The following is a 72,089-nucleotide window of genomic DNA, read 5'->3' as shown; positions in this document are numbered from 1 at the left end:
TAGAGTATGGGTATATACAGAAAACAGGTCTTAATATATACATGTAGGACACTTAAGTTGGGATTTGCTTTCTCTGACGATCAAATTGCTTGAGAGTCAAACAAATTCAAATCAATGTTGACTCCAATGAAACTTCAGCATAGTGCCAAACGCCAAATTGAATGTCAGTTGGAAGACCACCTTACCACTGGCCAGTTGTTTGGTGGTTTGCTATATTATTTTACAAGGGCACACTAATCAGTATTCACAGCCTTTTACAATCCCACAAGGACAAGCAGGACCTGAAGTGCAGACTTGGAGAATCTGCTGCGAATGTGGTGAAGTGCAAGACATCACCTACGGGACTCGGTGAATAAAGATCCCTTGGCAAATATGGGATAGTGATAAACTGCCCAACCTGGCACCAGCAAGGATCTATTTACAGCAAGCTGACACTGGTCCTATAGCTGAGCCACCTCTAAGATATCGACATCTGGTGGTGACATGTTTTAGCCCATCCTCACTGGACAGTCCGATGGGTCACCTATACCCAAGGACTCGGCACCCATAGCAATGTGTCCCCACTTTAGCAAGCCTACGGGTCTTCTATACCCATGGCATCTTACTCCTGTGCTGGGCCAGGGACAATAGACCTTCTTCGTTTACCTTCACTGGAGGAGCAGTTATGATTGACTGTACTCTGTGAGGAGCATCTCCATAGCCAAGGAGTCAGGAGTCATCCAGCCCTCAAGGATAGCACCAGCTTCTCTCGTCTCATTAGCATCTCCTGTCACTGATGATGCACAGAATGGAGACCAGGAGTCATGGAAACACGAACTTGTCCCAATTGCAGTTGCTAGGTAAGACTGTGCCATACTTTTTAATCATTCTTAAAAGAAAAATCTCTCAAGAAAAATGTGTAATTCCCATGGTGACAACTTATCTGAATAACACAGTGCTTGTTGGCCTCTACTTTTGAATGCCCTCATGTAAAGTTGTTTTTGTCCTGTGGATTAATTGTCTTGGTCCTGTGGATTACTTGTCGTGACTTTGAAACATTGCAAATCACAATACGCATCTAGTCAATATCTATGTTCGTTCATTTTCCTGCCAACTAAGTTGGCATGTAAACAGTAAAAACATGATATTTTCCATCGTAAACTATGTACCTTTCCACCCAGCACTTTGTCCAGTCTGGAAGCTGGCTGCCCTTATATGCTTGTACCTCTTTCCTGTTTGAATCAATCTTTCACTTTGATTCACTCAGGCCACTTTTTCCCCCTGTGTCCCTTTCTGTTGCCTTGATGAATTTGCCCTGCTAGTGTGTCATTATGTAGGTTGTGTTGCCTGACAAAATGACCAAGTGGCCATATTCAAGGGAAAGTGTCACTGTTGCTGTTAGGCATACAGAGTGCATACTCCCATAAATATCACTTTCAAACAAACGTTTGATCTGAAGTGTAAAATCTCTTTAAAATGCTAATTAAACCAAACTATGTCATCCGTCACTGACCAAATCTTGGTCAGCAACAATGTTTTCTGTAAAGTTACTGGACAAGCATTATCAGATAGTGATTTTTCTGTGGCTTATATCTCTTCTCTTTTATACAACTGCAACTTCTCAGAGAGTTCTATGTACATGTCAACCATTGCAAGAATGTAAAAAAAAAGAGTTTTTAATCGGGTTTTAAACAATTGTGTAACATGGTGCACAACTTAAAAACAAAATGAAAGAAAAGTTAGTATCACTTGATAAAAGAAGTCATTTGTGGAAGTCCCCCTCCCTATTTTTCACGTAAAACACCTCATAGTTAGGATTGAATGATAAAGATCTAATTTCCTATTAGTGAGAATATTTTTCTAGCTAAAGCTGTAATATGAAATGTTTGTTGTGTGGTGTATGAACATATGAAGAGTGTATTTCCAAAATGCGATATACGCCATTTTCTTCCCTTTGAGAATCCTACTCTCCCCTGGCTGCCCAAAAGCACTTTATAGCTGTTACACAGGGTGTGCATAAAAAAATGCATCAGTTACAAAAACTGTGCTTAAATAAACAATCAAGGAGCTATGATGATATAAGCTTTGGTAGTGTGTATAGCACTTGACCATCAGCTTTAATTTGAGACCAATTGCAATTTATGTTCTTCCGAATGGCTGAGCAATTTTTTTAACTGATGATTTTTATATCTGTCATTCAATATAATTAACCCATTAGCATCTTGGTCTGTATTTTATTACAGTGTATTTATTCACTGAAAAAAATTAATCATAGGGTGCCTTTTAAGTAGCTCACTGGGATCGACTCTGTAAAGGGAGACGTTAACTACTGTATGACAGCCGGACTAATCAAACATTCAACCGTGGGCCATCACGATCCTCACGTGATGTCCGTACAAAATGCCCATTTCAGACTGGGTGTTAAGTTTGAGATTTACTGCTTTTTAGAGAGTTGCAAAAGTAAAATGTTGGGCTGGAATTACAGCCTCTAAAGTTGAAATTAACTACATAAATAATTACCCTTTTGCTTGAAATAAGTTGATTTTTGGGTCCGCTCGACATTTTTGCCGTCTAGCCGCCAAAATTGTTCGTTTCTTGAAATGAACAACACTTGTATGCATGGGACCTGTTTCCACCACTGAGTTTGGTCCTTGAGCAGTTTCTGTGGTGGCTGACTCGAGACGTTGGAGCGAATTGAACAGCAAGGGGTTAACCTGAGACATCGATCCGGGTGAGCTACATGTACATTGTACTCGAATGTACCCTAAGAGTGCTAGGGCAGTTTTGGTGCTACAGTGAGTAACAGGCAGGGCAGTTTTGGGCGCTACAGTGACTAAAAGTTAAAATAAAATATGCAGGCCTGCACCAGAGATGGGTGCTAATACATGTACCTTGAAAAGGTGTTATTTAGCTAAATCATATTTTTGTTGTGTGATTTATATTTGGCATACATTTTGCTTTCACAATTTAAGTCTTTACAATTTGCAATAATTAGGTTTTGCCCTTCGCCGACATATAACCACTGTCTACTCGGTGTGTTACACCCGAGTGAAAGTTAAACAACCTCACGTGCTTGGTGGTCGAGTGGTAAGACGTCTGCTCAACAAAGCAGAAGGTTGTGGGTTCGATTCCCACCCGAGTGCTTTTGCTGACTTTCACTCAGGTTGAACACACTGAGTATACAGTGTTTGTTCGTCGATGAAGGACAAAACCTAATATTGATGCAAATTCTATCTTATGAATAGTCTTTGCTACTTGATATGAACACTCTCTGATAGAAACGGTACATGACACTCATTTGAAAATGCTCTGTACAGGCCTGGCATATCTTTTAAAAGTAAAGGCCTCATTGGCCTACATGTAGGTTGGAAGTAACATGGCTTGACAGGATCATTTGCAAGTACTCAAAAATTTGCCTTTTGAAATAACCTGTTAAATAAAAGCACAAATTGTGTACATTCATGATCTTTAAAAGATACATGACACTTGAGCTGAAAAGTCAGCCATTTTATTTACATTTCTGTTATTGCAAATGATGCTATTGGCCTTTCAAGATAGCTTTTGCTATTGGTTTTAATTTCTGTTGAAAAGCACTGATTATACAGTGCCAGTAATTATAGTATACAAATAATGAATATTTGTGAGTGCAATGGTGAGAATAATTTCAATAGTGGAATGGAACTTTTCATTTGTCACCGAATGGAATTATTCTTACCACTGCACGAACGTGAAACATTCATTATTTGTAAAATATAAATTATCCTGATGCAAATTCCATCAAAAGTCAAATACTGACAAAGTGTAATTTTTCTAATGATGAATGGAAAGAGAGCCCACATGTTTGCAATTGTAGTGGCTTGGTGTAAGAGTATGGTGTTGTAATTGTAACAGCCCTTGGGTATGTTGCAGTTAGAATGTTAAGTGGATTGCACCAGAATTCCTGGTGTCAGTTTTACAGGACAAAAAGTAATGACAAAACTCTTCAATGAAAAGTATGCTAACATACAGTAGTCTGCTTTTACAAATATGTCTAAAAATAGGGAAATTGTTTAAACTGTATGTTGACCAGTATAGCTCAGCATGTCAATGCAATACTGTGTATTTACTCATGTAGGGCATTTATTGCTCAAGATGCATGGCACTCAAACACAAAGCTGAAGGTACCATGGAGCACTTGGTCTTGGTAAAACACCACGCCCCACACAACAGGAGTCTTACAATATTGATCCAATTTTGTACCAGAGCCCATCTGCCCATTCACTGCTTGTACACGTTATACCGTGGTCAATGCAGGGTACATTGAAAATCAAAGTGGGATAGCAGTGGCACCCAAGTCATATTTAAGAGGATGACCTCCTTGGTGTGTGCAAGATACAATTATTACACATTATTGATGTGCAATGCCGTACATTTATTTATTTGTTGGCAAGATGGCTTTTGTGCCAAAAGTAAGCCACTACTTCCTGCATCTTGGTGCCAAGACATGATATAACTGTGCGTTTATTTCGGTGTAAAGTAAAACTTTACCCTTGGTTAAAGCCAAATTTATCAGATTTATAAATAAATGCAAATGTGAACATGTATGATCCGGCAAGGATTCTAAAGAGTAATTTAATAAGCAGTGAATGCAGCTGTGTCATTGCAATTGCTTCTTCAGGGAGTTTGGACCCTTCCCGTGCCGATCCCCAGGTCCAACTGACTCAGTCGCTAGTACCTGATAATAAAAAGGGTCTCGATCTCAGGGTGACAAGTTTACAGTGCAGTGGAAACGATCATAGGTGAACTTTGCGCCATCCCTGATCAACACGAGGCATTGATGCACGGTGGAATATTTGTCTCTAAAGAAACACAGCAGAGCTGTTCACGTACAGTTTAAGTTAGCAGGGAAATGACAGTGACAGCTCATCAGATCCTGGTCGACTTTTACCCGTATTATGCAGCAGAACACCTGCAGTATTAGAAATCCAGGATAAGCCTTACTGGATGATATGCAAGAAACTTGGCATAAACACCTGCAGACTCAACTAGGCCTGAAGTGATTGCAAGTAGTACAAGCTGCCCCTTGCTGTACATACGCCTAGTGAGATGGTTGTTTTTCCCCGAGTTGTCACATCGGTAATCCTGCCTAACCTCCACTAACGGTGTAACAGATAAGCATCTAGTTGGCCGTTTAAAGATGTCTGTATCCTAGGATACATGTACTTCAAAGCCAGAGATGATGTACATCAGAGATTCTGCCATTGAAGTAGCTCAATAAAAACTGTACGTGGACATGTTTTCTTGAGCTGTAGAGATGTTGCAGAGACTCTGCTTAAAAATGGAAACTTTGCAGCAGAACATGGAATACCTGCATGTCGATGATTTTGTTCTGATAATGTTTTCTGAGCTCGTTTGCATGGCAGTGACTGGTCTCATTATCCTCAAGTATTGCAGCGGGATATCTGATACAGCAGCTTTGTGTATGTCCTGGGTTAGTTTGAGCTGTGGGTCACCCTGCATAAATCCGCTGAACCTGAAACTTTGCAGCTGTGATAGTGATATTTTCTGATGAGCTCTTCAGCATTACAGAGACTCAGCTAGATCGAGACCCTGAAGCAATGCAGTGGCACTTGGCATAAAGGCGAGATGCTTGTAATTAGCAGAGAGTTTAAAAGAGGAGGTGCCTGATCCTTGGAATAACCCAACATCAGGGTGACAGTGGGGTATCAGTATCTGGCTGTCGGTGAAGGCAGTGTTTTGGCTCATTATCCTCAAATATTGCAGCGGGACATCTGATACAGCAGCTTTGTGCATGTCCTAGGTTCATTTGAGCTGTGGGTCTGGGTCACTCTGCAGAAATCCGCCGAACCTGAAACTTTGCAGCAGGACTTGGCATAGATGATCAAGGATTCAGCTCTGATAATGATATTTTCTGATGAACTCTTCAGCAGTACAGAGACTCGGCTGGATCAAGACCCTTAAACAATGCAGTGGCACTTGGCATAAAAGCGAGATGCTTGTAATCAGCGTAGAGTTAAAAAGAGGAGGTGCCTGATCCTTGGAATAACCCAACATCAGGGTGACAGTGGGGTATCAGTATCTGGCTGTCGGTGAAGGCGTAATCCATACTGTCGTTTGAGACTGAAGTATCACATGATATGCATAATTCATCCGTTGTTTTATTAAAACAAAAATTTAGATTCTTGAAAGTGACAGTTTAATATTTGATCCAGCAACATTTAAATGTATTGCTGTTTATATTTTATGAAACAAAGCATTTAAAAGCTGTTATAATTTTACTGATTGTATATTTTTGTGTTCACTTTTCATTGTGAGGAATTCTTTGTAATTAATACTTTATTACGCAGTACAGACTTTTGATGGAAATTGCGTCAGGTTGGTGTAATTTTAATGTAAGGTTTTCACAATGACATGATTTCTCAATTTTAACCCTCCTGCTGTTTCAACAGTCACAGACAGTAAAAAAATAATCCTCTTCCTCTGCCATGCTTTTTACCTAAGCTAGTCACCAACAGTCAGATTATATTTCAAGCAAGCTAGCATGTGACTAGTCAAATTCAGTCATCAGGCAACAGCAGGCAGGAAGTAGGCAAAGCTGTCTTATCAATTATCTACAGTCAAAGCATAGCTGTATCAAGTTACATAAACAGTCACAGCCAGTCAATCCTGCTTTATGTGTGCTGGGAGCTCTAAACTGTTGAAAACAGTCACTTGTGAGAATTAGACTGAAAGGACAACTTTTAAACAGAATGTATGTTTGCATAGGAGGGTTAAATGTTGGGTTTTACCAGAGTTTGCCCTTCACTGATTACGGCAGTGGAGGGCAAAATCCAGTGAAATATATTATATGAAGGCGTTCAAACCAAATGCCTTGGTAAAACTAGTTTGATGCATGAAAAGTACAGTGGCGTATAGTTAGCTGGATGGTGGTGGGGGGGGGGAGGGAAGGCCCCTGGCAGTATTTGATGGTGACATAAAACAACAGTCTTTTTAAGGGCTTTTAAGATGGTTCAGACCCCCCCCCCGCCACAAAAAGCTATGCTACTGATTGCATTCATACATGTACATTGTACACTGATTTGTGTTTGCTAATTAATTCATTAGTTTAATTCACTTGTGCCTTCCAACTTACATGTACCTGAGATTCATGTTTAACAACCGATCTCCTTTTTTTTTCCCAAAATATTTTGGGCTAAATATTCCTTTCAGTTTTAGTGGCAAACGCAAGCAGAGGTGCTGGTTTGTCGTATAGCCCAGCCATAAAGCCAAGGCCACTAAAATGTGTGGGCTACAAACCATCTAGGAAGCACACAGAAAGACATTAAGTCATTGTAATTTTTTTTGTATTTAAACTGCAAACACTTTTGTTGGCTCATAAAATTGAAGATGAATTCATCATGCCAATGTGGTTTGTGTTGCCTGTGAATGTGCTTTCCATGAATATGATGCCATTTTCTACAACATTTTTGGGTGGTATGTGGAAATAAGGAATAGGCGCCCAATCCTCGGAATAACCCAACATCAGGGTGACACTGGGGGTATCTCCAGCTGTCGGTGAAGGCGTCGATGACCCTACACTTCGGTTTAGGAGCCTCTTGTTGACTGTTTTTACTCTTCATTAAACTCATGCTTTTCATCTGTTGCTTATTAAAGCTATACATGTACCGGTACCTTATTTGAAGGCAAAGTAAAGCCATATTTTTTTCTGACCGTGTACCTCACTCATTACAGTAATGAGTTCAATGGCTTTTAAAGTTAATGTTAGTTTTCCATAGTCTAGCATTTCAATAATAATTCTTTAAGTAATGAAGGCTAATCCTTCTTATGGATGTACATGTAAACTTTACATGTACATCCATAAGAAGGATTAGCCTTCATTACTTAAAGAATTAATTACCCAACCCTTTCATAGGCACTGAAGTGTCCGAAACTGCCATGCCTAATCACTGTAGTGTCCAAAACTGCCATGCCTAACTGTAGTGTCCAAAACTGCCATGCCTAATCACTGTAGTGTCCAAAACTGCCATGCCTAATATTAGGCATGGCAGTTTTGGACACTATAGTGAATAGGCATGGCAGTTTTGGACACTATATAATCACTGTAGTGTCCAAAACTGCAATGCCTAATCACTGTAGTGTCCAAAACTGCAATGCCTAATCACTGTAGCGCCTGAAACAGCCTGTGCACTCCATGGTTTTATTGATTAATTGTTTATTGATTACAAACTACACAATGCAGTACAAGTGCTGATGGAATTAACATTTATTTAAAATATGACCAGGAAGGAATGCATAAAATACTGTCATTTTCTTTGATACAAAGTTAGTCAGCTGATGCTGTTTTCCTAGATGAACTTTTGTGTCAAGTCACTGTAAATATTAACATTAGGTATTTGCAATTTTGTCTTTTGGGCAATCCAAATTTCCTAAATATTTGAGCTAAATATATTTGAATATAAACAGGAGTTCATTTGTTCACTAAAAGCTGACTAAGCTTGTGATTTTTTTCCTACCAAGCTCTTAGAAAGCACTGGTGTACCTGTACATGTACATATACCCACAATGACAAACTATCCAATCATAAATCAGGTCTTCATCATTCAATCCTTTGAATCACCTTTCGCATCCGTTGAATATTGTCCCTTGCAATATTTAAGGTCGTTCGCGTAATAGGTACTAACAGGTACTGAAATAGTCTTAAATATATTTAATATTCTGTTGTTCATAATGAACGATTCCATGGCAAACTCTTGGCCAAAGAAATCTTGTCCACTTGACCATTATGAAAGCTAATTACATTGAGCTATTAGCAGATACCCTTCAAGATATTCTTGGCTGGTTCATGTTCAGATTCCGAGGAAGTGCAGTTGAACCCTTTATGATATCTTTCACGTTGCCTCTTGCATTTTCTTTGCTCTCCTTAACTTCAACAAAGCCTCTGATACAAAATCTGGACAGGGTAAGACTTGCTTTGATGATGTCTACAATCATATATCTCTTGTTCTTTGAGCAGACAAGACTGCTCTTGCCAGTCTATTCTAATGATACATCCTTTCCTATGAACACAACACCAAATTAATATACGACATATATCACCATATAGGGTACGGCTTGCCAAGGGGCAGTCAACCAGTTGGTGCTGGATTTTTTAGAAACAATAGGACTAATTATACAAATTCCATGTAATTGAATTTTTTAAACACTGTTACAAACTCCCGAAGAAACCCACTGGATTAAAAACCAGAGATAAAACTCGATGAGCAAAAACTCTGGAAAACCTTGTGGTTGCCAGCAAAACAAAACATTTCGCACGTTTACACAAAGCTATTTTTTAAAGCTGATCCATTCTCAGTTTGTCCTTAACTGAACTGAAGTCGCAAGCTAGAATGATCCCACCACACCTTCGCCTCGTACGTTCTACGTACGTTCTATGTTAAACGCACGTTCTTTCCTATGCAAATTTGACACACCCTTTCTACCCTTATGTAACTCCGCCTCCCAGAATTCATTCCTCAACCGATTAGACACATTTGCCTGCTATACAACTGTAACGCAGGCAAAGATAATTCTTATTCTGGAATTAATCGTGACAGGGCCAACACATGTATCCCCACAGGAAACAAAAGGGGACCTGCATCATTATGCCAACAATGCTGTGTTATTTTGATAAATTTTCACCAATTTTGTATTGTGTGCTGAATGCTTATTTTTGCTCTGCACTGCCAGTATTTTTTTTTGCAGAACCTGAAAATGTAGGCCTAATCCTTTGAAATAATTACTTTCTTGTATAGCAACATGAGAACTACGTGTGTAGCCCTCTTAAGCAGGGACACTATATTGTAGTTGCAGCCCATGAGGTCTTGGTGAAGTTTACAATGTATTTTGCTGACAAACACCAATGAGGAACAGGGTGATGATACCATGTCACGTAGATACCCTGAATAACTGGATAACTTGCAGATGGGGTGTAGTGAGCTTGTCATAATTGCCTGTCAATACAGCTAGGCATGATATGATGATTTTAGGTTGATCTGTTTTGACTCTGCATGAATGCCAGAGAGTAGCACATCAGTGGAGCTTGAAAAGATCAAGACGATCAGAATACAAAAACCAAATATTGGACAAGTTCAGTTCTATGTACACGTTATTATGTGCAATATAATTTGCAAGTCAAATTCTTCCACTTGCAGTATTTACAATTATTATTAAGTCATAAAAAGATCTGTTGTCAAACTTTATACATATGTACGTCAACTTATGCAGTGCCCGAATCACTAGGAAGGTGGAAAACAATAAAGGTATATCGCAAAATAAACGCGGTATATTTCTAAGTTATGAACTCTTAATTCAACAATTCAAAAAGAAGAATTGTGAAATGAAATAAATCACTGGTTTTAGTTTCTGATTATGCGCAACTTAAAGTAGAACGCAATAGGCTTGGTACTTTTCATTTGCTTTTCCCACTAGTATAAAAAGACATTACTGTAACTATCAGTTTAAAAATATCAGCAACAACTTCAAATCTCAATTCTCAACAAAAGTGGGGATAATGTACACCCCTGCTTAGCACCTTTGAAAATTGAAAGGGGTCGGACATAAAACCATTAATTAAAACCCTTAATATAATGAATAAAAACAGGGCCGAAACAGGTTCCAAAGCTTTAAAATGAAAATTCTAATTAACTCTTCAAAAGTTTTTTATTGATAAGGCATATCAATTTGTTTATGGCCGAAACCGCACTCCTATTTATCTTATTTGATTCAACTCGATTTTGCGCATTGCTCAATTTTAACAAAATGTAAGACAAATGCGCGCACGCATGTGTTGGAAGTGAATGTACTTTGTGCGCTATATCTTTGGACCTGATTATCGAATAGCACGCACGCACACACAAAATGCAATGCCCATGGCTTATGTGAGCGGGGTTATGATTGGCGATCATCTTCTTCAATCCTAAAAGTACAGGTCTTAACAAGGTCTAATCAGAATACATAGTTAGTTAGACCAGAACCTTCCCTAACAATGCTTTTTTTAAGAAGGCCATACGGTGGCGCTGTTTGTATTTACGGCGAGTTGAAATGGTGCAGGTTTTACTGAAAACTATGATTTACACATAATCGTGTTAAATTCTGCTAAAACAACAATATAAATCCTGAAAAGTACAGGCTTTCCTGTTAATATAAATTCAATATTTCTTATCAGTATGATGTACATGTAGGATATTATTGTCTGTCTTGTATTCTTTTAAGAAGTGAAAGCATTGTTCCGTTTTTCAATGGTGTACAAAAAGAGACATCGAGGCACAGTTTTTGATGGCAACTCCCATAGCGGAAAATCAGGGACTGTGTGGGCGCTTGAAAAGGAGCGCTAACAAATTGATATGAAATGACCAAGGAATTAATACCCTTTGAACTTATCCGCTCTGTTCACAAGTACCCCCTCACCGGCAAAGGAAGTACAGTTGGGGGTGCGCGGCCACTGCGTGTACATGGAACAAATCCCCTGGTGTATGCGTGTCACACTGACAAGGAACGGTGCGCGTCAACCAGCCAAATGTACCGCCCATGGGACGTCGTTGCTAAGTAAAAGGGCGCCCTCTTTTGGTAGCGCATGGAGCTCATTAGTCAACCAAATCTCTCAGAAGTCTGGCGTTATTGTGAATACTTCTGCCTTTTGATCCTGCAGTTCTGGAAAGATTAATATTAAACAAAAGGGATAACTTTGCCCAGACGAAGGTAAATAGCTTTAGAGACAATCTTGTAATCTACGTTGAGTAACCAAATTAGTCTTTTTTTCTGAGGATTCAGCTGATCTCCAGCTTTTTCAAGCAAAGTTATCATACTTCTGTGTTTGAAAGTTGGCGAGATGTTATCGTCAAAAGATCTATGATACACTTTCAGAAGATCTAGTCTGAGCATAAAAGATCCCAAAATTGAACGTAGAATTCTTTGGGCAAGTCATCATCTCCCGGCGTTTTATTAGTCTGCATACTTCATAAGTGGGAGAATCATGGCAGTAGAGTTACTTATGTTTGCCCCTGAAACTAGGAATTATGTTTTCATAATTAAGAAAGAAGAAATAATTGTCTCGAAAGATGGGGGGGGGGGGGGGGGGCTCGTGCCATATTTTCTATGGGGAGCGCTGATAAAATCCTACAATCAGGCACACCATACATGTTGTAGGCCTATTAACTAAAAGTGTACAAATGCACCCTTCTTATTTAGGGGGAGACCGTTCCCCTGTACATCAAATTCTTACACTTTGCTAGTGCTTTTTTTTTTGTGTATGGAATTTTTTTTGGGGGGGGGGCTTGCCAAATTGTTGCGCCCCCCCCCCCCCCGGTAGAACCGCCACTGCTTTCATTTATGTTTGCTGTAAATTAAAATTGTAATTAATACTGAATTTGTATAGATCTATGATTTCATTCTATTACTTGTCAAGTGCCCAGAGTGAAACACCAGAAGTAAAACTTATGAGGTAAAAACTCTGGAAAACCTTGTGGCCGATCCCTTATACATTAACTTTAATACTTACAAACTCCGAGTTTCTCCTCTTCTTTTATATTAAAATATACGATGTATTGTGGTCATTATGAAAATTACTGACCTAGCGACGTGGTGAACACAGGCTAGAATGGCCATACTACAGCCACACACGCCCTTAATTTACTCGACTACGTCCTCAATGACATTCTATTCAAATTTAACCTATTCTTTATCATGATCACTCAAGGGAATGTACATGTACATGTACATCATTGGCATTTGCATTAGTTTTCAGAAATGAACTACTTGAGGGGTTAGTATAATATATCAAATTATTGTTACACTGACATGTCTGAAGTTTTGTGTTGGAAATTGCTGGAAAAACTAAGAAAAACAAAAATGTTTGAGTATTCTGGTTCCCTGACTCCACTGAAGATTAAATGGATTAATTTATAGATGCCGGAAAATTGTACGATTAGGGAACCAGTCTAGCTGGCCTGCACCTATTCAGAACATGCAACCAATAGCAAACAAAATTTGGGCTGAAAAAAAAATTGTACATTTGGAGCAGTAGTTGAAAAACAGTTAGGTTTTTCCAACGGTAGTCAGCCGACCACCGTTGGAAATGTATACAAAATTACCATTTTCTTGAAAGTGACTTCACACCAGGTGCCATAATTTTACAGGATGCTTTAGACTGTCATTTACCAACATCCTGTTGTGTATTTCGTAAAAACTTGGTAGTTTTGTTGTTCGATGTTTGCAAATGTTGTATTTTCCCTTTAATTTACTCAATTACGTCCTCAATGACATTCTATTCAAATTTAACCTATTCTTTATCATGATCACTCAAGCATCAAGCTTGTAAGTAACATACGAACACATTTTCATGCTACTTCGCTTCGCTCATACGCATGAAAAACAGTTAGGTTTTACAGAACGTTATAAAGGAAAAGGAGGACACAATTTGTTCATATTCAGAATTTTATTATTATACATGATGGGTGCTGGCCTGCACACAGGCATGCAGGCTGAAATAACAAAGTATGCAAGGGGGAGAGATAATAGGGTCAATACATGTACCTCAAAAAAGGCGACGATCAGCAGCATCTTAACCGACTGGGCCATGCTGGTAGTCTCGCTTTCTTCTTTTTCGGGCTTCAGTGTCCTTAAAAACTTCTTTCTCCGCTGTTATATGATTTTCTGTTGATCTGGAGACAAGTTGCCTGTTCCTTTTTGTTTGTCCATATACGAGACAGTCATCCACCCTGCCTTGCTCGAGTTGGCGATCTTAATCTGTGTTCTGCCAGCAGCTGGCTTGGTCTGTATCGCCTTTAACGATAATTGCCGTCCTGATGTCGCCAAGGGCAATTTGAAGTTTCCCACAAAACTCAAATCGGGCCAAGTTGCCTGGTTTTGTTAACTCTTTGGAGTCCAGTTTATTCTTGAGTTCCCGAATGGAGGTGGAGTCCTCTTTCGGTGCAGAGATAGCGTTAAACTTCTTGTCAAAGTAATCTTTACATTTGTCGAACAAAACGCCGACGGATCAGGATTCGTGGAGTGGTCTGCCTCTGTCGACATTATGCAAACTAAGCCAAACTATGTAAGTAAAATACCGTAAGCAATGGAAGACGAATAAGGGTTGGATATACGGCGTGAGTGCCAGAACCTGAAGTGACTATTCTACACAATGAATAGCATGCGTGACAATCCGACTGGCAATCCGACTGGTCAATGGTGGACTTAACTTCGGTCGGCCGAGGATGTCTGTCTCACTGCGGAGTTTGTCACACCAGACGTTACACCCAAAAACCCTGGTTTAAAATTAAGTACAAATTGTCACCAGTAATGCATCTCCTACACAAGATTATTACATGCATCGTCCATAGCAGCTCAATATCATTTAACATACCATAAAATGCAAGGTACATTTTATACACAAAAACCCAAACAACTAGTTATTGCCAAGGCACATTTACAATGTTTTACAACAATTATACCAATATCAATTTGCACTTTGAAATGTTACTTTGGAATCTGCAAAGCAATAATAGTACTTACAGGTTATGGCAAATAACCTGGTCTGTGTTTTATTGACGGTGACGAGGAGACGAGGACGCCCGCAGCCTACCAACTCTGTGGGACTCATTCCCAACAGTGCAAACAAATTGCACACTCGGCTTATTAAGAACGTACAACTCCCCAATGTGGGTATAAACTAACAAGCATAATATATACATGTAGTGTCCATCAGCGTAGCAAGGGGGGGGGGGAGGTATTTTACCCCCAATCTTTGTGTCAAGACTGCCCTTTTCCATCAAATGCTTTTTCACCAGTGCTTACCCCCTTTCCTCATTTTGTTGTAAAGAGTGTCCTTTTTTGCAAAGTGCCCTTTTTTTCTGAACAAATGCCCTTTTGAAAAAGATGTCGTGCCCTTCCATGTGCCTGCAGCCATTCCGGGTGCCTTTTTTTTACTTCACGCATGTATTGTCCTGAAAGGACCATATATTGTCCGTTAGTGTGCATAATCATCGGATTAATGTCCGGAAAAAAAAACATGTCTACATTTCAGCACGATGTGCAAGTGCCCTTTTCAAGAAATTTTGACTCTCGACTACCACCATTTCACACCGTACACTAGTTTCAAAATTAACTATCAAGTTTAAGTTGACCTCAAAATTAATAAAATTTCGTAACCTAAAAAATACGCTGTGGGATTTGAACCTGCAACCTTCCGATTCAGAGTTAGCAGTCCACACCTCTCAACTACCACCATTTCACACCGTACACTAGTTTCGAAATAAACTATAAAATTTAAGTTGACTTCAAAATAATAAAAAAAAAATTAAAATACGCTGTGGGACTTGAACCTGCAACCTTCCGATTCAGAGTCAGTAGTCCACACTACTCGACTACCACCATTTCACACCATACACTAGTTTTGAAATTAACTATAAAGTTTAAGTTGACCTCAAAATTAATAAAATTTTGTAACTTAAAAATATGCTGTGGGATTTGAACCTGCAACCTTCCGATTCAGAGTCAGCAGTCCACACTACTCGACTACCACCATTTCACACCGTACACTAGTTTCGAAATTAACTATAAAGTTGAAGTTGACCTCAAAATTAATAAAATTTCGTAACCTAAAAATACGCTGTGGGATTTGAACCTGCAACCTTCCGATTCAGAGTTAGCAGTCCACACCTCTCGACTACCACCATTTCACACCGTACACTAGTTTCGAATTTAAATATAAAATTTAAGTTGACTTCAAAATTAATAAAATTTTGTAACCTAAAAATACGCTTTGGGATTTGAACCTGCAACCTTCCGATTCAGAGTTAGCAGTCCACACCTCTCGACTACCACCATTTCACACTGTACACTAGTTTCGAATTTAACTATAAAATTTAAGTTGACTTCAAAATAAAATAAAAATTTGTAACTTAAAAATACACTGTGGGATTTGAACCTGCAACCTTCCGATTCAGAGTCAGCAGTCCACACAACTCGACTACCACCATTTCACACCGTACACTAGTTTCAAAATTAACTATAAAGTTTAAGTTGACCTCAAAATAAATAAAATTTCCTAACCTAAAAATACGCTGTAGGATTTGAACCTGCAACCTTCCGATTCAGAGTCAGCAGTCCACACCACTCGACTACTACTATTCACACCATACACTAGTTTCAAAATTAACTATAAAGTTTAAGTTGACTTTAAAATTGTATGTCTTCTTGGGTAAATTTAAACTTGATAGTTAATTTCGTAACCAATAAAAAGTGTGAAATTATGCTTAGTCCAATGGTATGGACTGCTGACTCTCAATCTGAAGGTTGTGGGTTCAAATCCAGGGTGGAAATTTTTGATTTAAAAAATTTTATGTCTTTTGGGGTAAATTTAAACTTGATAGTTAATTTCATAACCACTCAAAAGTGTGAAATTATGCTTAGTCCAATGGTACGGACTGCTGAGTCTAAATCTGAAGGTTGAGGGTACAAATCCAGGGTGGGAATTTAAGATTTTAAAATTTTATGTCATTTCGGGTAAATTTAAACTTCATAGTTAATTTCGTAACCACAAAAAAGTGTGAAATTATGCTTAGTCCAATGGTATGGACTACTGACTCTAAATCTGAAGGTTGTGGGTTCAAATCCAGGGTGGAATTTTATATTTTAAAATTTTATGTCTTCTTGGGTAAATTTAAACTTGATAGTTAATTTCGTAACCAATAAAAAGTGTGAAATTATGCTTAGTCCAATGGTATGGACTGCTGACTCTCAATCTGAAGGTTGTGGGTTCAAATCCAGGGTGGAAATTTTTGATTTAAAAATTGTTATGTCTTTTTGGGTAAATTTAAACTTGATTGTTAATTTCATAACCACTCAAAAGTGTGAAATTATGCTTAGTCCAATGGTACGGACTGCTGAGTCTAAATCTGAAGGTTGAGGGTACAAATCCAGGGTGGGAATTTAAGATTTTAAAATTTTATGTCATTTTGGGTAAATTTAAACTTCATAGTTAATTTCGTAACCACAAAAAAGTGTGAAATTATGCTTAGTCCAATGGTATGGACTACTGACTCTAAATCTGAAGGTTGTGGGTTCAAATCCAGGGTGGAAATTTTATATTTTAAAATTTTATGTCTTTTAGGGTAAATTAAAACTTGATAGTTAATTTCGTAACCACTAAAAAGTGTGAAATTATGCTTAGTCCAATGGTATGGACTGCTGACTCGAAATCTGAAGGTTGCGGGTTCAATTCCAGGGTGAGAATTTTAGATTTTAAAATTTATTCCTTTTTGGGTAAATTAAAACTTGATAGTTAATTTCGTCACCACTAAAAAGTGTGACATTAGGCTTAGTCCAATGGTATGGACTACCGACTCGAAATCTGAAGGTTGCGGGTTCAATTCCAGGGGGGAATTTTAGATTTTAAAATTGTATTTCTTTTTGGGTGAATTTAAACTTGATAGTTAATTTCGTCACCACTAAAAAGTGTTAAATTATGCTAAGTCCAATGGTATGTATTGCTGACTCGAAATCTGAAGGTTGTGGGTTCAAATCCAGGGTGGAATTTTTAGATTTAAAATTTGTGTTTTTTTCGGTAAATTTAAACTTGATAGTTAATTTCATAACCACTCAAAAGTGTGAAATTATGCTTAGTCCAATGGTATGGACTGCTGAGTCTAAATCTGAAGGTTGAGGGTACAAATCCAGGGTGGGAATTTTAGATTTTAAAATTTTATGTCTTTTTGTGTAAATTAAACTGGATAGTGAATTTCGTAATCACTAAAAAGTGTGAAATGATGCTTAGTCCAATGGTATGGACTGCTGACTCGAAATCTGAAGGTTGTGGGTACAAATCCAGGGTGGGAATTTTAGAATGTAAAATTTTCTGTCTTTTTGTGTAAATTTAAACTTGATAGTGAATTTCGTAACCACTAAAAAGTGTGAAATGATGCTTAGTCCAATGGTATGGACTGCTGTGTTGAAATCTGAAGGTTGTGGGTTCAAATCCAGGGTGGAAATTTTAGATTTTAAAATTGATTCCTTTTTGGGTAAATTAAAACTTGATAGTTAATTTCGTAACCACTAAAAAGTGTGAAATTATGCTTAGTCCAATTGTATGGACTGCTGACTCTCAATCTGAAGGTTGCAGGTTCAAATCCAGGGTGGACATTTTAGATTTTAAAATTTTATGTCTTTTGGGGTAAATTAAAACTTCATAGTTAATTTCGTAACCACTAAAAAGTGTGAAATTATGCTTAGTCCAATGGCATGAATGGTATGGACTGCCGACTCTAAATCTGAAGGTTGAGGGTTCAAATCCAGGTTGGAAATTTTAGATTTTAGATTTTATTTATTTTTGGGTAAATTGAAACTTCATAGTTAATTTCGTAACATTTAAAAATTGTGAAATTACACTTAGTCCAATGGTATGGACTACTGACTCGAAATCTGAAGGTTGTGGGTTAAATTCCAGGGTGGGAATTTTAGATTTTAAAATTTTATTACTTTTGGGGTAAATTAAAACATGATAGTTAATTTCGTAACCTTTAAAAGTGTGAAATTAGGCTTAGTCCAATGGTATGGACTACCGACTCGAAATCTGAAGGTTGCAGGTTCAATTCCAGGGGGGGAATTTTAGATTTTAAAATTGGATTTCTTTTTGGGTAAATTTAAACTTGATAGTTAATTTTGTAACCTTTAAAAAGTGTGTAATTATGCTTAGTCCAATGGTATGGACTGCTGACTTGAAATCTGAAGGTTGTGGGTTCAAATCCAGGGTGGAGTTTTGGTTTTTGAAATTGTATGTCTTTTGGGGTAAATCTAACTTCATAGTTAATTTCGTAACCACTAAAAAGTGTGAAACTATGCTTAGTCCAATGGTATGGACTGCTGACTTGAAATCTGAAGGTTGTGGGTTCAATTCCAGGGTGGGAATTTTAGATTTTAAAATTGTATTACTTTTTTGGGTAAATTAAATCATTATAGTTAATTTCGTAACCTTTAAAAAGTGTAAAATTATGCTTAGTCCAATGGTACGGACTGCTGACTCAAAATCTGAAGGTTGTGGGTTCAAATCCAGGGTGGAAATTTTAGATTTTCAAATTTTATTACTTTTTGGGTAAATTAAAACTTCATAGTTAATTTCGTAACCTGTAAAAAGTGTGAAATTATGCTAAGTCCAATGGTATGGACTGCTGACTCGAAATCTGAAGGTTGTGGGTTCAAATCTAGGAAGGGAATTAAAGATTTTAAATTTTATTTCTTTTTGGGTAAATTGAAACTTTATAGTTAATTTTTTAACCAATAAAAACAGTGGAATTATGCTAAGTACAATGGTACGGACTGCTGACTTTAAATTTTAAGGTTGTGGGTTCAAATCCAGGGTGGAAATTTTAGATTTTAAAATTGATTCCTTTTTTGGGTAAATTAAAACTTGATAGTTAATTTCGTAACCACTAAAAAGTGTGAAATTATGCTTAGTCCAATTGTATGGACTGCTGACTCTCAATCTGAAGGTTGCAGGTTCAAATCCAGGGTGGACATTTTAGATTTTAAAATTTTATGTCTTTTTGGGTAAATTAAAACTTCATAGTTAATTTCATAACCACTAAAAAGTGTGAAATTATGCTTAGTCCAATGGTATGGACTGCCGACTCTAAATCTGAAGGTTGCGGGTTCAAATCCAGGTAGGAAATTTTAGATTTTAGATTTTATTTATTTTTGGGTAAATTGAAACTTCATAGTTAATATCGTAACCTTTAAAAAATGTGAAATTACACTTAGTCCAATGGTATGGACTACTGACTCGAAATCTGGAGGTTGTGGGTTCAATTCCAGGGGGGAATTTTAGATTTTAAAACTTTATGTCTTTTTGGGTAAATTTAAACTTCATAGTTAATTTCGTAACCACTAAAAAGTGTGAAATTATGCTTAGTCCAATGGTACGGACGGCTGACTTGAAATCTGAAGGTTGTGGGTTCAAATCCAGGGGTGGAGTTTTGGTTTTTGAAATTTTATGTCTTTTGGGGTAAATTTAACTTCATAGTTAATTTCGTAACCACTAAAAAGTGTGAAATTATGCTTGGTCCAATGGTATGGACTGCTGACTTGAAATCTGAATGTGGTGGGTTCAATTCCAGGGTGGGAATTTTAGATTTTAAAATTTTATGTCTTTTAGGGTAAATTTAAATTTTATAGTTAATTTCGTAACCACAAAAAAGTGTGAAATTATGCTTAGTCCAATGGTATGGACTGCCGACTCTAAATCTGAAGGTTGCGTGTTCAAATCCAGGTTGGAAATTTTAGATTTTAGATTTTATTTATTTTTGGGTAAATTGAAACCTCATAGTTAATATCGTAACATTTAAAAATTGTGAAGTTACACTTAGTCCAATGGTATGGACTACTGACTCGAAATCTGGAGGTTGTGGGTTCAAATCCAGGGTGGAATTTTAGATTTTAAAATTTTATTACTTTTTTGGGTAAATTTTATTAAAACATTATAGTTAATTTCGTTACCTTTAAAAAGTGTGAAATTAGGCTTAGTCCAATGGTATGGACTACCGACTCGAAATCTGAAGGTTGTGGGTTCAATTCCAGGGGGTAATTTTAGATTTTAAATTTTAGTTCTTTTTGGGTAAATTTAAACTTGATAGTTAATTTTATAACCACTAAAAAGTGTGAAATTATGCTTAGTCCAATGGTACGGACGGCTGACTTGAAATCTGAAGGTTGTGGGTTCAAATCCAGGGGTGGAGTTTTGGTTTTTGAAATTTTATGTCTTTTGGGGTAAATTTAACTTCATAGTTAATTTCGTAACCACTAAAATGTGTGAAATTATGCTTAGTCCAACGGTATGGACTGCTGACTTGAAATCTGAAGGTTGTGGGTTCAATTCCAGGGTGGGAATTTTAGATTTTAAAATTTTATTACTTTTTTGTGTAAATTAAATCATTATAGTTAATTTCGTAACCTTTAAAAATTGTGAAATTACACTTAGTCCAATGGTATGGACTACTGACTCTAAATCTGAAGGTTGTGGGTTCAAATCCAGGGTGGAAATTTTAGATTTTAAAATTTTATGTCTTTTTGGGTAAATTTAAACTTCATAGTTAATTTCGTAACCACTAAAAAGTGTGAAATTATGCTTAGTCCAATGGTATGGACTGCTGACTCTAAATCTGAAGGTTGCGGGTTCAAATCCAGGTTGGAAATTTTAGATTTTATTTATTTTTGGGTAAATTGAAACTTCATAGTTAATTTCGTAACATTTAAAAATTGTGAAATTACACTTAGTCCAATGATATGGACTACTGACCCGAAATCTGAAGGTTGTGGGTTCAATTCCAGGGTGGAAATTTTAGATTTTAAAATTTTATTACTTTTTTGGGTAAATTAAAACAATATAGTTAATTTCGTAACCTTTAAAAATTGTGAAATTACACTTAGTCCAATGGTATGGACTACTGACTCGAAATCTGAAGGTTGTGGGATCAATTCCAGGGTGGGAATTTTAGATTTTAAAATTTTATTACTTTTTTGGGTAAATTAAAACATGATAGTTAATTTCGTAACCTTTAAAAAAGTGTGAAATTAGGCTTAGTCCAATGGTATGGACTACTGACTCTAAATCTGAAGGTTGCGGGTTCAATTCCAGGGGGGAATTTTAGATTTTAAAATTTAGTTCTTTTTGGGTAAATTTAAACTTGATAGTTAATTTTGTAACCACTAAAAAGTGTGAAATTGTGCTTAGTCCAATGGTACGGACGGCTGACTTGAAATCTGAAGGTTGTGGGTTCAAATCCAGGGTGGGAGTTTTGGTTTTTGAAATTTTATGTCTTTTGGGGTAAATTTAACTTCATAGTTAAATTCGTAACCACTAAAAAGTGTGAAATTATGCTTAGTCCAATGGTATGGACTGCTGACTTGAAATCTGAAGGTTGTGGGTTCAATTCCAGGGTGGGAATTTTAAATTTTAAAATTTTATTACTTTTTGGGTAAATTAAAACATTATAATTAATTTCGTAACCTTTAAAAATTGTGAAATTACACTTAGTCCAATGGTATGGACTACTGACTCTAAATCTGAAGGTTGTCGGTTCAAATCCAGGGTGGAAATTTTAGATTTAAAAATTTTATGTCTTTTTGTATAAATTTAAATTTTATAGTTAATTTCGTAACCACAAAAAGTGTGAAATTATGCTTAGTCCAATGGTATGGACTGCTGACTCTAAATCTGAAGGTTGCGAGTTCGAATCCAAGTTGGAAATTTTAGATTTTATTTATTTTTGGGTAAATTGAAACTTCATAGTTAATTTCGTAACATTTAAAAATTGTGAAATTACACTTAGTCCAATGGTATGGACTACTGACTCGCAATCTGAAGGTTGTGGGTTCAATTCCAGGGTGGAAATTTTAGATTTTAAAATTTTATTACTTTTTGGGGTAAATTAAAACATTATAATTAATTTCGTAACCTTTAAAAATTGTGAAATTACACTTAGTCCAATGGTATGGACTACTGACTCTAAATCTGAAGGTTGTCGGTTCAAATCCAGGGTGGAAATTTTAGATTTAAAAATTTTATGTCTTTTTGGGTAAATTTAAATTTTATAGTTAATTTCGTAACCACAAAAAGTGTGAAATTATGCTTAGTCCAATGGTATGGACTGCTGACTCTCAATCTGAAGGTTGCGAGTTCAAATCCAGGTTGGACATTTTAGATTTTATTTATTTTTGGGTAAATTGAAACTTCATAGTTAATTTCGTAACATTTAAAAATTGTGAAATTACACTTAGTCCAATGGTATGGACTACTGACTCGAAATCTGAAGGTTGTGGGTTCAATTCAAGGGTGGAAATTTTAGATTTTAAAATTTTATTACTTTTTTGGGTAAATTAAAACATTATAGTTAATTTCGTAACCTTTAAAAATTGTGAAATTACACTTAGTCCAATGGTATGGATTACTGACTTGAAATCTGAAGGTTGCGGGTTCAATTCCAGGGTGGGAATTTTAGATTTTAAAATTTTATTACTTTTTTGGTAAATTAAAACATTATAGTTAATTTCGTAACCACTAAAAAGTGTGAAATTATGCTTAGTCCAATGGTATGGACTGCCGACTCTAAATCTGAAGGTCGCGGGTTCAAATCCAGGTTGGAAATTTTAGATTTTAGATTTTATATATTTTTGGGTAAATTGAAACTTCATAGTTAATTTCGTAGCATTTAAAAATTGTGAAATTATGCTTAGTCCAATGGTATGGACTGCTGACTTGAAATCTGAAGGTTGTGGGTTCAATTCCAGGGTGGGAATTTTAGATTTTAAAATTGTATTACTTTTTTGGGTAAATTAAATCATTATAGTTAATTTCGTAACCCTTTACAAGTGTGAAATTAGGCTTAGTCCAATGGTATGGACTATCGACTCGAAATCTGAAGGTTGCAGGTTCAATTCCAGGGGGGGAATTTTAGATTTTAAAATTTATTTCTTTTTGGGTAAATTTAAACATTATAGTTAATTTCGTAACCACTAAAAAGTGTGAAATTATGCTAAGTCCAATGGTATGGACTACCGACTCTAAATCTGAAGGTTGTGGGTTCAAATCCAGGGTGGGAATTTTAGATTTTAAAATTGTATTACTTTTTGGGTAAATTAAAACATTATAGTTAATTTCGTAACCTCTAACAAGTGTGAAATTATGCTTAGTCCAATGGTATGGACTACCGACTCTGAAGGTTGCGGGTTCAATTCCAGGGGGGAATTTTAGATTTTAAAATTTTATTTCTTTTTGAGTAAATTTAAACTTGATAGTTAATTTCGTAACCACTAAAAAGTGTGAAATTATGCTAAGTCCAATGGTATGGATTGCTGACTCGAAATCTGAAGGTTGTGGGTTCAAATCCAGGGTGGGAATTTTAGATTTTAAAATTTTATTACTTTTTGGGTAAATTAAAACATTATAGTTAATTTCGTAACCTTTAAAAAGTGTAAAATTATGCTTAGTCCAATGGTACGGACTGCTGACTCAAAATCTGAAGGTTGTGGGTTCAAATCCAGGGTGGAAATTTTAGATTTTCAAATTTTATTACTTTTTGGGTAAATTAAAACTTCATAGTTAATTTCGTAACCTGTAAAAAGTGTGAAATTATGCTAAGTCCAATGGTATGGACTGCTGACTCGAAATCTGAAGGTTGTGGGTTCAAATCTAGGAAGGGAATTAAAGATTTTAAAATTTTATTTCTTTTTGGGTAAATTGAAACTTTATAGTTAATTTTTTAACCAATAAAAACAGTGGAATTATGCTAAGTACAATGGTACGGACTGCTGACTTTAAATTTTAAGGTTGTGGGTTCAAATCCAGGGTGGAAATTTTAGATTTTAAAATTTTATTTCTTTTGGGTAAATTGAAACTTGATAGTTAATTCCGTAACCACTAAAAAGCATGAAATTATGCTTAGTGCAGTGGTTCAGACTGCTGACTCTAAATCAAAAGGTTGCAGGTTCATTCCCACGCTGGGAATTTTAGATTTCAAAATTTTACTACTTTTTAGGTCAATTGAAACTCTACAGTTAATTTTGTAACCACAAAATAGTGTGAAGTTGTGCTTAATCAAGTAATACGGACTGATGACCCTAAATCTGAACTTCTGAAGGTTGCTGGTTCAAGTCGCACAGTTGGAGTTTTAGATTTTAAAATTTTATTAATTTTGAGGTCAATTGAAATTTATATTTTTTTCAAGTTTGAAACCAGTCCACACTTCTAGTCTAGCAAAAGCCAAAAAGTTAAAAAGCAAATACTTTTAGCTTGAAGCAAATAGTGAAAGCATTTGCTCTCATTTTTATTCATGCAAATAAAAGTTATGCTTAAAAATATGTAGTAAAAAAAAAGCAAATGCTAATTTTTATACATACGACCAAATGTTTCAATGTTAATCATAATTGCATCGTTTATGTTTCAGTAATAGATTTGAGGACCTACATGGATCTGTTTGGGCCTACAACGACGCCCATTCACTGAGCGGATTCGGGATTGCCCATCGAGAACTCGAAAAGATAGGAGAGACCAAGGCCAGTTGCTTTGGTAAAATTTTTCATTCAGGTAAGACAAACTTCCATGAAGACTCAACTCATTAGTTCAAGTCCCCCCCCCCCCAACTAAGCCCTAAGACAACTCTGAGTGTACACTGTTTACAAAATATGTCCGGTTTTATTTAGTTAAGTGGCTTTCAGGCTGTTAGTTCTCCCACATTTTAATGGTGGTCCCTCATTTGGCATGCTGTTGGAAAGAACCAATTTTCAACTTTTGTTCTTGTGAAAATCCTGTTGCGTGACATCACAGCCTGTGTTGTGATGTGAATGAGTTCTACCTGATTGATAAACGTGACCCGACTCAGAGGTGGCATGTCTTGGTGACAGTCCCTCGCTTGTCAGTTGGTACAGAATGTCATTTGGTGACAAGTGAACGTCCTTATCCAAAGTCAAGGAGTCATGTCCCACAGTATCTCCGGGGTTATCCACGATGTTGCCGAGCGGCTCCGAATCCTCCTCAGACGTTATCGTCATGACGACTGTCTGCTCCATGTTCCCAAGGGTGCCCTCCGAGGACGACATCATGGCCATGTGTGAGATGTCCTGTGATTGGTCAGCCAGGTCTGGTACCAAGACTGTGGATTCAGCTGCAGATTCCTCGGGGGCTGATTTGGATAATGCGCAGGCCTGAGTGTACAGTCGTAGCTGTGCTAGATGGTGGTGCAGCAGCTGGGTGTGCTCCTCAGACATGTGTTGCAGTAACTCTTGCAAAATGGACTGGTTCTAGCTGTCGTTGGTTAGATGTTTCAAACTGGACGTGCGAATCATGGACAGCTGCTGCTTGAGTGACATGTTTGTGTTGGACAAATACTCAACCTGGAGGGCAAGACGGATGGGCAGAGAAATTATTTGTTTACAGATGGAATTTTAATAGACCAATCCATTAGGCTCTGCCCCATGATGTGTAACCAATCACAACCATGACAGCGCACACCAAAGTCTGACATTTATGCACTTCATGATGTGTGCAGTTGGAGCATGAATGCTTAAGAAGGCACATGTGTTGTTACCCAGTTATTTAGTGCAACTAGAGTTTGAGTGAAACCATGAATCCTCTACACAAGGATAAACGACACATCTGAGCTTGTGTACAAAATGTGTGCAACGGTTTGTCTGCATTTATCATAAGCAGCGTCAGCGCATAAAACAACGTAGAACGTGTAGAAAATGTAGAGCAATGACAACAACAGTGCACACCATGATCGCCCACAGCCATGACAGCTGGCATCCTGACAGAAATCTGACCACTGAAAGAACGCAGTAGCATTAGTGTGCCTGCATTAGTTTTGATCAAGGTATGTCCCCCCTCCCACTTTTGAGAAGCGATTGACGCCCTTGGTACCTGTTGCATGCAGGGAACAAGATCCAAACTCATTCTTAGACCAAGACCAGATGGAATGCCCACTCACCTTTGTACGAAGCCTTTCTATAGTGCCTTTCATTCTGTGCTCTGTCTGGGCCCACGTGGTCTGCTCCTCCTCAAGAGTCTTCTCCAGACGCTCCTTCTCCTGCAGCAGCAGGACAAGTTGTGCTCTTTGTAGCAAGTCTTGTCCTCCAAATCCTCTTTGCTTCCTCTGTCTGGTATCTCAATAAGGACAACTGTTTACGAGAGGGAAAGGTTGAGTAATTATCCTGGATAATGATTCCTGTAATAATGAAAGTCGGTCATCAAAAGGTCACTCCAGGTGTGGGCTACACAAAGAGGGGAAATGATGGGAGGAGTTTATGGAGTAGAAAGGTCGACATATATGTTGCGCTTGAATGGGACAGATGATATGTAGCGGTAAAAACAGGATACAGGCAAGAAAGTCCAAAGTGATGCAGTGTGTCAAGAACATGTAATTCCTTGTAACTGGGTGCAAGCAATCACTCACTTTTTCAAACCGTATTCCTAACATTAGGTGGGCAAGGTGAAGGACAAATGCCAATATTTCATTAATTGTTGAAGTCAGCTCTCAAAATGTACTGCCACCCTGACTTATTAGATTTTTTTTTTCCTGAATCCTCCAAAATTCAATCAACTTAAATAACGCCAATGGCACACCCTTTGCACCTTGTAATTTCAATTTGTAAAATCCACTGTCAATATTGGCCCTCATCCACCCCAACCCCCTAAAAAAATGCTGAACTTTTGGTTGTTGTTTTATTTATTTTATTGACCAAACAAGTGCAGGAGTGAAGACAACTGTATTAAACATGCTGTTGTCTACCCATTCCCTTCTTCCATATGGATTCACGATATATCAATTGAAAACAAAGTGGGGGGGGGGATGGGGGGGGGGGAAGAGTTCTTCCTTGCATCAAATGCCTGCCCTTTGGCTTTTTGGTCAGCTTCTTCTAATTATCCTTCACTGCTGGTGGCATTATCCACCTTAACCTCTGCGTAGATGCTGAAGGATTCTTGGAGGGTCAGGGTTTATATTCTTACCATCTTACCTTCCCCATTGGCAGTGCTGTGGCTCGGATCATTGATGCAGGCATACTGGTACTCGATTTGCGGCTGCTGCCCATCAGTCTGCTCATAGCCCGGGGATGATGTGTCTGTCTCCGATGGCTGCTGTGACTGGGGGACTATGAGGTGTGTTACCAGGCTGGCACTGTTGGGTGCTGGGTCAGTGTATGTGGTGAAGATCTAGTTGACATACTGGGTAAAATGGTGAAGTGAAGTGGTTGAGGATGATAAAATGAGACAAAACCTGCAGGGTTGCAAAAGATTCAATTTACACCGCAAATGTACAAGGAAAAATTAAAGTTCAAACTTAATTATTTTAAAAGACCCTAAGTGTTGGCATTTGATAAAATCCACCAAAATCCTTGTAAACCACCATACCTGCTCACAAGGTACATCAATTTCAACTGATTAAATTTATTTCATTGTTTTTTTGTTTTTTTCATGCAGATTAAAGGGGACCATTACATTACAGCAACGGCATACTCAGTTGTCTTGAAACAGCACTGAAACTGCGAAGGTTAAAAAAATAAGTGCATTTTCAAACAGTTTGAGCCAAAAAGGTGTCTCTAATCATACACAAAAGAATAAATACTTGAGTCAAATGTTTGATTGTGAAATTTATTTCAGAGAGTCTTTTAAGCTATAAATAAGTCCAATGAGCTCCGGAATTCAAGCATCAGGAATTTACAACATTTTCTGAGTGAACCATGGTAGTTTACCCACCTGTGCCAATGTTTAATAGCTTATCACTGTTGATGCACTTTAAAGGGAATAAAAGTATGCTTGGAAGGTCTTAATCACTCTGTATAAAACCGCTTGGAGTCGAAGGCGATGGTATTTATCAGGACCCAGACTCCAAGCGGTCTTAAACTTAAATACCGACCAAGCACATATTTATTCCCATTCATAAATACCTATTCGGTCAAAAAAATCCAAACCTTTTGGTAAAAAAACCTGATTTTGCTCAACAAGTTCACTTCATGTTTTTTTAACACCCCTCTATAGCTAAATAATGGAGTGTCCAGCTCGCGAGTAAGATGTTAACATCTCCTTTTTTGGAGATAGGCACACGCGTCGCACATACTGCGCGATGTCATGCAAAACGCACCTGGGGCGTTGCGTTGTGAATTTTAGGACTATGAAATACTGACTCACTGGTAGCATTGCGCATGCCTACGTGAGGACCAATAAAATGGAAAGAGGCACTGGATTTCATAGGAGCCAAAATTTAAAGTGAGACTGGAAAAGAGTTCAAGACCAGCCAGCCATGTCTTTATCATCCGTTTAAGACCGGCCACATAGCAGCTTCTCGACCAATAGGAATGGATAAACTGCCATAGGTATTTATGAATTGTGGTTTACATGTATTGTACGTGCAGTCTGATGTGCCAACTGGGATAAAATGAAGTACATGATTGTAAAATTGACCATGACATACTGTACCCGAGTAATAACTATCTGTATTGTGGTCTCTGGATTACGGAAGTGTTGCTGGTAGTGCTTCATAGCCTTGTCCCTCCTGCTGAACCCGTTGTGACAGTGGTAGCAGTGCGAGTGGGCACCCTTGAAGTATTTCTGCTCGTGAATGATGCCGTGGACGATGCAGGATCTACATCACCGCAATATTTTAAGACCTGGGGAGGGATACAGTAGAGGATTGGTTTGGCAATTTTGACAAAAGCTGACAGCTATATGCACTTTGACAAAACATGAACAGTGGATCTTTTATATGGTTCTCTTGCTGTAACAGGCACAAGTAAGCTATTGACCTGAGTTAGGACTCTTGTTCAGGCAGGCCGGATGCAAAGTTTTTCCTGAGACACAGCCGGTGCTTGGGCATGGCCTGTGACAATTGAGTCTATCAAACACTGGTATCTGCTAAGAATAACCAGCCCAGGTATCTGTCAATTTCATAAAACTTCAACAAATGCCACTATCTTGTCCTGCTGTCCACTGCCTTCAACTTATCTTAATAAACCCTCTGCCACATGCAGCACAGTGCATCAGGTGGAAAAGTCTGGTGCACTTTGCTGCATTTCAGCTATCAACACTGTCAGTGCATTAACAGCCAATTCTGAAACAATGAGAGCTAATCCCATTGAACAATGCCTCAGTTGTATCCTGATGCGTTCGAGGACCACAGACTCAGAGGCAATTTGGCCTTCAGACTTTTGACCTGATGGATCTTGCTGCACTCGGCAGGCTTGTCACTTAGACAAGTGTTGCATTCAACTCACATGGACCTTAAAAGTCATCTTGTAGCATGACCTGTGAAGAGAAAGTGAAAAACATTGTCCTTTGGCTTAACCTAAAACATATTTCTTGGGATCCAGTCACATGTATGCAAGCGCTTGGTCTTGTTCCCAAATGCAAACTCACCCCCAAAGTTGATGCCTTTATCCACGTGCTTGACCCTGTAGTGCGCCTTGAGGAGAATCTCCTCAGTGAAGAGACTGTCCTGGGAGCAGAATGGACAGTGCAGATGCGGAGCCTTCATCAAGGAGTGGCTACACTCCCTGTCTGTGCATTGTATGGGTGTCCAGTCTGCCTCGGCGCCTTTCATCCGCACTGATGGATGCGCCTATAGTTGCGAAAAAAAACATGAGAAAAACTGTCAAGTAAACATGTATGATGTAAAAAAAAAAATGTGAATGTATAAAACGGCTACGTCAATAAAATCAGTAGAAAATCTCATTTTCTACTCAAATCCAAATCTTCAAAGCAGTTTTCAACAAGGACAGCAAGGAGGTTCGGATGCGGTTAGGTATGGGCAGATCCACTCTTCGGCAGTGCAAGTATCTGCGCTCTCCCCGCGTCAGCCTTGAGGTAAAGGTACAGCTTGCTCGGGCCCTAGTCATATCAAGGGTACTGTATGGTGCCACCACCCTGTCGTTGAAGGCAGCTGGCGTCAAACGCCTAGACAGTTTTGGCCGAACCATTTGGCGTCACCTGCTCAACATCAAGTGGCAAGATCATGTGACAAATGAAAGACTGATGGAGATGATCGTCGACCGGTGGTGCTTCAGCAGTAGCACTGTGATGGAACGAAAGGCAGCATGGTTGGGCCATGTGGTCCGGCATGGCGGCATGGCGGCAGCTGTTGTGGATGGGATGTCAGTGGGATGTCGTCACTCCGTGGGCCAGCCAAAGATGCGCTGGGTGGACAACATCCCTGAATGGTCTGGGTGTGACACCAACGAACTGAAAGCAGCAGCACTGGAAAGAGGGGCTGTGGTGGGAGCGGCTCCAGTGATCCCAACTGTGTATAATTTGAAGAGGAGACCACGGGCAAATGCCTATGTCTAAATTAATGAATGAATGAGTTTTCAAAGTGGTAGTTCATAAAAACCAGGCATAAAACATTTAACAAAGAAACCACTCGCAGATGGGATCTCTTTTGAGGCGTTGGAAGAGGTTTTAGAAGGCTTTCGTTGGGAGCCAACAGTCACCTCGGAAAGAATGTTGCAACCTGACGCTACTTCAGCGGTTGTGTAAAAAGTCTATGGAGAGTCAAAAAAAATTCAGTATTTCCTAACAAAATTGGAAATGTTTCTCAGTCCCAGATTCATGTTTTATCATTTTTGCAATGACTGACCTTCATTGAGATGATATATGAGGGAAAAAGCAGCATCAGGTTGCAACATTCTTTCCAACACCTCTGATTCTGAACCAACACAAGGAAGTGATGTAGAATAGTAGGGAGTACTGAGTACTACCCTAGCAGTCACTCCTAGAACTATGATGCTCCGCATAGCGAAGCCTCATGGACAGAGAATCTCGCAAAATTGTTTGCTACTACAACACACCAACTAAGTACAAAAACGTTCATCAAAACATAGACATTTTCTACAGAACCGCTGCACAATTTGCCCATAAACTCCATACAATACCTCATGACATACGCACGTAAGTTGCGCCTAACAAACATTGCTGGATTCTGTCGGTTTTTAGGCCATAATGATGAAAAAATATGCCCTTTCCGCACTGAGCCAACCTGACTCTTGAAACGTGTACGCAGATTTGATTTGATTGATGATTTTCTGTTCGCTCGGAGCACGCCGCAAGCAAATGATACGCTCATGCGTACAAGTGCAAGTACTGCTCCCCCGCAGCGTGCTCCGAGCGAACCGAAAATCAGTAATCGATCATTATCTTTGTGCACGTTTCTAGTGTCAGGTTGGCTCAGTGCGGAAATTTCATATTTTTCATCATTTTGGCCTAAAAACCGACAGAATCCACCGATGTTTGTTAGGCGCAACTTACATGAGTATCCTCGACTCACCATAATTGAGGCAGATAGCGCGTATTGTCCAACGCAAATTGAATGCGAGTGCGTCAAAACATATCCTGGTGGTTTTTGGTGGACTGACGATATGTCATGAGGGATTGTGCTGCAATTAACCATTTTGTGGGGTTCTGTGTCTATGCGGCTCCGCTCACGCGGAGCATCATAGTTCTAGGAGTAACCGAATACCGTAGCAGCAGCCATTCAATATTCATTGTGAAGTGTCCGGAAACTGGACAATTTTACATTTTGCTTTCTTAAAATTACTTTTGCGACGAGGTGTCCAACTAAAGAATATAAACAATTGGTAATCCTTACTTTTAGGACCCCGTTCCTATATAGGAAGGGAGAGACTCACCAAAACAGCTGACTAAATGACACTTAATATGTTTGGCAGCAGATCAATTGACATTAAAGTACTTTCAAAACTAGAAAAAAACTGCTTTAGCCTGCAAAAGTCGATTGGTACTGGACTAGCTGGAGTTACCCAGCCCTGAGTTTTATCATTGGGTTGTCTATTAGGGCTGGAGCGCATTTTTCTCAAAACTTGTAGTATTTGCAAAAAAAATTTGGAAAATGTTCAATTTTGTCCCCGTTACACACTAATTGCAACTGCAACTCACCCCAAACTTGCCTGGAATAACCATTACACAGGTCCTTGAAGTAAAAAACGATCCACGATGAAGATTCAGCCTACAATTGCAGTGAAAACAGGAGGAATAACCGCTAACTTGACAACCTTGCTGGATTGGCCAGGACCGCTATTGGTTTGTGCACAAAAAAAATTGTGTGCAATGAATGGCGGTCGATTAACAGGCACAGAGAGCGATCGCTGTCAACTACTCGTTTTTGCCGGCTGCGCTGCTGTTGGCGCGTGACGTCACGCGGAAGCGTAACACCCGATTACTGTTTCATGCACTATTGGTTGCGGTTCCAGTACCAAAGCTGTGATGCGAGTGGTAAACCTTATACTAGAGCATGAAACAGTAATCGGGTGTTACGCTTCCGCGTGACGTCACGCGCCAACAGCAGCGCAGCCGGCAAAAACGAGTAGTTGACAGCGATCGCTCTCTGTGCCTGTTAATCGACCGCCATTCATTGCACACAATTTTTTTTGTGCACAAACCAATAGCGGTCCTGGCCAATCCAGCAAGGTTGTCAAGTTAGCGGTTATTCCTCCTGTTTTCACTGCAATTGTAGGCTGAATCTTCATCGTGGATCGTTTTTTACTTCAAGGACCTGTGTAATGGTTATTCCAGGCAAGTTTGGGGTGAGTTGCAGTTGCAATTAGTGTGTAACGGGGACAAAATTGAACATTTTCCAAATTTTTTTTGCAAATACTACAAGTTTTGAGAAAAATGCGCTCCAGCCCTAATAGACAACCCAATGATAAAACTCAGGGCTGGGTAACTCCAGCTAGTACTGGACAGTCATCTGCAAAAGTCAGTTTTGAACAGAACTTGTAAAAAATAGAGGTGTCCTAAAAGTAAGGATTACTGAACAATTTTCCACAATCTCTTGGGTACCTACCACATAGATAGCCATTTTCAATAACTCCTTTGTCTTGAATAATCACATAAACTGGGGGGGGGGGGGGGGGATTCAAGGGGAAAAACTCACACCCTCCAGAAAAAAAGAAAACATGGGTTTAAAGGGTTTCTGAAAATTCGATTCATTCCCAGCTGCGGCTTTGTCTACTATAATTATTTGAAGATTATGAAATTTCCACACAGCTACTCAGAAAGTGTCAGTTGTCAAATAAGAATAGACAAATACGTATTATTGGGCTTCCGTTACGGGAGACGTATGCGTCTTGTTAAAAAAAAAGGATGCCAGTTCAGTATATGAACCTGAAGCAGTTATGATCTGCGATGAAGGCCGATGTTTCGAAAGAGCTTGCATGCCCATCGGACGACACATGAGGGCAGCATTCAACAACATAAACACGCGACTGTACGGCGCTGTCTTCCGAGTGGCTGAAACTGTACCTGTTGTTACCTTTGCCACTTTCTTATTACTGGTACGTCAGTATTACTAATTTTATTTAACCATTTAATAAATGGTAACATTAATTTGGTTGTTTATATTAGCTATTGGTGAAATCTGCATTATTGTATTTAGTGAAACGTACTGCAAGAAGTGGCCATAGACGTACTGCGTTTATTGTATAGCGTGGGGAAATTCTAGCGTGGCATCCATAGCCACGTACTCCTAGAACTATGAGGCTCCACGTAGTGGAGCCTCATAGAGTCAGAAGCCCGCAAAATTGTTGTCAACACAAAACACTAATCAAGTACAAAAACGTCCATTCCAAATAAGCTATTTCCCACAGAACCGCTGCACAGTTTGCCCCTAAACTCCGTACAATACCTCATGACATACTCACGTTATGTGCACCCAACAAACATCGGTGGATTCTGTCTGTTTTTAGGCCAAAATGATGAAAAATATGCCCTTTCCGCACTGAGCCAACCTAACACTTGAAGCGAGCACGCGCGCTGATATCGCAGTCATTTTCGGGTTCGATCGCTCGGAGCGCGCCGCGGGGGGTACGTACTTGCACTTGTACGCATGCGCATACTATCAATCCGCTCCTACACCATACCCCCCGCGGCGCGCTCCGAGCGATCGAACCCGAAAATGACTGCGATATCAGCGCGCGTGCTCGCTTCAAGTGTTAGGTTGGCTCAGTGCGGAAAGGGCATATTTTTCATCATTTTGGCCTAAAAACAGACAGAATCCATCGATGTTTGTTTGGTGCACATAACGTGAGTATGTCATGAGGTATTGTACGGAGTTTAGGGGCAAACTGTGCAGCGGTTCTGTGGGAAATAGCTTATTTGGAATGGACGTTTTTGTACTTAATTAGTGTTTTGTGTTGACAACAATTTTGTGGGCATCTGACTCTATGAGGCTCCACTACGTGGAGCCTCATAGTTCTAGGAGTACATAGCCACGCACGGCGCGCTGAATCGCAAGGCACAAACCGCGCAGGAAAATCGTGGTTTCTATCCCCCCAAAAAAGTTCAAAATTGCACAACGGGTGTCATTAGAACTAGGGAAAAACTGCTTTGATTGTAAAGGTGATTTTTGAGCAATAAAAAAAAACAATTTTGACTCCAATATGACCAAAACAAAACAGCTGAACAGGGGTCCTACACTTCATGATCGCCGTAATTTTCCCTAAAAGACCTAGGCCTATCATCAGCCATCTGAAAGTGATATTTTGTCCTAAAAAGTCTAAATTAGCAATGACAAATGTTGAATTTTTACCGAGAAAACACTTACAAATTTTCAGAGCAGTCCCATAGGGTTTGTGCACAGTGTGACAGTGTGACAAGTGATGGCCAGGTATGGGAATCTTTCCCAATTAACATCAAGGAAAGACTCCCATATATGGCCATCACTTGCCACCCTGTGCACAAACCCTATGAGACTGGTCTGAAAAATTTAAAGTGTTTTTCTCAGTTAATACTTCAGTATTTTCCTAGCTCTACGGAAAGAACGCTGGAACTTCGGTACGCATTTTTCGTAAAAATTATTCACATTGACAGGTTCATGGGCCGGTACGTATGGTAAACCTAGCCAACTGTGCAAACTGCAAAGTGACACGGTTCCTGTGCTGTGCTGACCGGCCAATGTGGCCGTCCGTACACGGTGACATTGTTGCAGTTTGCCATTTTTCAACGGCATTAGAGACTTGCTTGCAAATATTAGGCCTACCGAACTGAATTTTTACACTCTAAATATATTTCCATACCAAACTGTGTATTTCTCGCTATTTTATTTTTGATTTTACGGATGATCCTGCGGTTTTCTGATGAACCATTGCGCTGCCCGAGAAACGATTGCTTGTCTGCAGTCCATCATGAATCAATGATGATGTCAATTCAAAAAGTCATAGTCAGTGATTTCGAAAGTTTACCTATGGGAAAAAGTCGGATTTAGTGATTTCAAAAGTTTACCTCTGGCAAAAAAAAAAATATACCTTTAGGTTTCTTTAAGATAATGTAAACTTTTAGAATTGATCACATTAGGGTTTTGCCCTTCACCGACGTATAAACACTGTATACTCAGTCTGTTACCTCCTGAGTGAAAGTTGGGAAAAATCACTCCGGGGGGACTCGAACCCACGATGTCCAGTGCTTTCTAGTGCAGATGTCTTACCACTCGACCACCGAGCTAACGGGATCTGTTGGCCGGTTCGATTTGAACTTTAGAAGTGGGTACCGCATTAACTATTTATTGCCAAATCACCCAGTATTGCTGTTCCAATGTGCAAGGAAACAGGTCATCTCGTACCTTGGGCAACTCGTACCTTGGACAACTCATACATTTAATGTGACGTCATTATGCCAACTCGTACCTTAGACAACTCGTACCTTCAATAAAGACGTCTCGTTCCATTACGTGTAAGTCAAGTCGTACTGAATCAATTAAAAGTACAGACTGCTCTTGTAATATTTTTTTTTAAATTTTGGTTATTATACTTCGCAAGAAAACGAATGCAGGAATTACTTTGACAGTCACCATATGTGAAGATGGAATGGTTACTCTCTCCTATTCATCTCAACATTTATTTCCATATTTCACAGAACATTCAGGTAACTGTACAAAAAGGTCAAGAAACGAATGTTTGTTAAAAAATATGAGATTAATGATTATGTAAAGACACAACTGAAAAAAAGTAAATTTAGACAAAGTAAATCTTTAAATTTGCTTTCTCTTATTTTGTCTCTGTTTAATTCTTTGCTAAAGCTCGTTCTGGATGAGAACATCATAAGCTTTGAACTTGCTACCGTGGTGCATGCAGAATGCGCATCGGGCACTGAAGCATTATAAAAAAAGTTTCCAAATATTCTTGAAGTAAAAACTAACACTTCTTGGCAGCAATAATCCTTCTGTTTACAAAAAAGGACCACCTACCCCCCCCAAAAAAAATTTTACTTAAAGAAAACAAAATAAAAGTTTCCAAATATTCTTTAAAGGTACAGTCCATCATTTGCATGGACTGTACTTTGTTCGTTTGAAGCAACAAACATGCTCAAAATCTAAAGAAGGGTACTGAACAACTAACATGATGAAGTTTTAGCTCAGCTTCAGCTGTACATTTCGAGTAAAACAACATTGTAGGATCTCGATTTCAAATCAAAAGATGCTGAATCTTGTTTTGAATTTGGCCTGAATTCAGTGTTGGAGACACGTTCTCACTGAGCTAATTGCAGCTATGCAATGTCACGCACTGATCTGACGAATTAAAGCAAGCGCGTGTGCGTCGTGTCAACGCTTGCGCGCACTTCGCCAACTAAAAAAAGGAAATTCTACTAATGGAAATTTCCAACTATGTGCCTTTAGACGCATCATTGGAAAGGCCTTCTTTCATTGATTTCTTCCCAATGACAGCATGCCAGAAAGAATAATTTCACAGGGAGTTTTAGTCCCCTTACTATCTTTCAACCAAGTAGTTATTCAACACTAAATATCGTTTTGGATAGCTGCAAATGATGGACTGTAGCTTTAAATGATCACTTCAACTTCTTGGCAGCAATAACAAAATATTGAGTGCATATGTACATGTATATACATGTAGCCACGTTGATGGGCATGTCTTATTTTTCTTCTAAAAACAACATTAGAATGTATACGTGTTATCAATAGCAGCCCCAATGCAGTATACAAGGTAGAAAAGCCACCAAAATCATAATTTTTTTCATATTTTAGTATAAAGCATAAATGATGAAATGTCTCTCCTGAAGAGAGTCAGAGCATACTGACCAGAACGTCGAGTTGATACCTCTGGTGTTTTTCAGAACCATTCTCTTAGTTGAGAAATTATTCTCCAATGGTGTTTCCGCAAACCTTTCATTATTTAGTATCTCCACCATGCAAAGCCTCAACTCTTACTTATAAAGCATAGTTCTGTTTCAAGTCAACCAAATGCTTCGTAAATGATTGCTGCATTGTGTGAAGTAAGCTTAATCTCATCTGGGTTTGGATAATAGGGGAAAAGGTAAAGTTTAGTATTTGCCAAATTTCACAGCCTCTGCCATTTTCCAACTGCTGGACAAAAACTACATGTAGATGTGCCTCCAGCACTACATGTCAAATTCGTGATGAGCAATGGAGCTGGAGTTTCTCATCTCCATCTTGTATTGCAAGTTTCAATACCATAATATTTGGGACTCTCATAGACAGTATTGAGAGTCCCAAATGTTTGGACAACTATTGGAAAGAGTTCCACACCTGGACATCACTTGACACCCGGTGCACAAACCCTAAGAGACTGGTCTGAAAAATTTGATGTGTTTTCTTCGTAAACGTTTCAAAATTTTCCCTGCTAAATTTGACTTTTAACATGTCATCCGTTTCTGATGGCTGATAGGTCACTGTGGGGAAATATTAGTGATGTGCATGCAATATGTACGGAATTCTTCCCCAACTATTTTTTCCCCAGCAGTCAGAAAATGACGGAGGCCATGAAAAATTGCCTCAACTGAAATTGTCCTTTTCCCTGATCCAAACCTAGTTGAGATTAAACTCACCTAAATACCATGCAGCAGTCATCACAAAGCAGAGGATCGACTTGAAACAGAACTACACTGGCTAAAATGTGGGGAAACAATGATGATTTTGGTGGCTTTTCAGATAGAACCGTCGCGTCGCAGCCGTGTTGTGGCGACATTTACAGCTCGCATCTCATACTGGTATGGTATCCACATATACATCGCACTGCCTTGAGACATGTACACGATATGGTTACCATACTATTTTCAGGTGCACCTTGTGATTTCAAATTTTGACCCCTCCCCCTAGATATCCCACTGGTCATGGCTTTCAATAGTATACAACTGCTTTATGTGCAGTTTCTTTATATTTCCAGTGTGTTTTTGGTCCAACGTAATAACACCAAAATGGATGAGAAGCAGGGACCAACTTCTGATGATGTCCCAACTGGGGAGGTAACGTCAACCACAGTTACAGAGGGTGATGTTGTCAAGATGCCAACAGATGTGGCCATCACTATGGATGCTATTCCCAATGAAGATGAGGAGGACAAATCCAAAGGTGACTTGTTATTCTTTTACTTGGTGAAGACGTTTGCTCCTTTGCCAGGTCAGCTAAGTGTAATCCCATTCATGTGATTTTGTCCATTCTTGCTTATTGGAAACTTAACACTTTAACCCAGTGAAATTAATTTTGCTGCAAAATAGTTTAGTTGCTTTCCAGGTAAGTTTTTTCAATTGGGGGAATGAGGGTTCAATTTCATAAAAAAAATTGCACCTTTACTTGGTACTTGGTACTTGGTGGTTATCCTGAATACTCCACGTGGAAGTCTAGCAAGGAGGCCTTGGGGAAGTGGAACTAAATTAAATCCTTAAAGGTGTTGTGGTTTGGGGCGTCTGTGGTGTCTTGAGGGAGCTTGTTCCATTTCCGGATAGTTCGGGGTAGGAATGACTGCATATAGATGTCTGTCCTTGCTGCAATTTCTGTGAACTGGTGGTTGTGAATTCTACGAGCTGGTGCTGGTTTGGGGACTATGGATGATGAGTTAATGTGAACTATGTTGTGTATTATTTTAGTAGGTAAGTAGGTAAGTTGGTTAACTTTCCTTCTCTCTTCCAGTGAAGACCAGCCTAGGGTTGTCAACATGTCGGTCACACTGCTCAGTCTGGAATAATCTCGCATTACGAAACGAGCAGCCCTCATCAGTTGCACTTTTTCCAAGGAAGTTATGTTCTTAGCTATGTGAGGGTTCCAAGCAATGCTGCCATATTCTAGGTGTAGTCTGACTACTGCTAAGTACAGCTTTTCTTTGACTGATCTGGATGCAAAATGAAAATTTATTTTGATGAAGTTCAATATACGACTTGCTTTGGAAGTGGCATGTGCTGTTTGGTGATTCCAACTTAGGTTATTCTGAATGATTATTCCCAAATATGTCATGTTGGTTTTCTCTACGAGGTTGGATCCTAACATGGTGTCGTTAGTTTTGCCGGGGGCCCGCTTCCCGGAGATTCGCATGATGTTACATTTGCTGGAGTTAAATTTCATTCCCCAGGTTTGTGCCCAGTTAGCCAAGTTGTCCAGGTCTTTTTGGAACATCAGTTCATCAGTTGATGAGCAGATCTTCCGATATAACAGGCAGTTGTCAGCGAAAAGGTGAGTTGTGCCAGTCACCGATTTGCTGATGTCGTTGATGAAAAGTAAAAACAGGTGGGGGCCAAGCACGGTGCCTTGTGGTACGCCACTGTCGACACTTTGCCATTTCAAAGATTTTCCATTTACCACAACTCTTTGTGACCTGTTGGTTAAGAATTCCCTGATCCATCTCTGTGTTTTTCCCCTTATCCCGTAGTAGTCTAATGTTTGGACCAGTTTTTGATGAGAAACTATGTCGAATGATTTGGAGAAGTCAAGTACTGCCATGTCTGTTGTGATTTGTTACGAGTTGGGATTTGCAGGACAGGCCTTTACAAAAAGCATGTCGGTTTTCGTTCAGGATGTCGTGTTCCTGGAGGTGTTTCATTTATTGGCTATCAATGATGTGCTCTAATAACTTAAAGCAAACAGAGGTCAACGACACAGGTCTGTAGTTTGCCGGGTCTGCACGAGAGCCTTTCTTAAAAATGGGTGTTACGTTGGCTTTCTTCCAGTCAGATGGAAGAGAACCCAGGTCAAGTGATTGTTGGAATATGAATGCGAGTACTGGGGCAACTTCATCGTCAGCTAGTTTCAAGTTGAGCGACATCAGTAACTTGAGGACTCCGCTAACAGACACGGTGATGTTTGTCAAGTCTGAGTAGGGACTCGGTGGTAGAACTGGCTGCACATCGGTGTCATCCCTGCTGAAAACACTACAGAATTGGTCTTGTAGGGTTTCAGCTTTTTCTTGGTCAGATGTGATATTTTTCCCATTGAGTTTTCGAACCTGAACCCCTGTGTTGTCTTTACGAGTGCTGTTTACGTTGCGCCAACATTTCTGGGGATTACCTGTAGATGTAGTTTCTTGTAAATGTGTGCGTTTAGCCCTTCGGATTTCGCTGTTCACTTGCTTTTACAAAAGTTTGAATGTAGACCGCTTGTTACTGCCTTCACATAGCTGCGCTCTTTCTTCCTGCAGCTCAATGGAAGTGTGACATTGGGTTTTACACCGTGTCAATGTTACATCCATACAACCAAGCGATCATTTCTGCTCCATTTGATACCTGACTACCGTAACAAAAGCTTTTTTTATTGTGTTGCATGTATAGTAAGAAGTAAGCAAAGTGAATTTGTGTGATGTTTCGCAGAAATTTAAAAAAAGGATACATATGTCACATTTGGACGTACATGTAACACTGACACTGTGTCAATGTTACATCCAAAATGACATTTTTTGCTCATATTTTTGGCAAAATACATTGAAATCATTTCAAACTTTCTGCAGTCGTGAAACACCCAACAACAAATATTATGTAGAGCAACTGCTAGCAAAGCATTTATGCTTTTATTAATATGGTCATATGTCACACATTGTTCCCCAACCCGGTGGAATGACCCTTTTGCAAAAGTTTGAATGTAGACCACTTGTTACTGCCTTCAAATAGCTGTGCTCTTTCTTCCTGCAGCAACGGATTAGGACAGTAGTGAGCCATGAGGGTCTAGAATGTCCCTGGACTGGTTTTTGTGGTACTAATTCGTTAGTTTTCAGCCTGTCCCTAAAAATACTCCGATTTGCCTCAACTGTTCTGGTTTCTGGAGATGACTGCATGAATTCGATCTTAAGCTCGAGGACAGATTTTTTTCAGCTTGGATTCATCCACATCATTCCACTTGAAGATGTTCCTAGGGGGCTTGACAGAGCGAGGTGCAGTGATGTTTATGTCAGCTAACACTGTTGCGTGATCGCTAATTCCGGAGTTGCTGTAAACATTACAAACCAGAGTTGGACGTGTGGTGAAGAGCAAATTGAAGATGTTATCTGTTCCTGTAACTGGGTCTCTCCTTGTAGTAAAATTTGCCTTTTGTTCGAGATTGTAGTCATCTGCGATGTTGATAATTTTGGATTGAATACCATTTGCCGAGAAAGTACATGTACAAGTTCTTGAGTTCCAAAGCATGCCCGGGATGTTGAAGTCTCCTCCAAGAATGATGAATGGGGAGTTTACCTGAGCCTGCAATTTACTCAGACTTCTGTCTAGGTTTTCTAGAGATTCTGGCCTGTAGGAGTCGGGGGCTCTATAATAGCAGAGATGAAGATGTCCTCTCCTTTCGGCTTGAGCGGTAGTTGGCACCAGAGTAATTCACAACCATCTTCAGAAAGTTCAATGGCTGAGAAACCATCCTTAACCAAGATAAAGACACCTCCGCCACGTCTGTCGTTTCCTCTGTCCTTGAACCTTCGTTCAACTGTCAAACTTGTGAATTTCTGATGAATGAATGCAAAGTTAACAAAGCCATTCATATCTTAAAACATTCATTCTTTTATAAAGCCCTGTACGCACTGGACTTTTTTGGTCAAACTTACCGAGACTATGGGTACTTTTCCCATTTTAAGTCCAATGCGGACAGCCTAGGACGTTTTCCTCTCGGTTACTTTTCCTGAGTCCAGCGGTTACTTTTACTGGCCAACTGCTGCCCAGGAAAACTGACCATGCGCCCAGGAAAATTGACCAGGTCACTTTTCCTGAGACGATAAGTCCAGTGCGGACAGTGCGAGTCGGTAAAAGCGGCTCAGGAAAGTGACATTAGGCCCGAGCGCTAGTATCATGCATACAGAGACCGCACGATCCCACACGTGATGTGGCCGAACATTTTGTGGAAACACGTACGCTGCGGTGTGTCAAGTCCGAGCGGTAAAATCTTGTTACAAATATATTTTAACGGAGAATACATTCACAGAAAATATCAAGATCACGTTCTGGGAAATACTTTGCAGTTATTCCTTTTTTTCCACCAATGTTTGTTTTGTATTTTCTACGATCCAAATTCGTCCTGTTACGCCGTGTAGTCTGCATGGCACCGTACATGTACGTAGGCCGCAGTCCCTGGTTCCGGTCCTACATCATAGCTTTGATTCTGTTAGCATGCGGTGGGAACCAGCGATTACCGATGGAACTGCTGCCGCATGGCTTCGATGTCGTCCATCACAAATGCGTCAGAATAGTAGGCATTTTGGTCAAGATTTATCGTGTCAAGATGAAATAACATCGTATGTTACGATTATATTGTGCATTTTAATGGTGTGTGTAATATTATACTGTGCGTATCGGGGGCTGAAAAAAATGTGATCGGCATTTTATTTCCTGTGCACGTGACTGTGACAGCTCGGTCACTTCTCCCACGCGGTCTGGGTAAAATTTCCCGTGTCGAAAGTCCAAGTGCGGACAGTGGTCACATTTGACCATTTCTCATTTTACCATCGTCTCGGTAAAACCTTCCAAAAAAAAGTCCAGTGCGGACACGGCTTAAGATGGAATTTTGCGTCGGGGTGATGTAAATCAAATTGGGTTTTGCCCTTCACCGACTATCCATCTTATGAATAGTTAATGCAGTACCCGCTGCTATGTACATCAGATTTGAACCAACCAGCTCGGTGGTCCAGTGGTAAGATGTCTGCACTAGAAAGCAGGAGGTTGTGGGTTTGAGTCCCACCCGAGTGATTTTTTTCCAACTTTCACTCGGGAGGTACCACACTGAGTATACAGTGTTTATACGTTGGTGCAGGGCGAAACCTAATTTGATTCATTCTTTTGTTGATTAATACAAAGCCCATTAAAAAAGGCAAATAAAAATATCAAAATATTATGAGGCATCAATAAAGTATCAAGTATCAGTAAAGCATACTAGTTCAAATACCAGAATGGTGATAGTACATAGCATTATTTGTGCTTGGCAGTTTTGAATTACGCACATTACTTACAGCTTGTAGAAATTGGTCATTTTTGGGAACCGTCCAAATTAAGATATTTATATATAGGTTTATCTCTAACTTTACAAAGAGATTCATATTTTAAAGCATTAATTTTTTTTCAGGTACTGTGTACAATTGTTGTACATCTATATTAACAGTATTCAACTTTGGGATGTTTCTTATTCAATATTTGCAATTCATTAATCTGTTTGTCAGTGTGAACTGATTTTGTTGTGCAGTGTCTCACTTGAAAACTCATAATTAAACTTACAAATATCTCATGCTTAAAAAAAATCAAAGTAAATTTATTTTCTCTGATTGGAGTTGGTTTTTTAATTTGTTTGTTTTTGTCCATCAGGTCTTGACCCACAAGATAACCATTCCACCAGCACCTCTGACGTACCGGTGACTGGCGCTGCCATAACGGATCCTTATCACTATCGGACACAACAGCACTTCACCTCAGAGATCTTCAAGATTGAGATCCAAAACCTCCCAAGACATTTTGGATTTGTGGTGAGTTTGCTCTCTAAGCATTCAACTCTCGATAATGATAATACAGTTTGTGCTCTATTAAGAGTTCACGATGTTCTCCATGGTGAAGATTTCTCAGGGTCTTTATGTAATTTTGTATAACAGAATTTAAAGGCAATTGGATGAATTTCACTAAAACCTGGAAATATCCTAGCCTCATGTCTATATAAAAGTAATGGTAAACTGCATGTAGAAAGTTTTGATGGTGGGTGATATTGGTTGGTCGTGAGTGAGAGCTCCCTCTTGCGGGGGTTATCACTGCGGGGGTTGTCACGTATCAAACCATAATAACGTCTAGCCCCTAGACTAGGTATGTGGGGCTGTCTGATGAGATAGGCATTGGTGTCTGTGGTTATCACTTATTGCACCGTTGGTAAAAACCTAGCCTATTCTATGGCCATACACCGGAGTAATCTCTGTGCTAAGGGCCATACAAATGTGAGCACAGCAAGTTGGTAAAATGATGCATTTTTTTCATGGAAATATTTTGGCCTGATATTTGGCATAGGGGTTCTTTTTACCCAAGCGTCCCACTTTGTGCCGAAACCTCATATGGTTCAATACTTTGAGGTGTCCACTGGAACGTAAATTGTCAAACAATTGGCCATGCACAACGGCCAATTCAAGATCAACACACAGTCTGGCCTGTATGACTTCACAGACTTTTGTGTGTGTGCAAAAGCAGAATGTTACCCGGAGGTGAGTGGAGGCAATTTTGACCTTTTAACCCTAGAAAATCCATCAGCCGTGCCTGTGCATAAAAACAGCCAGTGCGTCTTATCACGTCCTCTGATGCAAACTGGTTAAGATGTTACTTTTTATTGTCAAAAGAAGTCAATTTGGTATCTTTATTTTTTGTTGGTATTCAGGAAGACATCAGTTCCCAGCTCAACAGCTCCACCAGTGATCTTCCTGACCTCACCAGACAGTTTTTTGTGGTCTGTTTCAAGTCGATCATTAGGCTCTGTGAATGACTGCTGAATCTACGAGGTATGTAAATGAAATCTGAGGTGGGATATTAGAGGTGAAAATGAACAATTTTTGAGAGGCCATTTTTTAGGGTCTCTTGCTACCACACTCCAGCGTCACATGTGAATGAATATTATGAGCATGTCAGCTGGAGTTACTCAAGCTAAGTTCTAGGGGTAATTGGCAATGACATAGTCCCATGATGTAACTTAGCTTGAGTAACTTCAGCTCTAATGCCTATCGCATTAGAGCTGGAGTCGAATGTCGGGCAAGTTGACCGTTGAGACAACTCGACCCTTGAGACAAGTCGCCCGGTTTGACAACTCAACTCGGGACAACTCGACCGTTGAGACAGCTCGACTCAATCAAAATGAATACACGTGGAGCGGAAAAAGTTGCAATCTATGGCAGAACCCGGGCACAGCACGGGCATACTCGATGCACAGAGGCGCGCTCCGATCCGGTGGCCGTCGCGTTGGGCCGGCGCCCCCCGCATGCGAGGACCGGGCCCAGCCCGGCACGCGGGCACGTGGACCGGCGCGGCAAGTACGCGCACAGGCCCGGCAAAAACGATGTCACCGTGCACGGCACGGCCACGTTGACCAGGGATAAGTGCGGGCACAGGCCCGGCAAAAACAATGTCACTGTGCACGGCGCGGCCACGTTGACCAGGGATAAGTGCGGGCACAGGCCCGGCAAAAACAATGTCACTGTGCACGGCACGGCCACGTTGACCAGGGATAAGTGCGGGCACAGGCCTGGCAAAAACGATGTCACCATGCACGGCGCGGCCACATTGACCAGGGATAAGTGCGCGCACAGGCCCGGCAAAAACGATGTCACCGTGCACGGCGCGGCCACATTGACCAGGGATAAGTGCGGGCACAGGCCTGGCAAAAACGATGTCACCGTGCACGGCGCGGCCACATTGACCAGGGATAAGTGCGCGCACAGGCCTGGCAAAAACGATGTCACCGTGCATGGCACGGCCACGTTGACCAGGGATAAGTGCATGCACAGGCCCGGCAAAAACGATGTCACCATGCACGGTATGGCCACATTGACCGGGTATGCGCGTGGCCCGGAAAAACGGACGATGTGCACGGTCAATCACGCTGCGCTATATCGGCTCTGTTTTTTTTTTTTGAGATGCAACAAAAAAACTCATGTGTCATAACTCCCAATCGGTGATCAGCCGCCGTCAAAATCCCCAGTACTATCCCCAAAACTAGGCCCCAAAACAAGTGAGTCGACTTGACTCAACGGTCGACTTGTCTCAACGTTAGATTTGTCTTTCCATTTATCACACATACGGTCGAGTTGTCTCAATGCTCGAGTTGTCTCAACGGTCGACTTGTCCCGAGTCGAGTTGTCTCAACGGTCGACTTGTCTGACCCCCCTGGAGTCACAACTACGTTAAAAGTACCGGGTCGTAAGAGTCCCGAAATCCCGGACTCTGTATCCCCAGTGCATTACAAAAACGATCCATTTTCCCTATATTATCCCGACCCAGATTCCATAATTCATACCTCATACGATGCAACAGGCATTTACGAAGCTTGTAATCGACTTCAAACAGAACAATGAAGACTAAAATATGAAATTTTTCAATGATTTTGGTGGCAATTCTCGAGAAACCATGAGAAAAGTCGTGCAACACTATTCTGCCGACCGCCGTTGACCCCCCCAAAAAACACAACTTCGGCAAATAAAAACATCAGATTTACCTCAAAACAGCCTTCAAATTACTAGATACGCCACCTGAGGTACAAGGAGAGATCGATGATTAAAATCAAGGTGCTGAAGTTTGCTTACGAGTCGGATGAAAAGTGAAATTTCCCGTTCAATTCCAAGAGCTCCCCTCGCGATCTATTTAATTTGTGTATTTGTGATTTAATTTGTGTATTTGTGTAAGTCGGCAAAATGACGACTTGCAGCAGAAGCCGTCATTCGCGTAAGTCGTCACAAATTCTCTGGTCCCGAGAGTGCCGTCTTAGCTGGAGTTTATGTAGGATAAGTAAACAATCCAAAACCTGAAATTTTCGGGGATTTCAGGACCTAGTGCCCCTTTAAAGTTTATTTTATTGGAATATTATTTGAAAATCTTAAATGGAATATTTGAGGGGAAAAAAATTATTCTAGAAATTAAAATACTGAAAATCGAACCGGGAGGTTTTCAGTGATGGAATTGTGCCAATTTGGTAGAAACAATAAAATTCACTTGTGATTTTGTGGTGTATATGAATAAAAAAAGAAAGAAGTCTGCACATTTAATGCTGTGTAGTGAATATTCATGTTTGAAAATGTATTTACAGAAATAGTGTATGATAACATTTGTGAATTTGTTTATTTTATCATATTCACCATTTTAGCTCAATGAATACAAAGCTGTCATCACCGAGGGATTTGAAGCTTCTCTACGGAAAACAGGTCAGTCAGCAGTTACACAGCAAACCAAAACAAATAATCACACAGAATATGTGGCTTGCCCAAGGACACAACATATGGCCAGCAGGTGGATTGGAACCTCTGACCCTCTGATCATGAGTCACGAACCCAAACCACTTGGCTGCACTTGTCCCAAGTCATGTGAAAAAGCAAAAGTGCCTTTTGTCCAAACAAATTGTAATGTGTTGAACAAAATGTCAGTGTACACAATATATTCAACCTCAACCTACATCAGTGTTCTAGCCAGGGTGAAATTATAGCGTAGGGGTAATTTTGGTTCGGAGACTAATGCGAGCGCGGAGCGCAAAGCCCTTACGGCGTGGGGTCCGGGGCCCGCTTAAGGGCCCCGAAAAATTTTGGACTCTAGATGCTCTGTGGTGCAATCTGAGGCGATTCCCTGCCACTTTCCCCTGATTTTTTTTTAGCAGAAGTGTTTAAAATTATAAGAAATTTTGTTTTATTTGTTTCAATGATTAATACTCTTGCTCCTGTAAAGTTTCTTCTGTTTTCAAATTTTAGATCACGTTTACAATGTATAAGTTGTTCCAAGATCGATGCTTTCTGATGTTTAACCATTTTTAGTAGTTCCTCAATGTTTTAAAAAAAAATTGGGATTTACTTTGTCAATATTAAGTGTGAGAACAAATCGCATGAACATTTCATATTTCAAGAAGCCTTGTGTTGTGTAGCGCTGCCGTAGTAGCAGTAGTTCCGATTTTAAATTTGTAAATAAAACCATCCGATCGGCAGGGAGAGAAATTGTAAAACCATGGAGGTCTCAGACATAAAAAGTCGTCGGCGATTGCAATTTCAATATGCTACAACACAATGTGAAGGAGAAATCTCATTTTTGTTATGTTAAAAAATATAATTGTAGATAATGACGATGAGAAATAATCACCGGGAATTGCTTCCCATCCCGGCCGCAGCCGGCCCCGGCCGGCCCGGCGTGCTGGCGCGGCGCGGGCCAGCCCACACCGGCTACGCCGCTGGCGAACTACGCGACCAAATTTCCCTCAGCATTTGAGAAAGCTACGCATTCGTGGAGCGCTGAAAAACTTGTTTTGTTGCAATACTTGCTGATTGGTTTTGTCCTAAGAACAAACAAATCCGTTTTTACTACCAAACTTATTGAACTGTTATTATCAGCAACGAGTAGTGTAGTCACAAACCCAAATTTTCGACAACGACATTCTTCGAGAAGAATTCCTCACGTGCGGCCATCTTTGGGGACGGATCCATTGATATCGTAGGGGTGCTTAACCTTTCTTTGGACATCGTTTCTCGAATAAATCCTTTACGAAAATTATGTTCCGACGTTGAAGGACTTATTTTCAAACAGTTATATGTTTCGGACTTGATAAAAAGTATTATTTATAATTTTAAAACAGTTGAAATGCTTGTAAATATTGACCTTAGGAAAGCACACCCGATAGCGCAAAATGGTGTGGTCCACGTACGTCCGTACGGAGCACTGTATCTACGCAGCACAAAACAGCACGTGCTTATTGCTATCATAGCGAATGCGTGTGGCGCAGCATCACGGTAGGGGTATCGTACGGGGTACGTGCGGTGGGATCGTTGTTTATTTTTCGCTGTGTCGTACGGCCAGTGCGCAATGCTCAAAGTCGCTGCGCTTGTATACGAACAAACGGCAGATATTTTTTTTTCGCAACCAAAATTTATAGCGTAGCGGTAGCGTAGCGGCGCGATTTAAGCGTAGCGCTTATTTCCGAAAGCGTAGCGGTTGCTAGCGCTATTTGATGCCTGGCTAGAACACTGACCTACATAGTGTAAAGGGTTTTTGCTAATGTCTTATTTTTATGTTTGCAGTGCCATCCAGCTGTTCTACACAGTGCGAAACATGTTTGAGATATTTTGTGATGTCGTACCCACATACCACAGAGATAGTCTGGTGAGTCAACTTCTGGACTTTTTCAAACGGTCATTTAGTAATACTGAATTTCATTATCATCTGCTAAATGTCATAGTTGCTCAAAACAATTTGTCTGAAATGCATAGATAGGTGCTCAGAGATTGTATTAGAGATTAGTCATGTACCATTAGGGGAAAAAAGAAGACTTTTTCAGTGTGTAGTTTTTCTTCAAAATGATAACATGCCGGATGTTACAATTTTTCGGGTGCACCACAGAGTGACAAATTGTCTATGGACTTTGTGCACACGATACATCACTTTGTGGTGCAACTGACAAATTTTATGGGAAGATTTTGTACCATTACTATCCTTTCACCAAATTGATTTTTGTAAATAAGCTGGCCAGTTTGTTTTCAAACAAATAAATTAATACATAAATCTGCCTCCAAGTCTGTGTCACGAAAATGTGAACATGTAGTGAACATGAGTCAGAAGTGAGCGTGAGTAGTCACTTAAGGCCTTTTTACACTAGAGCCTCTCAACCCGGGTTGAAAATCTCAACCTGTCAACTGTGATCCAATGAAGATCCAAACTTTGCAAAAGCAAATTCTACTCGTGTTTGAAATACAATAACCAAATATGAATTCACAAGGTCGTAACTCCATTCTGCAACAAAGTCATATCTCGCGCGAGTAAAAACGTTGTATCTCGAGGTCCATTGACTTTGTGTGTTACATCAGGGTTATTTTTAAGTGAGATACGACATTTTGACATTCTGAAACTCGTGTTTCACGAACGGCCCATTTTAGGAGATACGACCTTGTTGCACGAACACAACTAATTGCTAAACTTGGGTTGTTAATGGCACATAGGGACATTTGCAATTAAACTGAAACATACCTACCGATTTAATGCTAGATTTGACCTACCTTGCTACGCCAACCTGACAACCTACCGCTTTAACTAGAAAATCCTAGCTCCAAGTGAAGATAGGACCGGTACCAAATAACCTATGAAACTATTCCACCTGACATGGTATCATTTAGAAGAAAATAATCATTGAAGGTGCTTTTAGAAAATGTGCCCGCTGGCACATATTTTTCATGTGTTAGCAATGAAATCCAGTTATGAGACCCCTAAAATTGTGCGACCATTTTCTCTGTTTTCCGGAAATGTATAGTATCCACTGAGCTGAAACGTCAACAAGTTTGTTATGCACCCTTTTTATGATTGAGCAATATTATTGATTTGAATGAAAACAAACAAAAATGCACAAAAAAAAAAATGTTCCTGTGTACAAAAGCAAGGATGAAAACAATGAAGAAAGTTATGTTGATATTGTCTTCAACTTACACAACAGAAATCTTTTATGTTTTTTTTAATTTTTCTTTTGAAACAGCAAAAGCTACCCCAGGTGTGCGCTCTCCACCTCAACAACTGCTTGTACATCGCCCATCACCTGCTGACTCTAGGCCATCAGTATCGTCAATCCTTACCCCCGCCCCTCTGTGACGGCACATCCACATTTGTCGACCTCATCCCTGTCTTCAGGAAGCTGACATCCGAATGTTTCTTGGCTCAAATGGTAAAAAAAACAGCAGCCTATTTTGTCTCATTTGTACTGAGTCAACACAGCCTGGATGTGTCGGGTTTCTACTGTACCTCCTGATATTTCAGTGGGACTAAACTTCAGCACTGAGTTGATTTTATTGGTCTAAAACTTTTATCCCGTTGTTAACCCTAGCCCTGCCAGATGCAACACAGTGCATCAGGTTCAAACATCTGTGGGACCTTGCTGCACTGAGCCACCAACACCAGTGCATAAACGGCCAATTCTGAAACATTGAGAGTTAGTCCCATTGAGCAATGCCACAGTGGTATCCTGCTGCAGTTGGTGACCACAGACTCTGAGGCAGTTTAGCCTTGAGATTGCCAACCTGATGGATCTTGCTACACTGAGCAGGGTTGTAGACAAGTGTTGCATGTTGCTGCATGTAGCAGGGTTTCTAGCCACAATACCCTGGAGGGTTAGGGTTAAGGCCAGTGTATCCTTCTTGGCTACGCCAATCCTAAGTTTTGACATCACAACAGGTATTCATCCCACAGATTACAAAAGTTGCAACACATTTCAACAGCAGCAAATTTCACTTTAAATGTTATGTGAAATGTGCATTGCACTCACATTCAAGCGAAATAAATAAACTCTCCTTATCCTGTATTTGCATTACCGCTTCTATGTTGCAGAGAATTCAGCGAGATCAATTAGTGGAGGATCTGTCTGGTGCTGAGGGCTTTGACCAAGTAGCCACTGACGACAACTTCTTGGTATGTGAGAGGGCCATTAAACAAGTACGTTCAGCAATAATCCAAAATTTTGTAAATGGAGGCAAGATAATGCTTAATAATGTTAATAGTCATGTAGTGTGTAGCCCGCTATTTTGATGGGAAACTTAGGGGGCTTATTTTGGTCAATTTTCAGCTCGTGATTTTCACGTGAGACGGCTGCCCGGGCTTGTTTTTATGCACAATCATTTCATGCAAGGTGACCAGAGCTTATTGTGCACTCACACTTGTTTCGTCTGTGATATCCTTGTGGAATACTGCCACTAATTCGTTAGAACATTTTTTTTGTTGCTCAACTTGACAGGACATCTCAGCTGATGATGCGCAGCAGTTACATTTGTTACTCTCGGGACTGCAAGACAGAATTCCACACTTGATCAAACTAGGAGAAGATGAGGTAAGAAAGCAATTCCTGAATCTAATTTGTTTGTTGTTGCAGAATTTGTTGATAAGATGTTAGGTGGCCCACGAAGTGATGTATATAATGCGTCTAATAATGCACAGTATGTTGCTTTGTGGACACCAAAAAAAAGAGAATCTTTGGGGTTTTTGTTCGGTGTGTAGCAGACTACTCCATGAACCTTATTCACAAGGAAGCCATTTTGTTGTGTTCCCTGAATGTGTTTCATAAGTTGTGAGCTGTTGAATGAGATGGTGCCCAACTATTTATGCGTTCCAAGCCTCACTTTCATGTTTTTTTTTAAATGTGGCTTAAAACATTAGGGTATGTTTAATCACAAATGTTAAATTATTCATCAGAGCAGACTTCTATTAATTTGTAACGTAGTGCTTTCAGTTCTCTACACAAGAACCCAAAAATAAAGATTTGACCTCATTCTCAATTGAATATGGCCGACTCATGAATAAAGCCCATAGCTTAGAAAAGTATGCAATCTCTGTAGATATTGTTGCGTAGGATAGACATCGCTCATTGCTTGAGCGGTACATGATTACCATTGCTAGCTTATGCTTCACTTGATCAGAAATTGCCCACAAATCCACTTTTTCAGACAATTAGAAGTGTATTTACCCACTGTAAAGAAGGTTGACTTTTGGTTTTTGGATTGATGCATAGGAACCAGTTTTGATGCAGAGTACCGTTGATCAGTGGACGTCATTCAGCGAGTTGCTGTTTTTGTTAGACGCCAGCATGCAAGATATTGTTGACAGGTGGGCAGAGGGCAAGGTGAGATACAACACAAATAGGATTCAAATTTTAAGCAGTAAAATTCTGTCAGGTTGAACAAGGAAATTAACTGGAGCAGGGTTTGAACCTATGACTTCAAGATTGCCATTCCAGTGCTCGATCAACTGAGCTGTCTAGCCCTATGCTGGCAGTTCCCTATTTGTAATAAAAAAAGTTGTATCTTGTCTGAGTGATCCCCGTTTGGTTATCTTAAGTTTGCAGCATTGCTGATGTTGCTAGCATTGTGACTTAGGGTGTGATCCCTGGCTACATGGCATATGTGGGGCTCACCCCTTGAACAAAGACATTGACAAACCACCAACATAGGGCTGGATAGCTCAGTTGGTAGAGCGCAGGAACGGCACTCCGGAGGTCGCAGGTTCAAACCCTGCTCCAGTCAATTTCTTTGTTCAACCTTAATTTAAAATTAAAAACATTGTTTATGTTGGGAACTCCTCTTCTTGTCTAGTTGCTCTTTAAACATTTGAGACTGTGATTCTCTCCGTCATTCCAGGGACCACTCGCTATGGTGTTCAGCGCCAGTGATGTGAAGAGCCTGATACGGGCCATCTTCCAGAACACCGACAGACGAGCCACATCGCTCGCCAAAATCAGATAGGACCAGCCGGGAAAGTAAGCTGAGTTCAAGGCATATAGGATCATTTGCCATCATTTCATGAACTGGACCAAATTTAAGGGCTAATAATTTATAGCTGACATCGTTCCACTGAGCTGTTCAATGTATTGTGTCTCCATGCTGAAAAACCACAAAAAAAGCTGTTCTTTTTCAACCCTCAAAGTGCAGTTTGTAGAATCTGTCATGCATAGAACCCATAGGTCACAGGGTGTGCCTGAGTGCCAGCTCTGTCAGGGGCAAGTAATGCACAGATATATGTAGTGTACCCGAGCATGTGCATGAAGTCAACAGCCAACTCACAGCTGTTTAACAGATGTAGTATTTTAGAAAACTGTCTGTTCTCAGCGATGGTTGGGGCCATATGATAGGCAGAGTGTGATATGGACCATGGTATATGAGATATTATCTTCAAATAAACTTGGATCCTAGATCCTGATTGGTGAATCCATGGCAACAAGCCATGCTACATATAACAATGTAGCACGGCCACAGTCCATACTGCACTCCGCATATTGCACTATTCTAAGATGCGCGCGCCATTCCATACGAACATGAACAGCGGCATGTGTGTTTCATCTTACTGTGCCTCAAGTTTGCTTAAAGGTAAATTTGTTATCGCGCTCACGCTTGTGGAACACAAAAAATGCAGTGCGTCAGCCGAATGTGGGACACAGACACACTGCATTATTCCGTATTCCACTTGCACTCGCGGGATGACTAATAATACCACATTGTTGCCATGGATCGACCAATCAGGATCAATGATTTAAGTTTGATTGAAGATAAATTTTCATATTTGCGTTTCTACTTTTGATTTTACATAACACAGCGGACGTTTGTTACAGCCAAATCATCCCGCGTCAACTTATGCCTATCCACACCCTACAGTTGTATGTACAGCATATTAAAGGCACATTACAGCCTGGAATACGCCAAATTGGGCTACAAAACAATATAAAATGGAAAGAGCATTTAAAGTGGATTATAAACATCCACACAAACATCCTTAAGAACTGTGTATTTTGTGTTTTACTTGCGAGAGCCATGCGAGAACAAATTCAGAAAGCACAAGTTATTATAAAACACAAATTTGAAGGCAAATGAATGCCTACTTTCTACAAACTCATTGTAGCGATGGCTTACAGGAGCTTCAGTGGGATTCATTTTCTTTCTTTTTTTTGGTGAAATCTACAAGCAGAATGTCGCTCAAAAGATTTGGCAGGCCTTTTCTTTAGGGACCTTGCATCACAACTAAAAACAGGTTAGCACATTTCAAATTGTTTTTATTCTAGACAAGCTCGCAACAACAAATTCCTCATCACTTGCAACAACACCGTGATGCCAGGCACGGCCCAGTTACTACAACATTGCACCTTCCTCAGATTGTCTGCTCACCAGAACAACCCGACGACAGCAGCGCCTGTAACTGGTATCTGGCAAGCTGGTGTCCTATCACCCCATAGATTGTCAGTTGTTACTCAACCCACCGGTTTGTGTCATGACTGTGACGTCGCCTGCCGTTCAGCCATTGGTCGGTGGAAATCAATTGACTGAGTTTGATATGAGCCGCAGGATGTATGACCAAGTAAGAATTTGGTTAATAACCCAAAGCTGTACCGCCCTAAATCGCCTTGCCTGTTACTCCCTGTACTACCCCAAACTGCCCTGCCTGTTACTCCCTGTACTACCCCAAACTGCCCTGCCTGTTACTCTCTGTACTGCTCCAAACTGCCCTGCCTTTTAAGCCCGGTTCATACTTCATGCGAAAGCGATTGCAAATCTTTGACGTCATGGCAAGTTTTCGTGCTGCGAATTCAACTGGGGCAAATTTCGCAGCGAATGTTTCATGATGTCAAATTTGCTTTGCATTCGCATTCGCATGAAGTATGAACCTGGCTTTACTCCCTGTACTGCCCCTAACTACCCTGCCTGTTACTCCCTGTACTATCCCAAACCACCCTGCCTGTTACTCTCTGTACTGTCCCAAACCATCCTGCCCGTTACTCCCTGTACTGCCCCAAACCAGCCTGCCTGTTAATTGCTGTAATGCCCCAAACCACCCTGCCTGTTACTCCCTGTACTGCCCCAAACTACCCTGCCTGTTGCTCCCTGTACTATCCCAAACCACCCTGCCTGTTACTCTCTGTACTGTCCCAAACCACCCTGCCCGTTACTCCCTGTACTGCCCAAACCAGCCTGCCTGTTAATTGCTGTACTGCCCCAAACCACCCTGCCTGTTTACTCCCTGTACTGCCCCAAACCACTCTGCCTGTTACTCCCTGTACTGCCCAAAACCAGCCTGCCTGTTAATTGCTGTAAGGCCTCGAACCAGCCTGCCTGTTAATCCCTGTACTGCCCCAAATCAACCTGCCTGTTAATCCCTGTACTGCCCCAAACCACCCTGCCTGTTAATCCCTGTACCGATACCACCGTAGACCAACCTGCCTGTTACTCCCTTAAAACAGCCCTGCCTGTTACTCCCTTGAAACAGCCCTGCCTGTTACTCCCTTGAAACAGCCCTGCCTGTTACTCCCTTCCTTGAAACAGCCCTGCCTGTTACTCCCTTGAAACAGCCCTGCCTGTTACTCCCTTGAAACAGCCCTGCCTGTTACTCCCTTGAAACAGCCCTGCCTGTTCTACCCAAACTGCCCTGCGCGCCTCAAAATTATTCTCAAGCCAATTGCAAAAACCTGTTTTATTTAACTTTTATAAATTTGTTTTTTATTTCTGTCTAGGTTCCACCATCCCTCCTTCAGTCTTCACTGACTGCAGGTGTCGTCAATTCTTCAGGAGCTATGAAGTCTCCTATGGACATCCAGAAACGCATCTTGCTTCAGCATCTACGCCTGCAGCTGGAGTTGCTACAGGCTCAGCGACTACAACAAGCGTGCCTCCGGCTAAATGTAAGACGAGGCAGAAACACAGAAAGGGGAGGGCAGGGCATGGATCTAGAGGAGCGGTGATTAACGTGAAGAAGCTATGTCACATGCAGGATGCTGAGAAAAGTAAAAAGCACAAGAACAACTCAACCGCCAGTCAACACAAACCCAGCCCAACATTCAAAGTCGACGGGGCTATGAATCATGTGCTGCAATATCCAACCTGGCGATTGTAAACAACAACAACAGTAATAACAAATGTGACGGTGACTCTCAAGATTGTTTGACCCAGCCCCATGCTCTAAACTCGTTACGGAAACGAAAATCTTCCAAACGACCACGAAAAAGCAGCAGTGGAATTGATCCGTTCCGTGGAATAACAGTCAGTGATTCCGAGCCAGTAGTGGACAACATCGGCCATTGCTTTTGAAGTCGGCAAAGAGTCTGTACCCCTTGACTTGTCCTGCACTCTTATGCCCACCTACAACACGGGGAACATGATTACCACCAATGCCGCTGTCGAACCGATGACTGGGTTGTGGCAACGGAAACCAGGCTATGAACATGTCAAAATGATAAACCAATCCCAACGTCAAGGATTTGAATTTAGTCAGATCCCAGAGGTAAGGTCCCCAGAGTCCACCTATCTGTTGTACAGTTGCTGTGACGATGAGGCATGGTACCAGTCCTTGCAGTCTGATGAGGTGGATATGCTGCCCAATCAGAGCTCAGCATCTCCTGCTGCTGGCCAATCAAATGCCAGCATGAGCTCGCCAATGCAACCGTGGTCATTCTTTGCAAGGCTTGTGCACAGTGAGCAACAGAAGTCCCTATTTTAAAATAATATTCACTTTGCAACCCAACTTGCAGTAAATGAGTACCTGTAGTTATAGAAATAAGTGCAAGAGTTCTATTTTTCAAACATAATTTCATTGTTCTAAATTGCCAGATAGTTTTGTTTATTTTGCCCAAGGTAAGCTTCAAAATGACAGTGTATTCCCGAAATCCCTGTACGTTATGAACATTGTATGTACACAACAGCTGATGTGAATTTACATGTATGTGATTGTTTTACCTATTATATTCAAACGAAAAGAATCAGATTTGATCTTAGATTGAACACGAGTGTATACTGTTTTACATCTGTGTATGTTGTGTAAAACGTTTCAATACACATGTATCAGAATATATGTATCATCTGGAATAATTGCCCAGAGTACTGAGGCAAACGAATATGAACACTGTTGTGATTCCTGTATTTATCAGGTGTACATACTTGCCGTTTAGAGAAAAGTCAGCGTTTTTTTTTTTTTTTTTTTAACATTTAAATATTACTGTAGGCCTAAAGCTGGCTCCTTGATTTTTTTTTCGATTTTGGCAAAAACAAAAACGAAATTGCTTAAAACTTGCAGGGAAGAAGATGCTTAGAGAACCTTTAAATATATTCTTATTGTGCTTCCCATGTGCTTCTCAACCGAACATTACATTGAAAATTTGGGGGAGAGCGGTTCAAAATGACTTTTTTTTCTCAATAGATCAGTCAATTTGTCCAAATCTTCAAATTTGTTGTGTATATTTCACGCTTAACACGCTACATTGTTTTGGTTAAATTATTTTATTGTTTGACGACCAATGACTCTATTACTTTATCACACTATTCCTTTATTACATGTGCATTAAATGTTACATACGATATCGTCTCCACAACGAGTTTGCTGGTTTTGTTCAATGTAAGTTGACTCTATTTCGCCATGCAATTTATTTATCGTGTTTAACACGCTACATTGTTTCGATTATAATAATTGTATTGATAAATGATTCCTCTTCAAATTCAACAGATTTGCGTTTTCTTTCTAGTTCAATTAATTTTCGAAATTTCAATTCAGTGCATCAGATACTTCTTGAGTTAGTCCGGAAACTGAGCGTGTTGTTTTCGTGTCATGAAAGTTTACTCAAAATACCATATATTTTTTTCGCTTAACACGCTACATTGTTTCGGTTATAATAGTTGTATATTGATAAACGATTCCTCTCCAAATTCAACAAATTTGTATTATCTGTCTAGTTGAAATAATAGTCAAAATCTAAATTCAGTGCAGCAGATACTTCTTGAGTTATATTCTGGAAACGAGTGTGTTGTTTTCGTGTCGTGAAAGTCGACACTAGATTGCCATTTTTTTCGCTGAACACGCTACATTGTTTCGGTTATAATAATTGTATTGATTATTAATTGATTCCCCTCCCAATTCAACAGATTTGCCTTATCTATCCAGTTTAATCAATGTATGAAATTTCAATTCAATGTAAGAGATGTTTCTAAAGTTATTTTTTGGAAACCGAGTATGTTGCTCGTGTCATGAAAGTTGAGTAAACTTCGCCTTGTATTTTTCACGCTTAACACGCTAACATGTTCGGGTTAAAATTATTTGTTATTGTTTGACGATTCCTCTCCAATTTCAAACAGTTTGTGTAACCTATGACGGCAAAACACTCAATAAAATTTGACTTCAATACATAACAAATTTCTTGAGATATCGTCTCCACAACGAGTGTGTCTTTTTTGTTCCATGAAAGTTGACTTGAATTCGGCTTGTATTAATATCTATCTAGTTTAAACAATATACGAAATTTCAATTCAATAAATTCCCTGAAAGTTGCTAGAAAGATGTCTTAAGGGCCCTAGAACGCATTCCAAATCGATTTTTGGAAATTACTATTTTTTCCAAAATTGACGATTTTTTCCCAAATCTTCCAAATTATGTGGGGTAGAGTATTGATTGATGTTCCTCTTGCATCTGAATGAATTTCTGCCTTGTTTTGAGAAAAGTCAATTTTTGGACGATTTCGACTAAAAATGTAAAAATAATCCCTTGTATTTTTTTCAATTTTGGCCAAAAAAAATGAAATTTCCTGAAAGTTGCTAGAAAGATGCCTGAAGGGTCCAAGAAAGCATTCCGAATCGATTGCTGGACAGTTTTGCTATTAAAGGGGAAATTCTGTCTAAAAATTAAGATAAAAAAAGTATGTACCGCTTGAGACGACCGTCAATAGTCGCCCCTAGAAGTAAGTACCGCTAGAGGCGACCACCAATAGTCGCCCCTAGAGGTACTACATACCGCTAGAGGCGACCATCAATTGTCGCCCCTAGAGGTACGTACCGCTAGAGGCGACCACCAATAGACGCCCCTAGAGGTACTACATACCGCTAGAGGCGACCATCAATTGTCGCCCCTAGAGGTACGTACCGCTAGAGGCGACCATCAATAGTCGCCCCTAGAGGTACGTACCGCTAGAGGCGACCATTGATAGTCGCCCCTAGAGGTACGTAAAAGATGAAATTCTAAAATTAAGATAAAATGAGATAAGATGAAAAATTAAGATAAAATCCAGATGAATTTCTGCCTTATTTTGAGAAAAATCAATTTTTAGCCGATTTTGACTAAAATTGTAAGGCTAACATTTTTTTCAATTTTTGCTCAAAATTGAAATTTCCTGAAAGTTGCAAGAAAGACGCCCTAAGGGCCCTAGAACGCATTCCAAATCTATTGCTAGACAGTTGGCTTTTAATGGGGAAATTCTGTCAAAAACAATTACCTTTGATTCTCCAACAATTGACGATTTTTGCCCAATCTTCAAAATGATGTGTGCTAGAGTATTAATTGATGTTCCTCTTGCATCAAGATGAATATCTGCCTTGATTTGAAAAAAAGTCAAATTTTGGCCGTTTTTGACGAAAATGTAAGGCTAACCCCTTGCATTTTTTTCAATTTTGGCCAAAAAATCAAATTTTCTGAAAGTTGCTACAAAGATGCCTGAAGGGTCCTAGAACGCATTCCAAATCGATTACTGGACAGTTCTGCTATTAAAGGGGAAATTCTGTCGAAAAATTAAAGTAAAATCTCTCCAAAAAATTACTTTTTTTCCAAAAAATGACGATTTTTGCCCAAATCTTCAAAATTATGTGTGTATGAGTTTTGATTGATGTTCCTCTAGCATCCAGATGAATTTCCGCCTTGTTTTGAGAAAAGTCCATTTTTGGCCGATTTTGACGAAAAATGTAAGGCTAACCCCTTGCATTTTTTTCAATTTTGGCAAAAAATGAAATTTTCTGAAAGTTGCTAAAAAGATGCCTTAAGGGTCCTAGAACGCATTCCAAATCGATTACTGGACAGTTCTGCTATTGAAGGGGAAATTCTGTGGAAAAATTAAGTGTAAATCGCCCAAAAAATTATCTTTTTTTTTTTTTTTTTTTTTTCCAAACATTTACGATTTTTGCCAAAATCTTCAAAATTATGTGTGTTAGAGCATTGATTGATGTTCCTTTAGCATCCGGATGAATTTCTGCCCTGTTTTGAGAAAAGTCAATTTTTGACCGATTTTGACGAAAAAAGTAAGGCTAACCCCTTGCATTTTTTTAAGTTTTGGCCAAACAAATTAAATTTTTTGAAAGTTGCTACAAAGATGCCTGACGGGCACTAGAATGCATTCCAAATCGATTGTTGGACAGATGTGCTATTAAAGGGGAAATTCTGTCGAAAAACTAAGATAAAAAAGTATGTACCACTAGAGGAGACCATCAATAGTCGCCCCTAGAAATACGTACCGCTAGAGGAAGTGGCGTAGCCACGGATGGGGGGGGGGGGGGGGGGAGGGGGGAAGATAGCCCCCCCCCCTCCCCCCCCCCCATTCATTTTTGAAATTTTTTGTGTCGCGACACAAGACACTGTTTAGGAGAGAAAAACAATATTTTCTCCAAATTTTCTGTCTAGTTGGTTTTCTTTTCGTGACCAATCATCTGGCCACAATTCAATTCAATGCTCCAATTAATTTTTGAGATAGCATGTCGTCGCGGACAATCGTTCCTGTGCAAAAGTGACGCAAATGTTCTGTTTGGACTGCCACTGCAGCCCATCGCCAAGTTTTCCTACGTGTCGCGACACAAGAACTTTTTTAGGGAGAGAAAAACAATGTTTCGTTTAAATCTTCTGTCTGTTTTGTCTTCTTTTCGTGACCAATCATCTGGCCAAAAGTCAATTCAATGCTCTAATTAATTTTTGAGATGTAGACGTGGACTATCGTTCCTGTGCAAAACTGAAGTAAATGTTCTGTTTGGACAGACACTGCAGCCCATTGCCAAGTTGTTCTGCGTGTCGCGACACAAGACACTGTTTAGAGAGAGAAAAACAATATTTCGTTTAAATCTTCTGTCTATTTTGTCTTCTTTCCATGACCAATCATCTGGCCACAATTCAATTCAATGCTCCAATTAATTTTTAAGATAGCTTGTCGTCGTGGACTATCGTTCCTGTGCAAAAGTGAGGCAAATGGTCTGTTTGGACTGCCACTGCAGCCCATCGCCAAGTTTTGCTACGTGTCGCGACACAAGACCCTTTTTAGGGAGAGAAAAACAATATTAAGTTTAAATCTCTGTCTAGTTTGTCTTCGTTTCGTGACCAATCATCTGGCCAAAATTCAATTCAATGCTCCAATTAATTTTTGAGATAGCGTGTAGACGTGGACTATCGTTCCTGTGCAAAACTGAAGTAAATGTTCTGTTTGGACTGACACTGCAGCCCATTGCCAAGTTGTTCTGCATGTCGCGACACAAGACACTGTTTAGAGAGAGAAAAACAATATTTCGTTTAAATTTTATGTCTAGTTTGTCTTCTTTTCCTGACCATTCATCTGGCCACAATTCAATTTAATGCTCAAATTAATTTTTAAGATAGCTTGTCGTCGTGGGCTATCGTTCCTGTGCAAAAGTGAGGCAAATGTTCTGTTTCGACTGCCATTGCAGCCCAGCGCCAAGTTGTTCTCCGTGTCGCGACACAAGACACTGTTTAGGGAGAGAAAAACAATATTTCGTTTAAATCTTCTGTCTAGTTTGTCTTCTTTTCATGACCAATCATCTGGCCAAAAGTCAATTCAATGCTTCAATTAATTTTTGAGATAGCATGTCGTCGTGGACTATCGTTCCTGTGCAAAAGTGAGGCAAATGTTCTGTTTGGACTGCCAATGCAGCCCTTCGCCATTTTGCTCTCCGTGTCGCGACACAAGACACTGTTTAGGGAGAGAAAAACAATTGATTCGTTTAAATCTTCTGTCTAGTTTGTCTTCTTTTCATGACCAATCATCTGGCCAAAAGTCAATTCAATGCTTCAATTAATTTTTGAGATAGCATGTCGTCGTGGACTATCGTTCCTGTGCAAAAGTGAGGCAAATGTTCTGTTTGGACTGTCAATGCAGCCCTTCGCCATTTTGCTCTCCGTGTCGCGACACAAGACACTGTTTAGGGAGAGAAAAACAATTGATTCGTTTAAATCTTCTGTCTAGTTTGTCTTCTTTTCATGACCAATCATCTGGCCACAATTCAATTCAATGCCCAAATTAATTTTTGAGATAGCGTGTAGACGTGAACTATCGTTCCTGTACAAAAGTGAGGCAAATGTTCTGTTTGGACTACCACTGCAGTCCATCGCGAAGTTGTTCTCCGTTTCGCGACACAAGACACTTTTTAGGGAGAGAAAAACAATGTTTCGTTTAAATCTTCTGTCTATTTTGTCTTCTTTTCGTAACAAATCCTCTGGACAAAAGTCAATTCAATGCTCCAATTAATTTTTGAGATAGCAAGTCGTCGTGGACTATCGTTCCTGTGCAAAAGTGAGGCAAATGTTCTGTGTGGACTGCCACTGCAGCCCATCGCCAAGTTGTTCTCCGGGTCGCGACACAAGACACTGTTTAGGGAGAGAAAACCAATATTTCGTTTAAATCTTCTGTATATTTTGTCTTCTTTTCGTGACCAATCATCTGGCCAAAATTCAATTCAATGCTCCAATTAATTTTTGAGATAGCATGTCCTCTTGGACTATCGTTCCTGTGCAAAAGTGAGGCAAATGTTCTGTTTGGACTGCCACTGCAGCCCATCGCCAAGTTTTGCTACGTGTCGCGACACAAGACACTGTTTAGGAAGAGAAGAACAATATTTCGTTTAAATCTTCTGTCTAGTTTGTCTTCTTTTCATGACCAATCACCTGGCCACAATTCAATTCAATGCTCCAATTAATTTTTGAGATAGCATGTCGTCGTGGACTATCGTTCCTGTGCAAAAGTGAGGCAAATGTTCTGTTTGGACTGCCACTGCAGCCCATCGCCAAGTTGTTCTCCGTGTCGCGACACAAGACACTGTTTAGGGAGAGAAAAACAATATTAAGTTTAAATCTCTGTCTAGTTTGTCTTCGTTTCGTGACCAATCATCTGGCCAAAATTCAATTCAATGCTCCAATTAATTTTTGAGATAGCGTGTAGACGTGGACTATCGTTCCTGTGCAAAACTGAAGTAAATGTTCTGTTTGGACTGACACTGCAGCCCATTGCCAAGTTGTTCTGCATGTCGCGACACAAGACACTGTTTAGAGAGAGAAAAACAATATTTCGTTTAAATTTTATGTCTAGTTTGTCTTCTTTTCCTGACCATTCATCTGGCCACAATTCAATTTAATGCTCAAATTAATTTTTAAGATAGCTTGTCGTCGTGGGCTATCGTTCCTGTGCAAAAGTGAGGCAAATGTTCTGTTTCGACTGCCATTGCAGCCCAGCGCCAAGTTGTTCTCCGTGTCGCGACACAAGACACTGTTTAGGGAGAGAAAAACAATATTTCGTTTAAATCTTCTGTCTAGTTTGTCTTCTTTTCATGACCAATCATCTGGCCAAAAGTCAATTCAATGCTTCAATTAATTTTTGAGATAGCATGTCGTCGTGGACTATCGTTCCTGTGCAAAAGTGAGGCAAATGTTCTGTTTGGACTGCCAATGCAGCCCTTCGCCATTTTGCTCTCCGTGTCGCGACACAAGACACTGTTTAGGGAGAGAAAAACAATTGATTCGTTTAAATCTTCTGTCTAGTTTGTCTTCTTTTCATGACCAATCATCTGGCCACAATTCAATTCAATGCCCAAATTAATTTTTGAGATAGCGTGTAGACGTGAACTATCGTTCCTGTACAAAAGTGAGGCAAATGTTCTGTTTGGACTACCACTGCAGTCCATCGCGAAGTTGTTCTCCGTTTCGCGACACAAGACACTTTTTAGGGAGAGAAAAACAATGTTTCGTTTAAATCTTCTGTCTATTTTGTCTTCTTTTCGTAACAAATCCTCTGGACAAAAGTCAATTCAATGCTCCAATTAATTTTTGAGATAGCAAGTCGTCGTGGACTATCGTTCCTGTGCAAAAGTGAGGCAAATGTTCTGTGTGGACTGCCACTGCAGCCCATCGCCAAGTTGTTCTCCGGGTCGCGACACAAGACACTGTTTAGGGAGAGAAAACCAATATTTCGTTTAAATCTTCTGTATATTTTGTCTTCTTTTCGTGACCAATCATCTGGCCAAAATTCAATTCAATGCTCCAATTAATTTTTGAGATAGCGTGTAGACGTGAACTATCGTTCCTGTACAAAAGTGAGGCAAATGTTCTGTTTGGACTACCACTGCAGTCCATCGCGAAGTTGTTCTCCGTTTCGCGACACAAGACACTGTTTAGGAAGAGAAAAACAATATTTCGTTTAAATCTTCTGTATATTTTGTCTTCTTTTCGTGACCAATCATCTGGCCACAATTCAATTCAATGCTAAAGTTTAAGATAGCTTGGCGTCGTGGACTATCGTTCCTGTGCAAAAGTGAGGCAAATGTTGTGTTTGGAGTGACACTGCAGCCCATCGCCAAGTTGTTCTCCGTGTCGCGACACAAGACACTGTTTAGGGAGAGAAGAACAATCTTTCGTTTAAATCTTCTGTCTAGTTTGTCTTCTTTTCATGACCAATCACCTGGCCACAATTCAATTCAATGCTCCAATTAATTTTTGAGATAGCATGTCGTCGTGGACTATCGTTCCTGTGCAAAAGTGAGGCAAATGTTCTGTTTGGACTGCCACTGCAGCCCATCGCCAAGTTGTTCTCCGTGTCGCGACACAAGACACTGTTTAGGGAGAGAAAAACAATATTTCGTTTAAATCTTCTGTCTAGTTTGTCTTCTTTTCATGACCAATCATCTGGCCACAATTAGAATCAATGCTCCAATTAATTTTTGAGATAGCGTGTAGAAGTGGACTATCGTTCCTGTGCAAAAGTGAGGCAAATGTTCTGTTTGGACTGCCAATGCAGCCCTTCGCCATTTTGCTCTCCGTGTCGCGACACAAGACACTGTTTAGGGAGAGAAAAACAATTGATTCGTTTAAATCTTCTGTCTAGTTTGTCTTCTTTTCATGACCAATCATCTGGCCACAATTCAATTCAATGCCCAAATTAATTTTTGAGATTTTTTCGTTCCTGTGCAAAAGTGAGGCAAATGTTCTGTTTGGACTGCCACTGCAGCCCATCGCCAAGTTTTGCTACGGGTCGCGACACAAGACACTGTTTAGTGAGAGAAAACCAATATTTTGTTTAAATCTTCTGTCTAGTTTGTCTTCTTTTCGTGACCAATCATCTGGCCACAATTCAATTCAATGCTCCAATTAATTTTTGAGACAGCGTGTAGACGTGGACTATCGTTCCTGTGCAAAAGTGAGGCAAATGTTCTGTTTGGACTGACACTGCAGCCATCAATAGTCGCCTCTAGCGGTACGCACCGAATTCCGTATCGCTGGACCAGGGTACAATATAAAATAAAATAAAATGGCATTTTATTCTTTCTTTTTTATAGAAATAATATAAAACAAAAATAAATAAAAATACTCTGCTAGGTACTTAGCGGGTCTCGAGGCCGTTGCCTCTCGGTTGAGCGCTAGGTTGCCTACCACCAGGCTATTGCCCTCTCCCTGCATATTAAAGGGAGTATTTAAAATATAAATTCTCGGAAGTAATTGCGGAATTAAAAAAAAACCCATAAATATCATTTTAGGGCATCAAATAAAAAGTCACGCAGAGAACAACTTTCAATAAATTTAAAGGGATCATGCGGTAGACAAATATAAAGGCGATATTGCTCGTAAAAGGTAGTGAGACTTTTTTGGCCATCAAGGTTGCTTTCATTCGGATTTTATTTTCACGTTTAAAACACTTAATTGTTTTCGATCTCAAGTGCTTTGCTGTTGGACGAATCCCCATGATTGAAAATATACTCCTGAATGTGATATATTTTGACGGTTAAAACACTCTTGAAATTAAATTGGCGACCGTGACACACTATGAACAATTACCCATCGAAATAATGAGTTAATTCATTCAGTATTCCTTGATATATTGCCCGAAACATGAATGTCTTCTTTTTACTCAAAAGTCAGACATCCGTATTGACGCTGTACGAGTAGCGACCACTATGCATGTGGCGCGCCCTCTAATGAAAGATTGGCTAAAAATGATATTTTTTAATCAATTAGTCGTGTGATCTTTTGCCCAAATCTTCAAGATAATGTGCTTGAATGTTGATAGATACTCATCTGATATCGAAAGAGGTTTCGGAGTCGTTTGGAGAAAAGTCTATCTTTTTTTTGGCAACGCATTGGAGAGAAACAAAATAATAAAAATTAATTAAACTCAGAAATATTTCAAACGTCACACCTTATACACAGAGCTTAGTAGTTGCACTCTACAATTTTATTCAATCTATTCATTCCAGAAACCTTAAACTAGAAAATAATTTGAATCATAGCAAGAAATAAAACAACAAGACAAACAAATCCAGTGTTAACCTTGTAACAATCACTGAAAAAAATGCAATCATTTCCAAAAACCAGAGCGTAAATTTGGACACCAATATTTGTTAGACAAAATGAAACAATGTTAAAACAAATTATACTGTCACATGCAGTTCAAATTTCCTTTCGTAACTTTGACTGAACATACTTGTACTTACTTTGAGCAGATCTATTGATATTAAAGAGGGCAATAACGTCTAAGTTTTGCAGTTACTAAATCGGACGCATGGCAGGTCTATTCAAATAGATTTCTCGTCTACTTGTATTTTTGAAGTCGAGTTTAAGTGTACATGTTGCATCAATAAACTGCAGGCTGGAAGACATTTCTGAAAAAGCAGGTCAACAATGTCAATTCTGAGTACTGAAATAAAAAATATGTCTCTAAATCTTTGAACATGGATTTTTATCAGTGGGGAAATAACGGATAATTTGAACATAATTTTTCAATTTTCTTTTCATTATGAGGAGAAAAACATGTTTTGCATTCAAATGTTTTTTTTTGTTTTAGACAGTTACATACCTAGTTGAAAGGAAAGAAAGATACTTGAAGTGATATATGATAATATTTGACAAATAGTGCAGCTTAATGAGAAATGAAAGTAACTATTCAGCACTTGATTACAAGTACATATTATTGAGAATATTTTAGAAGGATTTCTTAACAAAACATGAGAAAGTTCTAAGAAAGGACTTTTGTTTTAGAGAAATCGTCTTTTATTTAAAATGTATTCTATTTTAATTCTGGCCAATTTTTTAAATTGCTTTAAACTTGCAGGACACTTGTCTGAGGCCAAAAAAATAAGTCTTCGGTTTCTGGTATGGAGCTTGCCCAAAAATTGGTGCAGCGACGCGGCATTTAAAAAAAATAAATTTTTTCTTCAAATGTCGGTGATGACTGCAAATGGTGCCCGAATAAATTTAGTGCAAAATATATGTGAGCCTACAGAAGCCACATAAAGCTTATGCTCCATAGTAACCCCATCTTAAAACACATTAAACTTGTATAGCAGCAGGATTCCAGTCAAACCAGTGAGTTGGGCGGTTTTTGAGACATAATCTTACAATGAAAAACTGTTTAAGTTGGCTGTCGCGCATGGCTACAGTGACGCGCGCGCATACCAGAAACTGGAGCCTTTTTGGGAGGGGGGGGCCTAAAGTACTTGAGGCCCAATTCCAACACGATTTCTGGTCAGATATTCCATCCAACAGATAATCACATCAAAAATGTGGGAGAAATTGCGGTCACAAAAGATAACTTCTTTCCAATCAATAAACCAGTAATTTTTGCTCAAATCTTCATAAAAATGGATTTTTGAACACTGATTGAAACTCTTCTTACATTGTAGGGAATTTCCGAGTCATTTGGAGGCAAGTCCTGTTTTGGCCAAATTTTATAAGAAATGTTAGGTTGAACCCTTGCAATTTGTTATGAGTTTTGGTAAAAAAAACCCAAACTACTTGAAACTAAAAGAGCGAACTGTGAAGAAAGTTTAAAACTGCACCTTGAAGAGATACCTTACAATACAATGGCATAATTATCTCTAGAAATTTGGTCTTAGGGCATACAATCAACCCCCCCCCCCACTTGATCAACCTAGCCCCACCCCTTATTGATCTTAATTTCCCATACCAAATAAGCAATGCTTAGAATCAGGAATTGAAGGTGACATGTTGACGCATCTATGGCGTGCATCGTTTTATGAAGCGTGGTTAGAAGCAGACGTCCCTGATATGCATGCGTTTTAGGATCCAGGTCAAGAATCGTCCAGTCCGAGACCGTAGCCTCCGTGAGGACAGGTACCGTACTTCCTCTGTGGAGGGAATAAATACAAGAAATATTCAGTACGCACAAATTTGGCTAAACTGGGGGCCATTAGATGGAACAAGGTTCAATCAAGGACCATAGTATACAAATATGGAATGCTTCGAGTGGTGTAGTAAACCTAGCCGCCTCAGGTTATCAATGGACATCTATTTCCCTGAGGGGAAGCAAAGGGAAAATTAAATGCTCCATGGATCATCGACGGAGGCTAGTTTTACTTCACCACGAGATAAGGCATTCAATATTTGTTTCATAACACTTCACCCACAGATTCTGCTAGGTTTTTAATACCTTAAATTACATAAATCTGAACACAGTTAAAATGAACTTCTATTTCAATACAAAATTGATGGGAACTCTTCCACACCACCCCTTCACAAAACGCTTGAATCCAACTCTGTGGCGCGCTCTATTGGAAACAATACGCGCTACGCGCAGGCCAGCATACATTTGCACACAAAAACTACACCATGGGTATAGTACTTTGGTTGCTAGTGGTATAGTACTTTAGTTGCTATGGGTATAGTACTTTTGGCTGTGCTCTGAAAGATAGCAAAAATAGAAAGTACCATGTGACTCGCTCTCGGCCAATCAAGACACAGAATCTGTGGGTGAGGTATTGTAATTAATTATAGTTTGACTAACTCTGATGGAACGCACGCTAGTCGAAGATGGTTGGACTAGTCTAGTCGACTATTCAGGACCAGCCTACTGCGGCTGGTCGGGCCACGATTTATAGCTGGTTATCAATAGCAATTTGTCATAACATTGGGCAGAGGGGATCAACTACGATATCGAACAAAATGGCAGAAAAACAAAAACTGTGAGTACTAAATTCCACTTTCATGGCATAGTTTTTCTTTGTTAGTTTAGGATTCTGTCACTTTTGTCACCATTGTACAATAAAATAATAAACTACGCAATCACTATTTCAATATTAGGCTCTGCCCTTCACCGACGTATAAACACTGTTTACTCAGTGTGTCTCCCCCCCCCCCCCCCAGCGAAAGTGAAAAAATCATTCGGGTGGGACTCGAACCCATGACCTCCTGCTTTCTAGTGCAGATGTCTTACCATTCAACCACCGAGCTTAAAAGCTATTATTTGTGTAAATAAAACAGAAACATCAAGTGTTGAACAAATCTTCAGCGAATGTGCAAGCACCATCTTCTCACGGCTGTTGACATGTCAATAGTTTGACTAGAGTTGTACCCACTGTAATTTCAGTGCGCATGTGCTACGTACGTCACCAACCAACCACTATTCAACCATTGGTCCTAGATCCAACTTGCCCCTAGTTCACTCAACACTCCTTTTACCACTAAAGTTGCCGAGATCTGCAAGCGCATCTCAATTTAGTCACATTGGAAAATGACTCAGACTCGGACTCGGACTCGACCATGACTCCTCGAACTCGAGCTTGGTGACTTATGACTCGAGTCACGTAATTTCATCAAAAGAAAAAACCTAACGCAGGGATGGGAAAGGATCATTGAGGAATAATGTTTGGATGATAAAACATGGAGGGAAGGGATGGAGGAGGATTTTTGTAGGGATGGGAGTTAAAAGGAAAACACATTTTGGGTCTAAACAACATGTACACACAACATTATACACTGGGATTTACTGAAAAGACAGAATGGCTGATTGGTGAACAACTAAGAACAAGTGACTCGTGACTCGGACTCGAGGCTTGTAACTCAAGAATTGGACTTGGACTCCAGGCTTGTGACTCGGGACTTGGACTAGATGTTGGACGGTGACTTGACTACAACACTGGTACTTGGTCACAGAGTCCACTGTACCTACCAGGTAATTCTGAGTTGACCACCCCAGGGTAGACAGGCAAAGGCCCCCATGAGGTGACGACATGGAGCTAGTCCCTCAGCTCAGGATGGCCCTTCATCTGTAAGGCCAGGGTGTTGGAGTCTATGCCTGTACCGTCTGCCGTCTTATTAAGGATCATCTGGATGGACTTCAGGGAACCTGGGCAGGGAAAAAAAAATTACGAGATGGAAATTATCCTTTTTTATATTGGATTTTTGTTTGCCTTTGGCCGATATATTTAGCAAACACTGTACAGTTAGTGTTGTCCGAAGGCTTAGGTGGGACTCAAACTAATGACCTCCTACACAAAGTTGGGTTAAGCACTGCTACATCAGACTCAGAATGGCCAGCTTGCCACAGCAAGCTCAGTGGTCGAGTGGTTAATGCGTCTGCACTAGGAAGCAGAAGGTTAGGGGTTTGTGTCCAACCCGAAGAAAGCTTGTGTTTTTTTTCTAGCAAGCCCTCAGACAACACTCGAGTGTACAGTGTTTGTAAAATACTTCAGCGAAGGGCAACAAAAAAATTACACATATATAAAAGAAGATCAATAATTATATGGATGAAATTGAAAACCAATTGTACTAAAGTTGATTCCTACTTTCTGATTCACAATTTCAAATTTCACAATCATCCAAATAGAAATGAGATGCAGACCAATGCAAATGAGACTTCACAGATGTTTGTCTTACCTGACTGGATAATTAAAAAAAAAAACCATTCATTTTGCAACTGTCAGTGTCACAAAACACCACCTGTATGCGCCATCACGTGGGCATACGTCATACGTTGGGAATTTTAGTAAACATGGGTTTCGTTTGAAAGATATAGCTTTCACTTCCAGCGATGTTATTTTGGTCACTTTACATTAGTGTGCACGATTGTAGGATTTTATTGACGCTCATAACTAACAATATGTACAAGCAAAGGGAAGATGCTTATTAAATTTGTCTTCAGATTTAGTTCCTTGAGTGCTGTCATTGGCCATGACATTTACTTGGAAACACTGGGATTATGTAACCAAGAATTAAGTGTGACACAATGAAATAAGCCAGATGAAAAAAACTGTCATTCTTTCACACAGAATAATTTGACTGAAACAAACAATTTTGTTCAGATCTACATGTATTTAATATAAAATTGCTGACTTGCGTTCTTTCAGCAAAACGAAAACAATTC

The 72,089-nt window shown here is 39.8% G+C and overlaps 3 protein-coding genes, 1 long non-coding RNA gene and 1 pseudogene across 6 annotated transcripts in view; 3 read left to right on the top strand and 2 right to left on the bottom strand.

Annotated features, from left to right (window-relative positions):
* Positions 1-25,168: 25,168 nt before the first annotated feature.
* LOC119743167 lies at positions 25,169-33,405 on the bottom strand (annotated as a pseudogene).
* Positions 27,605-44,127, top strand: LOC119743168. 3 transcript variants are annotated; one of them, XR_005272986.1, is made up of 4 exons: positions 27,605-27,655; positions 27,977-28,046; positions 38,695-38,879; positions 44,066-44,127. It is a non-coding gene; the product is annotated as an uncharacterized LOC119743168 (long non-coding RNA). The 3 variants fall into 3 exon arrangements; XR_005272985.1 differs by lacking the exons at positions 27,605-27,655; positions 27,977-28,046 and adding an exon at positions 33,731-33,834; XR_005272987.1 differs by lacking the exons at positions 27,605-27,655; positions 27,977-28,046 and adding an exon at positions 36,204-36,226.
* Positions 44,128-49,462: 5,335 nt separating this feature from the next.
* Positions 49,463-54,708, top strand: LOC119743184 (centromere/kinetochore protein zw10 homolog). Its single transcript, XM_038219566.1, has 7 exons — positions 49,463-49,573; positions 50,934-51,119; positions 51,779-51,883; positions 52,182-52,274; positions 52,953-53,063; positions 53,578-53,696; positions 54,530-54,708. Exons 1-6 carry the CDS (start codon positions 49,469-49,471, stop codon positions 53,680-53,682), a joined length of 705 nt encoding a protein of 234 aa, XP_038075494.1. The 5' UTR covers positions 49,463-49,468; the 3' UTR covers positions 53,683-53,696; positions 54,530-54,708.
* Positions 54,709-54,992: 284 nt separating this feature from the next.
* Positions 54,993-59,109, top strand: LOC119743185. Its single transcript, XM_038219567.1, has 2 exons — positions 54,993-55,285; positions 56,436-59,109. The coding sequence occupies exons 1-2, from the start codon at positions 55,199-55,201 to the stop codon at positions 56,661-56,663; spliced, it is 315 nt and encodes a 104-aa protein (XP_038075495.1). The 5' UTR covers positions 54,993-55,198; the 3' UTR covers positions 56,664-59,109.
* A 9,788-nt stretch (positions 59,110-68,897) lies between these two features.
* Positions 68,898-72,089, bottom strand: part of LOC119742888 — a 34,936-nt gene continuing 31,744 nt past the window's right edge. The window contains exons 4-5 of the mRNA XM_038219130.1: positions 70,896-71,072; positions 68,898-69,075 (exon numbers count right to left, since the gene is read on the bottom strand). Of these exons, the coding sequence (XP_038075058.1) occupies positions 71,064-71,072 (9 nt within the window). The 3' untranslated portion in view covers positions 68,898-69,075; positions 70,896-71,063. The remainder of the gene's footprint in view (positions 69,076-70,895; positions 71,073-72,089) is intronic.

Source organism: Patiria miniata, unplaced genomic scaffold (genome assembly GCF_015706575.1).
Source record: "Patiria miniata isolate m_02_andy unplaced genomic scaffold, ASM1570657v1 HiC_scaffold_6, whole genome shotgun sequence".
In the NCBI taxonomy this organism is placed as follows: domain Eukaryota; kingdom Metazoa; phylum Echinodermata; class Asteroidea; order Valvatida; family Asterinidae; genus Patiria; species Patiria miniata.
Note: the sequence above shows the minus strand (reverse complement) of the source record. Positions and strands in the feature narration are given on the sequence as shown.

Coding starts and splice junctions, on each gene's coding strand:
- LOC119743184 (XM_038219566.1), top strand. CDS start 49,469: ATGTCTTATTTTTATGTTTGCAGTGCCATCCAGCTGTTCTACACAGTG. Junction 51,120..51,778: donor AATGTTTCTTGGCTCAAATG/GTAAAAAAAACA, acceptor TCTATGTTGCAG/AGAATTCAGCGAGATCAATT. Junction 51,884..52,181: donor GTGAGAGGGCCATTAAACAA/GTACGTTCAGCA, acceptor TCAACTTGACAG/GACATCTCAGCTGATGATGC.
- LOC119743185 (XM_038219567.1), top strand. CDS start 55,199: ATGACTGTGACGTCGCCTGCCGTTCAGCCATTGGTCGGTGGAAATCAA. Junction 55,286..56,435: donor GCCGCAGGATGTATGACCAA/GTAAGAATTTGG, acceptor ATTTCTGTCTAG/GTTCCACCATCCCTCCTTCA.